This window comes from Budorcas taxicolor, chromosome 13 (genome assembly GCF_023091745.1).
Source record: "Budorcas taxicolor isolate Tak-1 chromosome 13, Takin1.1, whole genome shotgun sequence".
Classification (NCBI taxonomy): Eukaryota; Metazoa; Chordata; class Mammalia; order Artiodactyla; family Bovidae; genus Budorcas; species Budorcas taxicolor.
In genome coordinates this window covers 5617343-5689431 of record NC_068922.1, presented here as the reverse complement: position 1 = coordinate 5689431, position 72089 = coordinate 5617343, and the positions used below count along the sequence as shown (strand labels likewise).

General features: G+C 44.6%; 1 protein-coding gene across 2 annotated transcripts; it reads right to left on the bottom strand.

The window, feature by feature from the left end:
• Nucleotides 1–35479: 35479 nt before the first annotated feature.
• BTBD3 (BTB domain containing 3) lies at nt 35480–68612 on the bottom strand. Of its 2 annotated transcripts, none has more exons than XM_052650959.1 (5): nt 68533–68612; nt 43680–43962; nt 43102–43192; nt 42425–42543; nt 35480–39388 (listed from the first exon to the last, which is right to left on the bottom strand). In XM_052650959.1, the coding sequence occupies exons 2-5, from the start codon at nt 43820–43822 to the stop codon at nt 38356–38358; spliced, it is 1386 nt and encodes a 461-aa protein (XP_052506919.1). In that variant the 5' UTR covers nt 43823–43962; nt 68533–68612; the 3' UTR covers nt 35480–38355. The 2 variants fall into 2 exon arrangements, with proteins under 2 accessions (XP_052506919.1, XP_052506918.1); XM_052650958.1 differs by having other exon boundaries at nt 43680–44441; nt 68533–68607.
• Between the last annotated feature and the right edge of the window lie 3477 nt (nt 68613–72089).

Below are 72089 nucleotides of genomic sequence, written 5' to 3'. Positions count from 1 at the left end.
AAAAGATACTGGGTGGATTGTAAATTTGAAAAACTTGGAAGGAAAAATTCTATTCTTTCCAAAGTCAGTCTTTTATGAACTTCTTTTTAAAAGGTTGAGCTCGATGGTAAATACGTTGGTCGAGCGTGCCTTAATTTCTGGTTTTCCGACAGTACTTTGCAAAAGGGGCATCTTTCAGGAATTCTTCCTGGGCCCCTCCAGATCATCCATGGCCATGTATGTTTCTACCCTTTCCCCTGCACCCCATGCAAGGGCAACCACCAAGCTCATCCTTTACACTGAGAGCTGGAGAAGTCAGAGAAATCATTGTGTCTCTCCACCTTTCTGAGAAAGATGAGGCACACAAAGCAAAGCATATACAGAAAATCCAAGAAATGAACCAAGGCCCAGTCCTGGTCCAAGGGTCAAGGGTCCCATGTCCCAGACCAGATCTATTATTCTTTTGTGACCTCAGGCCCAGCACTGGACCCTGGGGGCCTCAGTGTGGTTGATTATAAAAATGGCCACAATTGAATGTGTTTCTGTGTTGGTTTGGTTTTGAATATTTAATTAATTTATTTATTTGGTGGTTCTGGGTGTTAGTTGCAGCATGCAAACTCTTAGTTATGGGATATGGGATCTAGTTCCCTGACTAGGGATCAAATTCAGACAGCCCACACTGGGAGTGCTGAGTCCAGAACCTTAACCGCTGGACCACCAGGAAAGTCCCTCAACGCTCTTTGCATGTGTCTCTCCTGCATCTCCCATCAGGAAGAGGAGTCGGGCTTCCCTGGTGGCCCAGTGGTGAAGAATCCACCTTGCAGTGCAGGGGACAGCAGTTCAATCCCTGGTCCAGGACGATCCCACATGCAGCAGAGCCACTAACCCCGTGAAAGAAAACCAAACTGTTGGTTGCTCAGTTGTGTCTGACACTTTGCAACTACACGGTCTGTCCATGGGATGCTCCAGGCAAGAATCCTGGAGTGGGCTGCCATTCCCTTCTCCGGGGGATCTTCCGGACCCAGGGATCAAACCTGGTCTCCTGTGCTGCAGGCAGATTTTCACTGTCTGACTCATGAGGGAAGCCTAACTGAGCCCATCTGCCACAACTAATGAGCCGGAGCTCTAGAGCCCGTGAGCAGCAGTTCCTGGAATGCACACTCTCTGCAGCCCGTGACCCACAACATGAGACTCCACCACAATGAGCAGCCTGCGCACCACAGTGAAGAGCAGCCCCCTCACTGCACCTAGGGAGGGCCACATGCAGCAACGAAGGCCCACTGCAGCAAAAAAACAAACAAACAAACAAAAAAAACCCAGAAACAAAAAGGAGTCTATTTCCTGCCCCTTAGTCTGGTGGGCCCTGTGATTTGCTTTGGCCAATAGAATGCAGCAGGATGGCAGTGCCAGGTCTGAGACTAAGCCTCAGGGCCCTGGAACACAGTGGCTCCCTTTCTTAGAACCCTGCCCACCATCATGTGCAAAAGCTCAGGCTAGCCTTTGAGGGGATGAGAGGCTGCGTGGAGCCCAGATCCACCATTCCAGCCCAGCCCTTCCTAGACCAGCCAGTTCTCAGCTGAGTGGGTGCTGCCCACAAATGCCCATGTTTAGCCCAAAGAGACAGTGAAAACTGCCCAGTTACACCCATCCCAAATGTGTGGCCAACAATATCATACACTAAATACGTGACTGTTATTCGAAGTCACTGTCTTAGGGTGGTTTGTTATGTGGCAAGGTTTAACTGACATCCTCGGTTTATCTGCACAAAAAGGGGTAGGACATAAATATCTCATTTATTAGTTGTTTTCTGAAAAACCAAGTCTAGAAAAAGTTAAGACCCAGAGCTGAGCTGTGCAGAATGGTAGCCTCTAGACACATGCAATAATGTAAATTTAAACTTGATTAATTGACATTAAATCAAAGCAAAAAACTGACTGCCTTAGTCACGCTGGCCACATCTCAAATGTTTAATAGTCCCGTGTGGCCAGTGGTCACTGAATGGAGAGCAGGTACAAAATGTGCCTGTGATCCCAGGGCACTGCCCTGGAGGTGCTGGCAGGAACAGCCAAGAGAGTGAGGCTCATGGCGGACCCGACAAGGCCGGCCGGACGTCCTGACCCCACCGTCTACACAGGCACTCCCAGCACACAGTTCCACAGCAAGCGGTTGCACATCCCCTTGAAACGCTCACATCTATATTTTGAGTCTTCGGCTTCACCTAAAGTCTCTAAAACATCAAGGAGTCTTTGGACTGACTACAAACAAATTCAGAATTTTAGTAAGACCGTGGAGGAGAGAGGCTCTCCATGTAGGAAAGTCTTCAGACAAGACTGCAAGCTTTCCCTCCTTCAGGGGATTGTCCTAGTTTTTATTTTAAGCGGTTTTGTTTTTTTCTTTTCCATGTTGATTAGGTTGATAACTGACTTTATCTGCATTCAGTCCTTAAAGAGGATTGATGATTGATTAGTGTGTGGGTGTAAGTGTGTACATTGGAGGTTTCCTCCCAATTCTCTTTCCACTTTTTTCCCCTCTCTAATGCTCAGGGCTTCCTCTGACTTCAAAGAACCAGAAAAGACTCAGAGGAAAAGGGGTATCTGACCTAATTAAGTATATAGATTGAGATTTTTCTCTCTTGGTTGATAAAAAATTCCCTTTTCTTCACAAGCCTCTTTCCGATGTCCTGGATAAAGGAGACTCAGAGAACCACCTTCCTTCTGCCCCTTGAAGAAGCATTGTCCCTACAAGGAGCCCAAGGCAAGGGGGGCAGGTGAGGCCCCGAGACAGTGGCGGTAAGAGGGGGCCATCAGCAGGATGGTGGGGACGGTGCAGCCACCTCCTGCCTCTGCGGCATCCTTGGTCTCATTACTTGTCCTCCTGTGCCTGGGACCACGTTCATTAAGGGAGGGTGGCAGCTGCTCTCACATGATAAGGGTTTGATGGATGAATACAAGAGAAGCCCTGAGGACAGCGCCTGGTTCAGGGCAACAGCTGAACATGTCAGTGCGCCGTCCAGGCCCTCTGAGAGCCAGGCCCTGGTTCGGGGCGCCCACGCCCTAGCTCTCTGCGCTCTGCTGCTCACAGCGGGCACCCGAATCCTTTCTCAGAGGCCTGCCCCTAAGCTCCCAGAGCCACGGTACCCACTCAGGCAAGCAGCCTAGTGCCAGGTGTCATCCCAAGCAGACAGTGTCTGCTGGGCAGCAGTCACAAAGCCCAGCTCCCTTGGCAGTGAGTGCTGCCCTCGGGATCGGGCTGAGGCTAGGGCTCTGCCTGTAATTGCTGCCTTGCTCCTTCCCCTTTTCTGTCCTGCTTCCTCTGCCCCCCAGGGCCCCCATGAGAGCAACTGCCAGTAACCCACGTGCACAGGAATCCTTAGCTCAGGCTCTGCTTCCAAAGAACCAGACCTAGGATGGTAGCAATTACAGGAATAATGATGATGATGATGATGATCACTACTTTTATTATTTGCAACCCACTGGATGTGCAGCCTGCCAGGCTTCTCTGTCATGGAATTCTCCAGGCAAGAATACTGGAGTGGGTAGCCATTCTCTTCTCCAGGGGATCTTCCTGACCCAGGGAGATTCAGGTCAGGAAGGAATCTGCATTAGCAGGCAGATTCTTTACCATCTGAGCTACCAGGGAAGCCCCTTTATTTTTGCAGTTATGCCATAAAGTAATTTAAATTCCTAAGTAAGGTGATGATCATAATTTCTCCAGCACTTTTCAAAGCACTTTCCTTTTCCTGTCAGTCCATTTTTAAGATCAGATGTTCTGGGAACAAGGATTCAATGAAAACCCCGTCCACTCCTTCTTCTCTTCCTTCCCCTGGCAATGATACAGACACGTTAGTAGATACGACTAAGCTTGATCCTCTCCCTACCATTCTCCAATCAGCCATCTCCTTGGTCCCAGACTGCATCTGTTAGAGCATGGTCCATCCTTAGAAGAACAAAACCTGGGAAAAGACCCCCACGGACCCCAGGTAGCAATGCTTCTGAATCTTAAGTCTCCTTCAGAATTCTTGGAGGGCAGTTAAAACACAGGGTCCTGGGACTTCCCTGGTGGTCCAGTGGTTAAGACTCTGCACTTCCAGTGCAAAGGGCTGGGGTTTGATCCCTAGTTGGGGATCTAAGATCCGACAGGCCACACCGCCAAAAATTAAAAACCAAACAAAACACACAGACTCCTGAAGGGTCCTGATTCAGTAGGTCTGGATGGACTCAGGAATTGGCACCTAACAAACGCATAGACAACGCTGCTATACAGACCCAGCCAGAGGAGCATAGGCCTAAAAGTCCTGTGGCTCCATGGGGAGGGGCACCACAGGAGGAGGGCCACAGAGGGGCTGTCTCTGAGTGGCAGGGTCTGGAGCAGGGCCTGATTACCTGGCTCTCGCATGTTGTGTTCTCAGCCATGCAAGAAGTCCAGAGTCACTCCAGGACTTGGGAAAGGCAGAGTCTGCCACATGGCAAGAACACGTGATACTGGTTGTTGGTTGCTACTGCAACACATTATCACCAACTTAGCTGCAAAGCAACACACAAGTTTTTATTAGAGTGATGGAGATTCCAAGACTGAAATGGGTCTGACGGGGCTAACGTCAAAAGCAACGTGTCTCGTGGAGGCTCGAGGAGAGAATCTACTTTGTCTTTTCCAGACTCTAGAGGCTGCCCCACTCTCTTTGGTTCCCGGTCACATCCATCAGACCTTTGCTCTACGATCACTCCTCTTTCTCCGCCTCTGGCCCTCCTGCCTCTCTCCTGTCTCCCTCTTGCCTCTAGGCCTGGGCTGCCATTTCCTCCCTGCCACCATGTGAGCCAGCTTGGGCTGGGCTGCTGGAGGACTGGACCCTGTGTGGAGTGGAGGTGAGATGTCTGAGCTTACCCCAGACCATCAGCCCCCTGGTGACCTTTCAGATGCCTACAAATGCTTCCATGAGCCTGGCCAGACTCAGGAGGAACCACAGTTACTCAATCCATTACATTTTGGGGTGGTTTCTTAAGTGCAGACCCCCTCCCTGGGAGGAGGGCTGGTGGGCAGTGTGGGTGCTTAAACCAGGTCTAGCTTACAGATGTCTCTTACCTGGTCACCACTCAATTTGTGAAGAATCGAGGGGCTTCTGTGGTGGTCCAGTGGCTAATACTCTGTGCTCGCAGTGCAGGGGGCCTGGATTTGATCCCTGGTCAGGGAACTAGATCTCACTTGCAGCAACTGAGTTCACATGCTGCAAATAAGACTTGCTGCGGCCAAATAAATATTTAAGAAAAAAAAGAATTTGGGGGAAATCATTTTAAATTTCAGACTCATAGCTCATTGCAAAATAGTAGAAGAGATCATGGAAGGGAGCGTGAGGAGGACTTCTGGGATGCTGAGGACATTCTGGTTATTGCTCTGGGAGGCGGAGGAATGGAGTGTGTTTAGTTTGTCAAAATCCATCAAGCTATACACTTAAGATTTTACTCTTTTCTGTAGATATTTCATACTTTTATTAAAAGTCAAAATAAAGTAAAATTTGTTAAAATAGGACCTATGACACAAATGGAAGGGCCTGATGAATTTAACTCCCTGATCTGGGAGCCCCAGACAGAAAGGAGGTCTCAGCCCTGGCCAGTCAGCTCTCCCCTCACCCCATCATCTCACCCTTGACTCATGATGTCAGGGGCCTATTTCCTACAGGCTTCTGAGTTTGCCAGTTATTGAAGGGTGTCTCTTATTAAACCAGCTTCTAGAAGGAACTTCTACGCAAAATACTGTCATGGGTTGACGCATCTCTGAGGGACTTCTCTGGTGGGCTAGTGATGAAGAACCCATCTTCCAGTGGAAGGCATGTGGGTTTGGGAAGTGAGATTCCACGTGTCACAGAGCAACTAGTCCTGCGTGCTGCAACCACTGAGCCTACGGATTCTCTAGCTGCAGCCAGAGAAGCCTCCATGATCTACAGCTAGAGAAAAGCCCTATACCACAACAAAGACCCAGCATGGGCAAAAAAAAAAAAAACATGTTACAGAACTAACTTCTATTCAAAACACTGCCATGTGTCCATCTCTCTCTGTTTCTCCTTGTTTGTTTAAATGATTTTGGCAGTAACAGTTGGATCCCTCTTCCCTCATGGGCGGTTGGAAGGCAGCTGGCTAAGGAGAGATTGTGTCCTCCAGCCCTGCTTGCATCCAGGGATGGCCATACAATGTGAGTGAGAGTGGTGAGTATCCTTTTCCCTTACAATTCTGAGGTTAAGAAGCAGTTGGAGCTGATCTTCAAAGACATCAAGACCCAAGACACAACAGCCATACAGAGCCCAGGTCCAGGAATCAGCATGGGAAAGGAAACCATCTGCTGATTGGAACACCCCAGCTGGGCTCTCAGGTGAGTAAGCAATACCACATTATGATAAGCCACTGGACTATATTTGTTTCTGCTGCGGGAGTTACCCTGATCAATATGCTATTTCATCCCATGGTTATTCATGCGTTTACTCATTCAATAAATATTCATAAAATCTCATATGCAAGGTTCTCTGCCAGCTTTCTGCCTGCAAGGATCTTATATGCTGGCTTAAATATAAGGACAGGCTACTAATGTTTGTTTGCCTTCCTGTGTGGCAGTCCACAGATACGTGACTTTACAGAAATTAGAACATGTGGTCATCGTACTCATCCTACAAGATAGGTGTCACAGTCCCTCATTTATTAGTGAGGAACTCAAGGCTTGATGGAGTCCAGGAAACAGAACCTTCTGACTAACACCCGTGTTTCCCTCAATACATTATACTGCTTACACTGTCAGGCGAGGGACTTCCCTGGTGGCCCATTGGTTAAGACTTTGCCTGCCAATGCAGGGAACATGGGTTCAATCCCTGCTTCGGGAAGATCCCACATGCTGCAGAGCAGCTAAACCCACACGCCTTGACTCCTGAGGCTCGCCGGCTCCAGCGCCCGTGTTCTGCCACAAGAGGACCCACTGCACCGAGAAGCCTGCGCATCACAACGAAGATCCAGTGCAGCCAAAAACCAAGAGATAAAAAGAACTGCCAGGTGGGTTACTGAGGGTTAAACGGCACAAAAGAGCACTGTTGAACTGCTGGGGATGATCAGAGATCACCGACTCTTTCAATACTCACGCTTTCCCTGGGCGCCACCACCCACTGATTCAGCTGCTTCTGTCTGTGCGCTGGCTGAGTCCAATCCTGAAAAGTCCAATCACTTTTCTGATGGTGATATTTCAGGGGCCAGAAAGGTCCTGTAGCCACCAAATTGTGCCAAAGTGGCAAAAAAACAAACAAAAAATCCCATCTAAGGACTCCATCAAACGGTAACTGCTGTGTCCTTGTTGTACTGAGTGACTGCTCTTGGCACTGCTTTCTTAACCTACCTTTTTCCCTCCATGGAATTGTCTTGGTAAAGCCTGGCTGGATGAGACTACATGTGAAACTACAGAATGATCTTATACATTATTCTCATTCATTCATTCAACAAATAACTTAATATCTCCTCTGTTCCTGGTGATGTGCTCGATTTTTCTCCCTATCTTAATTAATTTCAGGCACATTCTACTCAGGAATATTCTCAGCATCCTAACTTGGCTGTAAAATTGGAGGCTTTGCATTGCCTTAGATGTAAATACCAGCGGGGGAAAAAACCACACGCAGTTAACAGCATAGAGAAGCTTCAGATCTGGCACCTTTCCGTGGGATTGGATTGGAGTCTTATGGAAATGGACAACCCACAGACATCAAGGGTTCCCGTCTTAGTTAAAAGAGATACAAATTGCTTCCCCAGTGCCTCTTCTCGGGGGAATTGCCCAAGATAAAATGCTGAGGTTGCATGAATCCTCTCCAAGTAGAAACCTGAGACAGATGCCATTACTTTTTCATGCCATTCAAATGGGCTTCCTTTGAAAAAATAGCGATGTGTTTGTGCTGGGGCCCTTGGTATTTTATTCAATTTTTGAAATTTTTATTGGAGTATAGTTGCTTTACAGGCTGTGTTATTTTCTGCTGTACGGCAACACGTACACATATATCCACTCTTTTTTGGATCTCCCTCCCATTTAAGTCGTCACAGAGCACGGAATAAAATTCTCTGTACCACACAGTGGGCTCTCATTAGTTTTCTATTTCATACATAGTTTCGTAGGACATATATATGTCAATCCCAACCTTCCAGTTCACCTCAGTCTCTTCCCTCCCTCCATGCCCATATGTTTGCTCTCTATGTCTGCGTCTCTATTTCTGCTTTGCAAGTCGGTTCATCAGTACCATTTTCTAGAATCCACATATATACATGAACATATGATATTTGTTCTCTTTCTGACTTACTGCACTCTGTATGACATGGCTTCAGTAATGACTTTTTATGATGGCAGAGCAAGACCAGTGGAGAACGAGATGTTCCTTACACATTTAACAAGAGTTTCTTTTCGCAAAGGCACTTAGGCTTCTCTTCTGATATGAACCTTCGCCATTTGCCCAGCTTGGAACACTCTCTGTTTCCTCCACTCAAGAGTCAACACATACTTACGCCACCTGCACGGGGGGGCTCTGAGCAGGGTCTGGGGGTGAGGCGATGTGTGGGTGGCAGTCACTGCCCCTGCCTTTCAAGCTTGGAAAGGCTTTGCCTTTGAGGCTGTGTTCTACTCGAGAGGCCTCTCCACCCTTCAGTTCGTCCATGCCCCTCCCTGAGGACTGTCCCGGACAGGGGCAGTCTGTGTCTTATCCACCTCTGTGTCTCCAATGGGAATTACAATGCCTTGCTTTGGGGGTGAGGGCAGCTGCTGAGCCCATATCATTGAATGAAGAACTGAATGTTCTACAGGACAGTTTGCTCAGATATTATAAAAGGAACTGTCTATTTTCTATTTCACACAAATAGCCTCAGTTTTGTTGCCCAGGGCCTAGAGATCAAGAATAAAATGACTGAAATACTCTCCCAGAAGCTCTTCTTTCTGTTCTGCAAGGGGAAAGATGTTCATTTGTTCATCCTTTCAACAAATATTTATTGACTGCCTCCCAGGGCCATGACTGGGCCATTACTGTCCCAGGTCTAAGACACACACAGCCCTGCACTAGCGGAGCTAGCCTACACGTGAAGAGGAGTGACAGGGACCAGTAAATACACCAATAAATAAACAATGTGATTTCTGACAGTGATAAACAGTGCTATGAAAAGTAAAAAACAGAGTGTCCTAGTTATTATTATGTCATTCTATCTCCTCCTCCAAATATGTCATACCAAACTGCTCCAGAAGCTAATGGCATTAAACAGACCATTTAACTATGTTCAGGGACTGGGTAATTTAGAAGTTTGGCAGGGCACAGTAGACATACATTGCTTCTGTCATGACACCTAGGACTTCATCTGAGAAAATTCTGAGACTGGGGCACATGACTTCTGCAGGCTGCAGGCACCTAGTGTACGTCTCTGGTGGCTGATGCTGACTGTCACCCGGGACCTGGGCTGTGGACACCAACTGGGGCATCTGCTCTGTGGTTTGGGCTTCCTCCAGCATGGTGGCCTCAAGGCAGCTGACCTGCATCTACACAGGCTCACAGCTCCAAAAGCAAGCATCTCAGCAGGCAAGGCAGAAACGCCATGGCCTTTATTTAATGACTTGACTTCAGAAAGTATGTGAGCTATGCCATCATTTCTGCTGCGTCCTATAGGTTTTAACAACATCTTCAAGGTTGGCCCAGATTCAAGGAAGAAGAACTTAGGTCCCATCTCAGGATAAGAAGAGTGTTGCAGTTTATAGACATGATTTAGAACTGCCACACAGGGAATGTGATGGTGGCCAGGAAGTCAGAAAAGGCCACACTCAAAAGTCACTCAGATGCAAGTGACTGGAAAGCCATCTATATAACAATATGGGGAAGTGCTTTCTAGACACAGAACATACTGCCTACAGGAAGCAAGCATCGTGTCCAGTCCTTTGAATAGAGAGCCTACCCAGTGAATCCGACTACAACTGGGTGATTAAGCCTTTCCAAGCTTGAGGCTTACTATACAGAAAGTCACCTTCCCCCAAATGTAAGTCATATTCTCCAATATCAACTTTATTTAAAAAAAATCCACCTCCATCTGACATTTTTATTTTTGGGGGAGGGGACTGTGTGCCATGTGGCATGTGGGATCTTAGTTCCCTGACCAGGGATCAAACCTGAGCCCCTTGCAGTGAAAGCAAAGTCTTCACCACTGGACTGCCAGGGAAGTCCCCTCCACCTGCCATTTCTAAAATCTCACTTCTCAGTTGCTTCAAAACTTGGGTGAGGAGGAGGGATAATCTTTATGGATGCCCTTCTGAAAACTTGTAGTGAGTGGAGGAGTGCTCCAGGAACCTGGAAGAACATCAAGGGATGTCACTGGTGGGTCAAAGTGGCAGAGAAGTTCAGGATGCAGGCGGGTGGACACAGAAATTCCAGATGCCTGTGCAGGTCCTGGGCTTGTCTGTCTTACTGTCTCATTCTGCATGGGTCCCCAGTGCCATGACACAGGCAGGTGGCCCTAAGCCTCCGGTGCCAGCCCCACAAGGCTTCACTCTGATACAGGCTTTGTCCATCAGCTGCAGATGGTGACTGCAGCCATGAAATTAAAAGACGCCTACTCCTTGGAAGAAAAGTTATGATCAACCTAGATAGCATATTCAAAAGCAAGGACATTATTTTGCCAACAAAGGTCTGTCTAGTCAAGGCTATGGTTTTTCCTGTGGTCATGTATGGATGTGAGAGTTGGACTGTGAAGAAGGCTGAGCGCCGAAGAATTGATGCTTTTGAACTGTGGTCTTGGAGAAGACTCTTGAGAGTCCCTTGGACTGCAAGGAGATCCAACCAGTCCATTCTAAAGGATATCAGCCCTGGGTGTTCGTTGGAAGGAATGATGCTAAAGCTGAAACTCCAGTACTTTGGCCACCTCATGCAAAGAGCTGACTCATTGGAAAAGACTCTGATGCTGGGAGGGATTGGGGGCAGGAGCAGAAGGGGACGACAGAGGATGAGATGGCTGGATGGCATCACTGACTCCATGGATGTGAGTCTGAGTGAACTCTGGGAGTTGATGATGGACAGGGAGGCCTGGCGTGCTGTGGTTCATGGGGTCACAGAGAGTGGGACATGACTGAGCGACTGAACTGAACTGAACTGAACTGAACTGAGTAGACTTATTTGTGGAGGCAAAACAGTGAGCACAAGTGAAGGTCTCAGTGAAGGTGCTAACCTTGGTCACAAGGCACAACCTGACTCTATGCCACACAGACAGCAAGCGTCAGCCAAGGATTAGGGCTTGAGAAGCAAACACTATCATGGCCTCAGCAAGGAGCAGCCTCATTCAAGGCAAGATCTCCATGGGGTGGTCTCAGGTGAATGCTAAAGATTACATGCACTTTGTTCTTAGTAAATGAAGGGTTAATAGGGTAGCAGAGACGTGCCTGCAAATGGGTCTCTCTGCTCGGGCTGAGCCTCCTTGCATATGAGGCGTTCTGCCAAAGAGTCTGGACACAGCCTTGAGTTTAATGGTCCCTTGCAAACGAGGGAGCATTCCCTTCTTGAGATAAGAAGGAGATGGGGGCTTTGGGCAGACTCTGCAGTAGACAGAGATTTCACTCCCCTTTGCTGTACGATAACATGTATGCACCTGCGCTGTACTGAAAAGGCTTATTCATGCAGTCTGGAACTCTGCCTAGGGGGCTTTTATAATAAACGCAATTAGTTTTTTGCCCAGTTCTGTTCCTCTGGCCAGAATGGTGTCCTGTCTGTCTCTTGTGTGTCTCGTACGTTCTGTGTCATTTCACTCATAATCACCAGTAATCTACAGAAAACATCCCTACATCCAAGAGACACTTGGGGAGGATACTTACGCCCAAAGTCCAGTAACAACCCATGGACACTGTACCAGTTTTCTACTGCTTTGTAACCAACTTGTGGATTCAAACAGGTATCTTTGCTTTTTCCTGGGTTTCTGGGTGGTTCTGTTGACTTGGGCTGGGTTCAGCCCATCTCAGCAAGGCTTGGGGGTGGGTCCACTCTCTGCTAACTGGTCACCTGGGGGCTGGAGGCTCCAGCGTGGCCTCAGCTGGGATGACTTGCCTCCACTCCACATGTATCTTAGACGCCTCTCCAGGGGAGTCAGGCACGTTCCCTCAAAGAGGAGCGAAAATGTCCCTGTGCTATGCAAGTCCCCGCTGTGTCCCCCAGCGAAGGCAGACCACATGGCTGAGTGCACAGCGAGGGTGGGCACTCAGAGTGACCCAGCCGTCACCAGGGACCCGCCCTCTATGGCACCAGGACCAGTTAGCTGCAGGGCTTGGTTGTGTTAGGAGGGGGGAGAGGGAGTGATGATGGAAGAGAGATGGAGAATAGACACTAATGGCCTCCACCGCACCCACCAACGGACTCACTTTTCCATAAGCATTGATCCTATATTCAAAGAACAGCACAGTGAAGGAAAGACACGGCGAGCTGGCCTCACGCCCATGTGTCATGCTCCAGAGCTGGTTCTCTCTGTCCCAGGCCCAGCCTGTCGTGAAATCCCATGACTCAGAGCACAGCTCTCCACACTGACCTGGAACCCGGTCAGTTTCTACCTACCTGACTTAGTGTCTTCAAGTTCATCTTCAAAAGGGGAGGCGGAAAGCATGCCCTGGAAACTGAGTCACTCACAGCCTTTACCATCACAGTTATTCTCTGGGAAGACAAGGTGAATGGAAGAGTGGAAGGGATGAGGAGAGAGCCGGGCAGAGAGATCCATTAGCAGTGGCAAGAGTTCATGGAGCTTATTTATTGACGGTGGGAAAGGGCTTGATGAATATTTAAGCAAACAGCTTAGTGGGATGAAGAAACGCCTCTCCCAGGAAGAAGAGGAAATACACGTATCTGACTGATAACTGATTTCTTTCAGTCCGTGAAAGAAAGAGCTGATTGGTGGGTTTGGGATGGACACATCCCCTCCCCTTTTCCAGCCTCTCTGCTCACGGCTCCTGAGAGAGGCTTGAGGACAACAAGCTTCAGGGCTTGGGTCCTTCTCTGGGACAACAAAGGGGTCATGATATCTCAGACCCATGTTTTTCCTTAATAGGGAAAAGCTTGTGCTGGGAGACCGAACAGCCAGGGAAAGGAGACACACAGTTTCTGACATTGGATAAGATGGTGCCAACTCTATTAACAAACAGCACAGGGCCTTGAGTGTAGGGATGTCATATATAGGTGTGTATAGTGTACCTGAGGGAGCCATTCACACCACAGACTATGCAAACATTGCTCTCCGACGTTGTGCAGTATACAAACCACACCGCTGTACGTGACTGTCCCGCTGAGGTGGACCTTTGTCAATTATTAAGCTAATGTGAAAATTCTGTGAGTTCCTTTGGTATTAGTCCTTTGAAACACTAACAGCTTTCTATTGGTGAGGCCTTAATCCAAACTTGATCGAACATTTGGAATAGCTTTTCTTCCTGAGAATTTGGGCAGGTCTGAGATTGTATATGATTTCCCAGGCTCTTTTTAGAGTGTTTCCATTCCATGCTTGCCTTCCCATCACAGCGGAGTGAAAACGACGCCCTGTGTCTTCCCAGCTGTATCACCGGTACTGCTGATATGAATGCTGTATTATAAACTGCTTGCAGCTAGAGTTCAAGTCAGTCAAAAGCATGGCTTCCTCGTCTTCACTTGAACTGTTGAAGTCTGTGAGTGAGTGAAGGAAAGGACTGATTCGGATTTGATCAACAGGACAACTGTCCTAGGAAGTCCTTTTGTGACTTGCCTAAGGGCTTCACAGTCCTTCACCAGCACGACTGGCCTTAGAAGCTTCATGTCTGGGAATCCTGTCAGAGCTCTTGGAGTTTGAAACTATTTATACATCATTTAGACAACGATGACTTACAAACATCCATTTGTTGCTTAAAGGAATGATAAATAGAGTAGACACTTGAGACTTGGGAAAAATATGGCCCAAGGTCCTTGGTGAATCTAGAAGTGTTAAAATACTCTTAAAGCTATAATTCTCAAACTAGGTGGGGGAGTTTGAGGTCAATGCCCCTAGAGATTTTTGTTGGAATCACAAAGAAATTGTGTATTGTTTAAGAAAAGAATATTCAACATACCAACTGTATTTTTAATATAAGCCATAGAACACAAAGGTCAACAAAATCTCTTGATGGGTGGGAAGAGAGAGAAAATAAGCTGAATGCCTTTCAAAAGACATAATTAAAAAAAAAAAAAACAGCTTGAGTAACTGTCTACTGAAACATGTAATTTTTTTCCATAAGAGACAGTAAATTATAACTGAAAATTTTAAGTGACCCGTTCAGACTCTTGAATATTCCATAAATATAGGATTAAAATCACAGATGTGAACTTCTGTTGAGTAAGATATTTTGCTCTTTAATTTATAGGAAACTTTGACTGTCCAACTAAGAACAGTCTCCCATGTATCTCTGCATTCTTTTGATTTTCATAGATGCACCAGCAGCTGAATTTCTTGGCGGTAAGGGCAGTTTTAAGGTAGTAAAAAAAAAAAAAAAAAAAAAAAAAGCTATTGTTCAGCTGAATTGCAGTATCATTTAGGTATCTTTTTGTTCCAAAGAGAAAACTCCAATCATACAGGCTGGCACAATATCAGAATTTACTTAATTTGGCTTAAGTATCTGTAAAGTCCAGGAGGAGAGTTGGCTTGATTCAGATGTCCACACCATCATGAGGGCTGTGGCACTTTGCTTCTGCAATTCTGGTAGTTCTGTCCTTGTTTTGAGGCTGGCTTCAAGCAGCTCTTCCATCTACTTCCTTGTTGATAAAGAGAAGTGAGACAGACAGAGGGACAGTCAATCTTGATCTTGACATTTCACTCTGGCTCCAGTAGACTTATTATAAAAAGGATCCCAATTCCCCACTTCTCCCTGAAACCATGCCCTTTGCAATGTGAGCTTATAGTTCCTCCCATCATGAAGTGGAGTCTTTATCTCTAGTTTTTGAATTTGGGCTGGCTTCGTGACTTGCTTTAGACAACAAAATATGGAATACGTGACAAGGGGTTAGTTCTGAGTATGAGCCTCATGAGAAACATTCTCACTCTCACTTGGAATTCTGTCTTCACCATAAGAACAAATTAGGGGCAATGAAAGACCACATGGAGTAGAGATAAGCCATCTTCATTGAGACCAACCTCAACCAAGCTACAACCAACCACATGTGAGAGTCCGGCCAGGGGCAGCAGGCCTGCTTTCTGATCTGCAGCGGACTACAGACACGCAGGGAAGCCCATCTGAGGGCAGAAGAACCACATTGCTGATTTGCAGAATTATAACAAAAGCTCATCACTTAAGTTTTGGGGTGGTTTGTTACATAGCAATAGCTAAATGACATGCAGATCTTTTTAAATCACTTGGTCAACCCACAGCCAATCACTACGACTGACTCTAACCCAATCAAGGCCACCTTGAGCTGTGATGCCAAAAAGTTCATTTGGGTTTTTCCATAAGATGATACAAAAGCCTGAATGAACTTTTGGGCCAACTCAACAGAAGTGGAAACCAGAAAGAACATCACAGGTTATTAGAAAGGAGATAGAAGGCAGCTGGACAGTGGGGATGGCTGTGCTGTGCTGTGCTGAATCAGTCATGTCCGACTCTTTGTGACCCCATGGACTGCAGCCCATCAGGCTCCTCTGTCCATGGGATTCTCTAGGCAAGAGTACTGGAGTGAGTTGCCATGCCCTCTTCCATGGGATCTTCCCAACCCAGGTCCCCCCACATTGCAGGTGGATTCTTTACCAGCTGAGCCACTAGGGAAGCCTGGCGATGGCTAGGCGGTGGCAACACCCTGGCTACCACTATAGCTTCAAAAGAGCTCCCAAGTGGGCGAGGATGGAATGGGAGGATGAGGAGTGCGCCTCCCCCTCGGGGTTGGGGCTGAGTGGCTTTTACCCAAAAGCCAGCCACACAGTACATTCAGATATTTCATCTGCCTCCACAAAGTTACAAGTTACTAACAGCCCTGAAACTTCCATTTGCTTGAAAACTCTTGAAATGAATATGCCAAATCCAACAATGTCAACATTTTAAGTGCAAATGGTTTCTCACACTCCATATTACAAATATATATATACTAAGAGGCCAAATTCCACGTCTTTTAAGTTCAGAAAGCCTTCAAAGGAGAAAGCTGACTGCACTAAGTAGGGCATATTTCCCCATGAGTATCTGATGCAGACTTTCAAGGCCCATAAGTCACACATCATTTTCTTCAGGAGCTTTGTGCAGCTGAGGCTTCCTCCTGCAATACAGATCAGTGCCACAAAACTGCCTTGTAATGCTGTTTTCAGAGTTAAATTAAAACACCATCAGATTTTGTTTAAATATGCCTTTCAAATTTTCTGTTCTAGGTGTTTTTTTTTATGCAAGTGGAAAAAGATAAAAATTATGCTTAATATTTTTTTTAAAAGGAAAAGAAAGCATATGCAATATAAGCATGCTAACACAGCAGGTATAAATGTTGCAAAAAAATCACCCAGGACAAAATCAGCAATGGCAGTTGAACTTCAAAAGGGCCAAGAGCTACCATTAAGGAAGGAGGATGGTATTTCTTTCCAGTTGGGGGAATAGATAATCATGGGGTTTCTGTGAGTCCACATCCCATGCATTTTTTCTGCATTTTTTCTCGAATCTCCCTTCTGCTTCTGGAAGAAAAAGACCTATTGCATGCATGTACTGGGAGAAGTGAGCTGCAGTCCTAAGAAAATGATTTAAAGGCACTTTAAAAATTGTATTTGTAAGCAGTCAGGCTTTTATTACTAGACAGCGTATCAAAGCTTAGGGGAAGCCTCTGGCAACCGATGAAAGAAGGAATTTTGGTGTAAAAACTGGCCAAATGGACTGGAGTGGATTTAATGCTAAAAACCCTGTGGACATTTGAGGACGCACTCATTAAAACTTATGGAAAATTGGATTAGATTAAACAGCTGTGGAAAACAGGGACATGTGAATAAGAGGCCTTTCATCTTTAAAATGTTCCTATAACTTGATATATTTAAAGCGACCTCAGTAGATTATTGTGGTGCATTAACCATACTGATCGCCTCGATTCATCACACTTGCCTGTATCCATGTCCTTCAGTATCAGCCTCCCTAAACCCTGCGCTTGGACATGTGATGCTCTTTGGCTAACGAAACCAGAAAACCTGACACATACAAATGTTTCAAAAGTGCTCATGTATGTTCTCTTTCTCTCTTCAATTCCTCTCATTCTTGTGTTTCCAAGCCCAGCCTTGCCTGCTGGAGTCAGTCCATGAAGCCCACAAAGTCACCTCAGTTTCATGGGGCTTGAACCTATGAAAACACTGCATCCAGAAAATCTGGGAGAAGATACAGTCATAAAATCTTTAAAGAATCTTGTCTGACCTCGCCTTTGCTGCCAAAACCTGTATTAGTTATCACTTGAGACATAACAAATTGCTCTGAAATGTAGGTAATTAAAAAACATTAAACATTTATTATCTCATGGAGTTGCTGTGGGTCAGAAATCTAGGTCCAGCTTAATGGGACCAGTCTGGCTTGGGGTTTCTAATGGAGCTGAAGCTAAGATGGGTGTAGGCAGCTGAAGACTTGACTGGGCCTGGAGCACCTGCTTTTGAGATGACTAACTTGCAAGACTGTTGTCAGGACACCTCAGTCCTGAACCACGTGGATCTCTCCCCAGCATGGCTTGAGGGTCCTCTCAACATGGCTGCTGGCCTCCCCAGAGTGAATGGCCGGAAACAGCAGCTCAGAATCGATGGTGTCTTCCATAGCCTGGTTGTCAGAATCCTACATCATTGTTTGTGCGATATTCTACTGGTTTCACAGATTAGTTCCATTCCATGCGTGTGGAACCTCACAGTGACTTGAATATGAGGACATCTCGAGGCTGACTTCTGCATATGATTTTACAGATTTGATCTACAAGCCAGTGCTCAAAGAGCCACGTGTCCCTCCAGATTAGTCTCTTGTATCACCTAATGTTTTCTCACCTTACCAGCGTGCAGGATCCAGGGAATGCTACTTCAGCGGTTTACCCTGAAATCTGCAGACTCACTGGCTACCAGACGGCAGGATCTCGGTCTGTCCCTTTCCTTGTGTCTCTCTGGCAGCCAGCAGCACTGGCAGATGATAGTCGTATTTGCCTCGTTTAAGTCTTTATAACCCCTGCGTCTGTCAACTGCAGTTGCTTCCGTTACACCACTGGTCCACGTGGCCGTTTCTGCATGGAGCTGTCCTCGGCGCCTGTTCTCTCTGATGCTACTGCTGTTGCTGCTGCTGCTACCTGAACTTCCGTTCCCAGATGCCTCCAGATGCTCTGATGTTGACGAGGACTCCAGCAGGTCATGTTCTCAGAGCCACCAGCCCCTCTCTGAGCTGGGGTGCTCACTCTCTGGCTGAATGGAAGGAACCTTCTTTTCCGTCATGAGTGCATGTGTATGTATGTGCTTGCCTGTGGATGTGCACGGGGGCTTCCCTGGCGGTCTAAGGGTAAAGAATCCTGCCAATGCAGGAGGTTCGATCCTTGCATTGGGAAGATCCCATATGCTGCGGAGCAAATAAGCCCACATGCCACAACTTCTGAGCCTGCACTCTGTAACAATGAAAGCCACCATCATGAGAAGCCCATACATTGCAACTCGAAAGTAACCCTCACTCGCGCAACTAGAGAAAGCCCAGGTGCAGCACTGAAGACCCAGCACAGCCACAAATAAATGAACAATTTAACAAAAGAGGTGCGTGAAACGCATTTCCCTGTTTTAATCAGTCTACATTTCCCTCTTACTATGATGCAGAGGAAGGTGGAAGAGGAAATTTTGAGATGTCTGCTTAAAGATTCAAATGAAGTTGTGAGAGGTAGCTACACACATGACCTGGGACTCAGGTCTCGGCTGGAGATATGAATTTAGAACTGAGTATATACATCCTGCCCCTAAGCAGTGGAGCTAGCTCTTGAGCTTTGCCGTGGGCCTGTCGTTTGCACATTTTATCCTGTTCATAGGCTCTGTGGGCCAGTACTGGAGGAAGCACACTGAGCACTCTGCCCCTGATGTCTGGGGCCTCTGCTGGAAATGATGGAATGGCTGGGGCTAGAGCAGCAGGGCTGCAGGACCCACTTCCAAGCTGGCTTCCCTCTCGCATCTCATGCCTGGGCGGAAGGGCAGACTTAGCGGGGAATGTTGACCAGAACGCCAACATGCAGACTCTCCAGCGTGGTGGTCTCAGGATATTTCTAATGTGACTATGCAAGGCTCTAGGAGTAGCATTTCCAGTGAACGAGGTCATGTCCTTTGTTGACATAGCCTTTGAAGTCACACAGCATCACTTCCGCTGGACTCTAAGGACCACTGGAGTTCAAGCAAGTAGCCATTGACCCTATCTCACACTGAATGGAGTAACAGAGAATTTAGGGTCATGCTTAAAACTGCCATATCTGACTCATCATCTGTCTCCTGGGTGGAAAGAAAGCTCTGTGATCCAGGGATTTTTGTCTCTTTTTTTAAACTACTGTATCCCCAGTACCTAGAAATAGGAATATTTGTTGAATGAATGAATAGGGATATAAAACCATGGAAACAGATGAGATCACTTCGGAAGAAAGTACTAGAGGGTTACAGAGCTCAACACTGAGCCCCTGGGGACATGCCAACATCTGGGGTCTGACAGAGGAGGAGGAAGAGACAGAGCTCTTTCCTATGGATCCCCTTAACCCTTGAAAATCAGTCAAGGGGACATGTCTTTCTAGAACATTTGCTTCAGTCTCTGGATCACGTAGTATCTGGTTTTCTGAAATTCTCTGTCCTTGTGGCCTCCAGCTCACTTCTTCATGAGGACAGGACAGGCGAGGACTTGTGCATGTGTAGGCCCCAGGGTTGGCCATGGGGTAACGGGTTGGACTGGGATGGACGGAGTTGAATGTATGGGCTGAGGAGACCATGCATGAGCAAGGAGGCCCCTGTTTTGTGCTGTGAGATAAAGACAGGATTCCTGGAGAAAGGATGTGGGCTATGGGCAGGAGCCCAGGAGCCAGGGACCCACCTCTCCTCAAACACCAGGTTCCCTGGGGCAGGGCTCTCAGGGACCAAGCATTCAAAATTTGAGCCTGGCCTTACTGGCTGCTACAAAGTCATACTTTTGTCATACTTTTGTCAAGGCAGAATACTAGAACATATTTTATTTACTGGTTTGTTAGCTGGAGTTACAACTTTTAATATTTAAACATATAATATTTAGGTAGCCACTTGCACAACTGTCCTGGGCTGTATAATTCTTCAGGTTGGGCTTGGTTCAATGGAGGGTCTGGGGTAGAAATGTTGGTGGTACTACTTCCAGAAGCCAGAATATCTCAGACTCAACTCCAGTTCAGACAAACACTCACAGCACTTGCAATTAAAATCTGCTAAAATTAGATTAGGTTGCCACCCAGGGAACTATAAGAATGCCCTAATGAAATCACGATCTAAACGTCCAGGCTTCTCCCAGATGTGATTAACAAAGATCAAGACCGTAGAATGCTTTTCCCATTTAATATTTTATGAAGTAGGAGTCTTCATTTAAGCAACTAAGCATATATGTCAATCCCTGCATTTAAGTGGTTGTACATTTTGTTTTAAAATTCCAAAATCCAGCATTTATGAAAACCTTAGGCTACATTATATGATACCAGAGGTGGGCTGATCAGGGACCCCTTTGCCCACGTGTGTCTGAAAAAGCCAGGTTTACTTTCAAACATGCTTTCAGCTGTAACTGACTGAATGGGTCCTGTCAGCCTAGCTAATTAAATTTAGGGGGGAAATTGTCTCTGTCTAGGAACTACTGTGCCATGCATGACCTCTTTGATCTGATTCCTACTACAATTTAAAGTAATTTTTTATTATGGAAATTTTCAACTATATACAAACACAGATTGTACAGCAAAATTCATGTATGTATCTCTCACCCAGTTCAACAACTATCAACTTTCTTTTCAATTTTTAGTTTGGTAGTAATTCTACACTTCCATAATTCTCAAACTGAATCCTCTTCTTGATTGAAAGCAGTAAGTTTTTTCTCATTTTAGAATTGCTTTTACATTCAGTTCAGTCCAGTCACTCAGTCGTGTCTTGACTCTTTGCGACCCCATGGACTGCAGCATGCCAAGCCTCCCTGTCCATCACCAACTCCTGGAGTTTACTCAAACACAAGTCCATTGAGTCAGTGATGCCATCTAACCATCTCAACCTCTGTCGTTCCCTTCTCCTCCTGCCTTCAATCTTTCCCAGCATCAGGGTCTTTTCAAATGAGTCAGTTCTTAGCATCAGGTGGCCAAACTATTGGAGTTTCAGCTTCAGCATCAGTCCTTCAAATGAATATTCAGAACTGATTTCCTTTAGGATGGACTGGTTGGATCCCCTTGCTGCCCAAGGAATTCTCAAGACTTTTCTCCAACACCACAGTTCAAAAGCATCAATTCTTCGGTGTTCAGCTTTCTTTTTAGTCCAACTTTCATATCCATACATGACTACTGGAAAAACCACACCTTTGACTAGATGGACCTTTGTTGGCAAAGTAATGTCTCTGCTTTTTAATATGCTGTCTAGGTTGGTCCTAACTTTTCTTCCAAGGAGCAAGCGTCTTTTAATTTCATGGCTGCGGTCACCATCTGCAGTGATTTGGGAGCCCCCAAAATAAAGTCTGTCACTGTTTCCACTGTTTCTGCATTTATTTGCCATGAAGTGATAGGGCCAGATGCCATGATCTTCATTTTCTGAATGTTGAGCTTTAAGCCAACATTTTCATTCTCCTCTTTCACTTTCACCAAGAGGCTCTTAAGTTCTTCACTTTCTGCCATAAGGGTGGTGTCATCTGCATATCTGCTGCTGCTGCTAAGTCGCTTTAGTCGTGTCCGACTCTGTGAGACCCCATAGTTGGCAGTCCACCAGGCTCCGCCGTCCCTGGGATTCTCCAGGCAAGAACACTGGAGTGGTTTGCCATTTCCTTCTCTAATGCCTAAAAGTGAAAAGTGAAAGTGAAGTCATTTAGTCATGTCCAACTCTTTGTGACCCCATGGACTGCAGCCTACCAGACGCCACAATCCCTGGGATTTTCCAGGCAAGAGTACTGGAGTGGGTTGCCATTGCCTTCTCTGCTGTATATCTGAGGTTATTGATATTTCTCCCAGCAATCTTGATTCCAGCTTGTGCTTCCTCCAGCCCAGCGTTTCTCATGATGTACTCTGCATATAGTTAAATAAGCAGGGTGACAATATACACCCTTGAAGTACTCCCTTTCCTATTTGGAACCAGTCTGTTGTTCCGTGTGCAGTTGTAACTGTTGCTTCCTGACCTGCATGCAGGTTTCTCAAGAGGCAGGTCAGATGGTCTGGTATTCCCATCTCTTTCAGAATTTTCCACAGTTTATTGTGATCCACACAGTCAAAGGCTTTGGCATAGTCAAGAAAGCAGATGTTTTTACTTTACTTCTTTATTTTCCTTTATCTTATCACCTGTGTGATTCATCTTTCTTTGTAGCCCCAGAATGATGGGGCCTGGGACCAGGGCAGAAATAAATGCCTTCAATCCAGTTAGGGGTTTCCACAGATTTCTTGTTTGGCTACTATTCTCTTCTGATTATTGTGCAAATGTTCCCATTGTTAACCAGAAAGGAAAAATGCTTCCAGGAAGAAACTGGAAAGAAGACATCTATTTAACACTGCCTTTGGGGGTTAGCGCAAAATGACAGGACAGTAGGAAGCAGTAGAAAGAGCTCCCCGACAAGAGAAGCTAAATGATTCTGAGACTGGCTCCCAATCAGGCGTGGCATTGACAAGGCCCTGATAATGACCTGTGAAAGACCGCTTTCTGGTTGCACTTGGTAATTTGTTTCTCTAACCAGAGCATCTTAGCAGGAGTTTAAGAAGGCACAGTTCCTTGTAAATGGCAGGCACATGGCAAAGCCTGAGAACGAGCTCCTTTTATCTTTTTAGGCTGCAAGAAGCCACGTGTGCTGCCTCTCCTTGTCCACTGGCTGGTCCGAGATCAGGGGTCTGGCTGCAGTCACCCAGGTTCCCACTTGCCCTCATCATGGGACAGGGGGCCTGTGGCCTCTTCAGGGGGGTCTCTGCCCCTCCCTCTCCCCAAACTGTCGTGAAGTACTCTTGTGTTGTGAGAGGCTAGGGCGGTTCTCACCCCATCACCTTTCCTGATGAATGTGGGCATCGGGTGGGGCGGGAATGGGATGGACTGCCTGAGCTCAAGGGTGAGAGCTGGAAGGCGGGGAGCAAGGGGTTGCTGCCATTGAGGAAAGACACAGAAAAGAGAGGGACACGTGCAAGCCAGGAGGGTCTCAGACTTCCCAGATGAGGCTGACTTCAGGAAACTCGACACCATCAGAGGCTCCAGGTATTCTGAGGCTACCCCGAGCCAGACTGGGTTCTTTCTTTCTTCTTAAATTTATTCTTATTGGAGTGTAGCTGCTTGACAGTGTTGTCCCCGTGTCCTCTGCACAACAGAGTGAATCCGCTCTCTGTCTACGTATGTCTCCTCTTTTCTGGATCTCCTTTCCATTTAGGTCACTACAGAGCACCGAGCAGAGAGCAGAGTTCCCTGTGTGTTACAGTAGGTTCTCATTAGCTATCTATTTTATGCATACTTTGTACAGACTTGGTTCTTTCTGGTGAAGGACACATCCTTTCAGCGCCTCCAGGGCCCAAGGGCGATGCTTGACAAAGATATCAAGGGGGGCCGGTTTCTCGTCTCCCCGCTCATCCTCAAATGGCCGCTGGGTCCACCCTGCACTCTGGGCTCTATTTGGAGGCCCCGAAGCTGAAGAGCCTCTGAGCAAAAGCCCTGGGGAGGCCATTCACGGAACTCTAACGGACGGCTTGGCAAGCCTCAAAGGCTCCTTGGGAGCATGGGAGGCAGGCCAGGGAGCGTCCCAGCCCTTCTTGGCTTGTGATTCAGCATCACTGCTTCCCTTCCTCCTCCTTCCAAAGACTTGGCCCCTAGAGGAAGCTCTACATCGGTCTCCGCCTCCCTCCCATTCCTTTCCTAACTAATCTTGCTGCACCTTCCTGTTTCTAGTCACTTTCCTGCTCATTTCTGAAGCCGTCAGGAGTTGGAGGCCAAGGTGACGTGTAGATGGAAGATCTGGCTTTCTCCGTCTGATAACTGTCTGCCTGGAAAGAAGGGAGTTTCTCTGCCATTACAGGGAAGAGCTCTGTTCATTTCCTTCCTGACTCTGGAACTCGGTCTGAATAAACAGTAAAGAATGGCAATAAAACCCACCACAGACACCCGAAATCCACCCCAAGTTAAGAGTTCTTTGCACATTTGGTCAGTCTGGACATGGGAATCTTACCAGAAATGGCTGCAGTCCTCTCTTTGCTTTCTCGGGAGCTGTCTGTAGAGGGGAGCACATTCCTCCTGAGTGTGAAGAGCGGAGGAAAGGGGGATGGGAACCTTCCACCTTGCGTTGCTGGGCAGAAATTTGCCCAGGAGATGTTCCTGTTCAGCCCAGGCTTCTGATTGATGGATGGCAGCCAATCTCTGGGAAGCCCCCGGGGCCTGGGGCAGCCATTCACATTGGATGCTCCCTCCAAACCAAACTGAACCTATAGTCATGGGGCTTTTCCTAGGGGGAAGACTGATTTTTCTAGGGCATGAGTTGCTTCTTTCTGGATTTTTGATAAACCCACGTGGCAAATAAATCTGACATTCGGGAAAGGCATGCAGTTTCCCCCCAGATTTATAGCAACTCTTTTAGCAACCGAGGCTCTGGCTGGTAACTTACAGTAACCAAGCATAATTCCTCAGTGGGGAACACAGGGTCTAGGATACTCCACCAGTGGAAACTTTCTGTACTGCGGGAGAGGAACAGAGAGAAAACAGGGACGCTGGTGAGGGAGGGGTTCCTCAGAGAGGAGAAGAATGGAAGCAGAATCAAGGGCATTGCCTTATTTCCCAAAAGACCGGAGAGGAAAGAGCAGACTGAGAAATACACGTGCGAGATGACAAAGCAGCGTTAGAAAGGCCACACAGAACACTGTTCACCAAGGTCACAGAAGACAGAGCAGGTCAAGCAGGTTCTCGCCAAGCAGACCTTAGGAAAGCAGGCGATACAGCCAGCCCATCAGCTGTTGGGCTCTTCCTAAACTTTTCCACCTGCTGAGATTCTCCTGGGTGGTCCCAGGTCAGGAACTCTCTAGAAGATGTGGAAGTGAGCAGCTCCCAGGAGAGAAGTTACATGACGCTTCCTGCTCACCTGAGACCCCATCTTTCCTCTCTGCTCCTGCTACCCCCTCTATTTATATCCTCCCAGGACTGGCTGAGCTGTGATACCCCAGTCCAACTCCCTCTTTCCTTCCTGACCCTCTGAGGGCCAACACTGCCCCTCTTGGTTCCTAGAGGAAGCTCTTGGACCAGCACAGGTTTCCTGGGGTTTTGCTGTTAACAATGATGAAGACACTCGAAAGGGGACTTCCTTGGTGGTCCAATGGTTAACCCACCTTCCACTGCACTGGGTGCAAGATCACGCTAAGATCCCACATTCCTCATGGCCAAAAAACCAAAACATAAAACAGAAGTAATATTGTAACAAATTCAATAAAGACCTTAAACATGGTCCACATCAATATTAAAAAAAAAAAAACACCACACAGAAGGGAAAGGCTCCTTCCCACCCACCTCCACAGCCCTTTCTTAGTTTCCCAGGGCCTGGCTTTTGAGTACAACTGCACAGCAATGCCAAGGGCAGGTATACAAGAGCAGAAGGGATGCTGTGAGTGACTAGACAAACGTGACACTGAGGTGTCTACTAGCTCCAGGTGAAGACTCCAGGGTGAGGAGCTGGAGCTAGCGGGCAAGAAGTGGTCTGGGGAGAAGACACAGTTGTGCCTGGGGGACTGGGCACCTCTTGGTAGAACAACCAACTAGTTACCTGGGGAGGAGACCTGCTAAGGGAATGTTTTGGCAGTTTAAGACACGAAAGGGATTCCTTCTCCTCTCCCCTACAAAATAATCATGTTCATTAGTGCCTTTTGCTCAAGTGGAGTCTCTGTGGACAACTTCAGCAGGAACTGAGCCTAGGGGCCAAGTTAGAAGGAGCACCGTGTGTACATGTAGGCCCCTCCCACATTCCGGGGAAATGTGCTCACTGCCTGGTGGCAGAAATGGTCCAATTAAATGAAATTGGGTCATTTGTAGAGACACGGAGGGACACAGTGTCCTGTCCTACAGAGTGAAGTAAGTTAGAAAAACAAACATCCCGCACTAATGAATATATGTGGGATCTAGCAAAACGATATAGAAGACCTTATTGGCAAAGCAGAAATACAGACACAGATGATAAACACATGGACACCGATGGGGAAAGGCCGGGGGTGGAACTGGAGTTGACACACATCCACTGTCGATGCTATGCCGTGCCGTGCCCAACTGTGTCTGCCTCTTTGAGACCCCATGGACTGTAGCCGGCCGAGTTCCCCACTCCATGGGATTTCCCAGGTGAGAATACTGGAGTGGGTTGTTATTTCCTCTTCCAGGAAATCCTCCCCACCCAGGGATCAAACTCTCATCTCCTGCACTGGTAGGCGCATTCTTTACCGCCACACCACCTGGGAATGCAAAGCAACTACACTCCAGTGAAACTTAATTTAAAAAATTTACTAAAAAATTTTTTTAAAGGAAATGTGAACATAAATAAATGGTCTGATTAGCCGCCCCTACTTACTCACAGCCTCCACCACATGCCTTTGCTGAACTTCTCAGTAAAGAGATGGAGCCTAAATCCCCCCACCCCCCGTATCGGGGGTCTTCTGACCTATGCTGGCTGATAGGACACAAGTGATGACTCGCAAATTCTGAACCCAAGCCTCGACAGGCCCCCGTTTCCTCCTGATGCAGGTGACTTTCCTGGCCTCGGTCATCACCATGGAACCACACCCGGGCTAGCTTGCTGGAGGACAGACAGAGCAAAGTGGCCCAGCCAAAGGTGGCCAGCCTCACACGTGAGGCTGCCAGTGGGCAGAGTTGCCCAGACTGCCCGCAGCAGCTCCAAAACTTGGGAGCAGAGGGATTTCTTCCGGCCGCTGAGGGTGTGTGTGCTTGTTATGCAAACGAATGTATTATAAGTACCGACAGCTACAGAACAGGCTGGACAGGAGCTTCCACTAGGACCAGAGAGATCTACTGGGCCTGGAGTGGAGATCAGCCTGGGCCTGGAGGCTGGGAGAGGACATGTCAGCCCGAGTGGCCAGCACACTCCTGAAGGAGGTGGAATGTTCCAGAGACAGGACTGAGAACTGGAGTCCCAAACGTGGGCAGGCACTGACACCAGTTAATGGTGATCTGAACTTAAACAAGTGGCATGGTCCGTGGGCCAGACACTGATGAAAGGGATGGGTCTCTAAAGTTTGGGGGTGCAGGTTAGAGGGCTGGGGTACAGGGAGATTGAAATGAGTGAGCCCAACAGGCAGAGGTCAGGGTCAAGAGGTCAGGGAATCAGAGACTGGGCCTTCTGAAACCCCGCATTTATTTCATCCATTAACACCGCCAACAGTGGTTTGGTTTTGTTTGGGGTGAACTGGAATGGCACCCCACTCCAGTACTCTTGCCTGGAAAATCCCATGGACGGAGGAACCTGGTGGGCTGCAGTCCATGGGGTTGCTAAGAGTCGGACAAGACTGAGCAACTTCACTTTCACTTTTCAGTTTCATGCATTGAGAAGGAAAAGGCATCCCACTCCAGTGTTCTTGCCTGGAGAATCCCAGGGACGGGGGAGCCTGATGCGCTGCCGTCTATGGGGTCGCATAGAGTCGGACATGACTGAAGCGACTTAGCAGCAGCAGCAGCAGCGTCCATGGTTTCAGAACATAAGCATCAGGGCGTGTGTGATGCCGGAGTCCCCAGCAAGGAACAGAGTGCAGAAGCTAGATATGAACGTGTGTAAAAGTATTAGCACAACCTGTCTACACCAGGGGTTCTCAACCTTTCATGGGCGTCAGAATCACTCATTCGTGTTGTCAGCTTTGCAAAGAAGTGACTGGCCCCTAAAAGAGAATCTCTGGGGGTGAGGCTCCTGAAGTAATATTTTGTAAAACAGAGAATACAGAATAAAGGGATCAGAAACGAACTTCCGGGAAACCAGGGCCCAGCACTGATCCTGCAGATGGGTGCATCGTGGTGGGGGGGCGGTGGAGTGCCACCCTCGGGGGGACACGACTCAGCTGCCAGGGCTCCTGACACACCTGTGTTTACCTGAGTAAAAACAATCAGCCGTTGAAACAGTCCCTGTAATAGTCACATCACTCATAATAAAGGTCAAACCTGCTCTCAACACACAGCAAATAATGTCAAAGCTAAAACCAATTTTAATTCCCAAATATTTGGAGAAGGGGTTATATCCAAAATTGTCTAAGACTCTTAGCCAAGAAAAGAGCTTACTTTGACTTTAGCAGAACTAGGAAAGGGGCTATTCTTTTACCTGCAAAACAAGACTCCTCCTGGAAAATGTCTTCAAAAGGTCTTTCAAAAACTCATCAAGTATTCTCACACCCAGCTTTTCCAGGGTATGTTTCTGAAGAATCCTAGGTAATTTCCTAGCAAAGAAGCCATTTGATACACTAGAATCCATCTATCTCATTTGCCTCTCATATGGCACCCCACTCCAGTACTCTTGCCTAGAAAATCCCATGGACGGAGGAGCATGGTAGGCTGCAGTCCATGGGGTCGCTAAGAGTCGGACACAACTGAGTGACTTCACTTTCACTTTCACCATCACAGAATTTAAATAATTATTAAAAATTCAGTTAAAATATGAGAATTTCACAACAACACAGCTCCTTGTAAGTTTACATACTCCCTATTCACTGGATATTTTAAAGGACAGCAACAAAATGACTTTAATTTTCGGCATTGACAACTTCTTGAAAGTGTGTGCAAACTGGTTTATGTACAAGCGTACAGAAGAAGAAAATGCATGGGTTTCATTTGTGGCCTTTTATATTTTGTTTCGCATAGTACTATAATGATGCTTCCTGTTTGCCAGGTACTGTCACAAGCTCTTTAGAAATATTAATTTATTTAATCATCAACAACTTTGTGAGGAAGCACTTATTACTGCCCTCCTAAGAGAACTGAGGCTCAGAGAAGTTAAGTAACTTGCCTGAAGCCACATGCAATTAGAGCTTCAAATCCAGGTAGTCTTCCTGCAGCCTAAGTTATGAACCAGCACCCTAAGTGGACTCTCTTGTTTTTCTTCTTCCTAAAAAGTCCTGAGTGTTCACTGGAAGGACTGATGTTGAAGCTGAAACTCCAATACTTTGGCCACCTGATGTGAAGAGCTGACTCATTGGAAAAGACCCTGATACTGGGAAAAATTGAAGACAGGAGGAGAAGGGGACGACAGAGGATGAGATGGTTGGATGGCATCACCGACTCGATGGAAATGAGTGTGAGTAAATTCCAGGAGTTGGTGATGGACAGAGAGGCCTGGCGTGCTGCAGTCCATGGGGTTGCAAAGAGTTGGAGATGACTGAGCGACTGAACTGAACTGAAAAGAATTTTAGAATCAAGGATGGGTACCTATAAACCATCTACAGAGGACGGTAGAATAAAAGCTGTTTTCTTTCCCTCTCCATAAATGTAAATACATGACAAGAGGCTTCACTCCAGTCTCACAACCCCGCTTCTGCCTGGATGTTGCAGCCACTGGACCCTGGCCAGTCTCTCCCCTGTTCCTCTGGAATCCTCATCCTCCTCTCCATTTCCGAGCCCTCTCTGAGCTTTGCGTGCGTTACTCATAGGTCCACCCTCTCCTCCTGCCTCTAGTCTGATCCAGGCTGGCCTTCCTTGCGTTCAGAAAAATGGTTTTAAAACATGAAACTGCTGCCTTATCTATCTGAAATATCTTCAATGTCATTGCTTTATTCTGCAGATAAAAGCCAATAATTCAGCCGAACGTATAAGTGCTCCCTGTGCCTGCCCCGTTCATTATCCTGTTTCACAGCTGGCACACAGGAGGCAGTCTTGTTCTCCCACAAGTACCCTTTACGTGAGCTGTATTAAGCGGTTTCCAATACTATCCCTTTGCTCTCTCTTCTGGAATTCCTTTCATCCCTATCTGTGAGTGTGTGTGTGTGTGTGTGTGCTAAGTCACTTCAGTTGTGTCCCACTCAGTGACCCTATGGATGGTAGCCCAACAGACTCTTCTGTCCATGGAATTCTCCAGGCAAGAACATTGGGTTGCCATTTCCTCCTTCAGGGGATCTTCCCAAACCAGGATCAAACCCACATCTCTTCTGTCTCTTGCATTAATAGAGTTCTTTACCTGTTCTTTATCAGGTGGGTTCTTTACCATCAGCGCTACATGGAAAGCCCCAATCCTTATTTTTCCCTTCTGTGTCATGAGTCTACGCTAGATGATTCTACCACATCCTTCAAAGTCCAGCTCAGCATCGCTTTCTCTTCCACCAGAGGCTGATCTAGATGCTCCTTCTCATTGGTAACCAAGGCATTTTTCTACTGCCTCTGAGAACTACTGGTGTATTCCTGTAGACTCCTCCCTGGTCATCATTCTCTTGGGAGCTACTCAAAGTGTGATCTGCAGACAAGGCTGTCAGTCAGCGTTGTGTGCATGCTCCCAGGAGAGGCCGTTCCTGAGGCTCCACCCAAGAGCCACCAAATCAGCACTTCTGTGGGTGGGGGCCAGCCATGCACAAGGCTTGGCACTAACAGGAGGGCAGCACCGCACAAGAAGCCGCTGAAAGCACTTGTCTCCTAGCACCTTACTGCCTGGGATGAAGCCAAGGATCCATAAACAGTCAATGAATGAATGAACGTTGAGTTAATCCCCCGAATGATCCACTAAACCTATCTTTCCTGGGAAGCTACAATACTAAAATTCCTTAGTCCACTAATGCCTCCAAATATTCTCAGAACTGAAATTTTTCCTGAGTTTTGAACTGGATTAAGGCTCAGGTGTTCTGTTTGTTTCAGCACTATTGGACAAGGTGCAGAAAAAAATTTAAGTTTGGAGCTGGTTAAGGCAAGCACAAAAGTGAAATTTCTCTAAGATGTAAAGAAGAGTATTTTTATGGATTCTACTATATAGCAGAAGGTGGTACTCTCCATTTCAAGCTTTGAAAGATTATTTGAAGCTTCCTTAAATAGTTATTATCTTCCTTTTGATTACTTTTTGAACTTAATAGATTAGGAAGGAAAATGCAAACTGTACAGACACAGTGAAGACTGCTACATATCAAAATATTATTTTTGTACTTTTCTAGTTTCTCGCAAAAGAGTCTTTATGCTCTATGCTGGTCATGAAGATTTACAGCAGCACTTTTTGATAAAATGAACAAGGCCTTCAATGAGGTAACACCTCAAATCAGTCAGAGTGGCCAACATGCTGGAGAGGGTGTGAAGAAAAGGGAACCCTGCTACACTGCTGGGGCGGGGGTGGTGGGCGAAACATAAATTGGTACAGCCACTGTGGAAAACAGTATGGAATTTTCCATAAAACACTAAAAATAGAGTTGCCATATGATTTAGCAATCTCACCCCTGAGCAAGTATCTGGACAAAACTGCAATACTAAAAGATAAAAAAAGATAATTCAAAAATATACTATATTCATAGCAGCAGTATTTACAATAGCAAAGACAAGGAATCAACCTAACTGTCCACCAACAGATGAGTGGATAAAGATGTGGTGCATACACAATGAAATACTACTCAGCCATAAAAAAGAATGATATAACGCCACCTGAAGCAACACAGATGGACCTGGAGATTATCATACGAAGTCAAGTGTGAAAGAGAACACCATGTGATAAAGCTTACGTGTGGAATCTAAAATACAACATAGATGAACTTATCTCTGAAACAGAAATAGACTCACAGATAGAGCACAGTCTTGTGGTTGCCAAGGGGAAGGGGCTGGGGGGTAGGATGGATTGGGAGCTTGAGATTATCAGATGCAAACTGCTATACAGAATGAATAAATAACAAGGTCCTGCTGCACAACACAGGGAAGTGTATTCCCCAACACTATAATAAGCCATAATGAAAAAAGAATGTATATGTATGTGTTCAGCAGTCGCGCAGTTGTGTCTGACTCTGCGACCCCCTGGACTGCAGCACGCCAGGCCTCCCTGTCCAACACCAACTCCAGGAGTTTAATCAAACTCATGTCCATTGAGTTGGTAATGCCATCCAACCATCTCATCCTCTGTCATCCCCTTCTCCTCCTGCCCTCAACCTTTCCCAACATCAGGGTCTTTTCAAACGAGTCAGCTCTTTTCATCAGGTGGCCAAAGTATTGAGAGTTTCAGCTTCAGCATCAGTCCTTCCAATGAATATTCAGGACTGATCTCCTTTAGGATGGACTGGTTGGATCTCCTTTCTGTCCAAGGGACTCTCAACAGTCTTCTCCAACACCACAGCTCAAAAGCATCAATTCTTCAGTGCTCAGCTTTCTTTATAGTCCAACTGTCACATCCATACATGACGACTGGAAAAACCATCGCTTTGACTAGACAGACCTTTGTTGGCAAAGTAATGTCTTTGCTTTTTAATATGCTGTCTAGATTGGTCGTAACTTTTCTTCCAAGGAGTAAGCATCTTTTAATTTCATGGCTGCAGTCACCATCTGCAGTGATTTTGGAGCCCCAAAAAATAAAGTCTGACACTGTTTCCATAGTTTCCCCATTTATTTGCCATGAAGTGATGGGACCAGATGCCATGATCTTAGTCTTCTGAATGTTGAGCTTTAAGGCAACTTTCCACTCTCTTCTTTCACTTTCATCAAGAGGCTTTTTAGTTCTTCTTCACTTTCTGCCATTAAGTGTGGTGTAATCTGCATATCTGAGGTTATTGATATTTCTCCCGGCAATCTTGATTCCAGCTTGTGCTTCTTCCAGCCTAGCATTTCTCATGATGTACTCTGCACATAAGTTAAATAAGCAGGGTGACAATATACAGCCTTGAAGTGCCCCTTTCCCGATTTGGAACCAGTCTGTTGTTCCATGTCCAGTTGTAACTGTTGCTTCCTGACCTGCATACAGATTTCTCAGGAGGCAGGTCAGGTGGTTTGGTATTCCCATTTCTTTAATAACTTTCCACTTTGTTGTGAACCACACAGTCAAAGGCTTTGGCATAGTCAATAATGCAGAAGTAGATGTTTTTCTGGAACTCTCTTGCTTTATTGATGATTCAATGGATGTTGGCAATTTGACCTCTGGTTCCTCTGCCTTCTCTAAATCCAGCTTGAACATCTGCAGATTCATGGTTCACATACTGTTGAAGCCTGGCTTGGAGAATTTTGAGCAATACTTTGCTAGCATGTGAGATGAGTGCAATCATGCAGTAGTTTGAGAATTCTTTGGCATTTGTATATTTACACACACACACACACACACACACAAACAATGTGTGTGTGACTGTAGCTGTACAGCAGAAACTAACAACACTGTAGACCAAGTATACTTCAATAAGTTAAAAAATACAAAATTAAATTAATAAGCCCACTAGTATGATTTTAAAAATTTTCCAGGTATAGTGTAATTGTTCTAAAATAAACTGATGTAAAAGACATGGTCTATCAAATATAAACTGTTCATCAAAGTCATAAAAACAAAAAATACACTTCTATTTTGAAATAATTTCTGTACTGCTGCTGCACGAAGTTAAAAAATCATCCCTGCCATCTAAAGCACAGCCCCTCCTCTTACCACTCAGCGTGGTTACTACTGGAGTTAGTGGGAGCAAACCAACGATTCAGGGGTAGCAGTTTAACAGGAAACGTTAACTATGTCCTATACACAAAGTATGGATTTGATACAGTTAAATCGTGGGTTTTCTGTTTAACTATCTCTCTTGATGTTTGGCTTTTCAGATGGCCAAGAACAAAACAGTAGCATCTGCTGCTACAACTGCTGTCCAATGGATATTTTAAGTAAACAGGCAAATAGAAAACTACCATTATAAGGACATTTTAAGATCTGCATAAATAGGAATGGTACCTTCCCCACCGCCCCGACTCAAAAAGGCTGAGAAGAAACAACAGAAGGGGTGCCCACGTTAGGCAAACGCACCCAGACTCCTCAGTGACTCATCTACAGATGCTAGAGTCATATACTGTGTGGTGTGTGTGTGTGTGACCAAGTCAACCACTGTCTTCCTCACAAATATTTACACTTACCAAACTGTATCTTGGCTGAGCAACTTTTCTCACCAGCCCTTCGGGTAGTTATAGAAATAAACAAAGAGATTCTATTGTTGAAATTTCCCCCTTGTTTTAGTTTTGTTAGATGATCTTAAAAGAATGGAGGATAACGTGAAGTTTTGAGCAAAGCAAGTAGCTAGCCAATAAATGTAAATGGCTCAGAAAATATGCTGAAACGTATTGATTAGAAATTTAAAAGTACAGTCATCTTCTACTGCAGCACCTCAAAGGCACACACAGTCCTCTCTAATACAAGATACTGCAGGCGCCACTTGCTTGTTTTGGCCTCTGAGTTTCATGCTACTTACTTCCTCAGGAATAATTTTTCTCCTTCCTGTTTTGTTTTTTCTTCTCCTCAACGTTAAGTCCATGGCTTTTATAGGGAAGTCAGAGTCATTGGGAAGAAAGTGTAATTTCAGTGAAATGTTGATCTTGAATGCCAACAGTAAAGGAGGATCATTTCCAATTGCCTTGGGATATGGAAAACAAACACATGTGGGTTAAGCTTAAAGAGCACCAGAGAGGAGATAACGGCTAAGATTTTGCTGGATTAAAGATCTTTGCAATTCAGGTTGTAATTAAGCTGATAAGAATGGGTATTTCCAGTTCTCTCATTCTATGGAATAATTCCAAAATTCCTTTGAGCAGGTATGTTATAGAAACTGAACCAAGTACAAGCAAATACACAGGGCTTTACCATAAACTCTAGTACAAAAGTAACAGAGTTATACTGAAAAAACAAAGTTATAGTGAAAAAAATGCATGTATATAATTATGTGTGTATATAAATGTACCTGATATAGGGAAATATAATGGAAAACCAGTTGAGGACATAAAATTATATTCATTACTGTCATGTCACATTGATCTTCCTAGATGTAAGGTATTCTAAGAGCAGGGATAAGCAGCACTGGCCTCACTAACGCTAGATGTGATTTGCCATCAACAGCAGTGAGCTCAGGGAGCTCTACAGGCATGTAAGCAACTAAGCCATCAGAATGCCAGCCAACTACAAAACTCCGCAACTGGAACATAAACGCATCCACTCACTCTCTCACATCGACTTAACACTCAGGTTTTCAACAATGCAACTGATTAACATATTCATTATTCTATTATTCTTTATCGGATTTTTACTTCTTTAGGGATCAATGATGTGTGAGTAACTTAGCAAACAAATGCTCCTGCAAAAACCATCTCTGTAAAAGGTTAAGTGGCACCAAAATGGGGTTTTTTTTTTTTACCACTTTAAGGAACCTTCAAAAATGTTAAGGAAGACAAATATATGAACCAGTTTTATTTTATTTGCATTTAACATGATTATACACATTCATGTGTCTAACAAGATCTGCACTGTTACATTAAAAATACAGTACAATAACATTCAACATGAGGTACTTCATATTTATATATTTTTCCTTCATAAATAATGCTCTAAGCTCCTGAATTCAAGCACTCTAATGCACAACTGGCTAGTGTCTTGAATTAGCAAGCTTATTTAGACACCTTAAAAAAAAGACAGTTCAGTGCAATAATTATGTAGAAATTAGACCATTTACTTAAATACTATATTAAGATATGCTTAAAGAATGTTACATTAGAACTGCTAGCCTAGTTCCCCTTATCCCCAGGATATAAACGACAACAAAGACTGCCAGATACGTGGGGAAAAGCATCTACAGGGCAGTGTTTAATAAAATTGTGTTTATGCATTCCAGTTGCTTGCCTTGTCAGAACAATGATTTTTAGTTTTGAAAGCTACAAAATTTGAGATTATCAAAGAAAATAAAGCAAGCACATTAGCCTTAATTCCATGTCACTGAAAATGCAGAAGGGAGAATAGGATTTAAAAGATAACATTTTTTTATTTTAAATACAACCTTCAAATTTATACCACAGCTCTTGGCACCAGCCAATCAGATGACGGATTTCTTTTTCTTCTAGTGACAGCAATTATCATAAAATTAAGTTCTTCCATATCCAGTACAAAGGATCTCATGGGGCTCTCACCCAGCAGTTTCCCAGCCTCTGGAGGGCAGCTACTAATAGGAGCACTGGTCATGGGTGTTACTGAATGAACAAGGTTATCACACTCCTCCCCTAACAACAATTTAGTATAATGAAATTAGTGCTAAAAAGTTTCTTCTCCTCTGGCTTATAAACAAGTGCCTTCCAATCAGGTAAATCTATAGTCTACCAAATGCAAGGTAGCTATGAGTTACCGAAATGTTTAACCATAATTTATAAACAAAACCCTCTGTAGATATATTTTTTTAAATTGAAAACCTACCTCCGTTTCATAGACAGTTTGCCACTACTACTATCTGTCATCTTGCTAATAAGAAATAACTGTTAGATAATTTTGGAAGCTTGTCCTGGGAGCACTCATCTCTTAATCACTGGTAACAGCCTCTGACCCTCCATGCTAACAGACATAGGTAAGGGCAAAGACGATTAAAACATTTCTGTAATCCAGTGTTTTTCTCCATCGGGGAAGCCGGCCGAAGCAGCAGCTCACGTCTACGGGGGAGAAGCGGCCCGGAAGCACAGGCAGTCCCCCTCTGCGGGCTGGGTGGGCCCGGCAGGGGGACCCTTCTGTCCCAGCCCTGCTGGCCGGGCAGCAGGAGACAGTTCCTGAGCCGGTGCACATGCATGCGCACGGGCACCCACGCACACACCCACCCCGGGACTAGCCCCCGCTCCAGAGCCAGCTTCAGGCTCTCAGAACAGGAGGAGGAGGTGGCCAGGGACCACACTCTGGGTGGCGGGGAAGCCATCTCAGGATCACACTGCGCAGAAAAGTTGCCCAGAAACACGTGGATACTTCAACTGGGAGCAACCACAGTGTACACCACTAGGGTCACGGGCACTAAGCCAGCACAAGCCTTTGCTGAAGGAGAATGTTTTGACGAGCTTTTCCCTCCTTTGTTTACACTATCCATGGGGCGGGGGGGGGGGGGGACTGGATGTGATGCTGAGGCAGTGAACATTAAGGTATCATCAAGTTTATCACTCCAGACCACTTTTTAAAAACCCTGCAGGCATGTATTGGCTCGTTCAGATGGTCACAGGCCAGATTCTAGCAGTCCAGGAATGGGACAGAATCATAATTAACGAACAAGAGAGAGTGTGGTCAAAGTAGATTAAGTAAAATATACTTCAGATTAAAAAAAAACAAATGCATAAAGTATCTTATTACATTAACATGTGGCACTACAAAACTGTTATTCTATTCATCTGAAGAAATCGTTTGGTCCTCTTTTCACGGGAATGGGGGAATAGGAATTCTATACAGTACAACTTTTGAAAACCAGCAAGTGGCAGGGATCAAAAGCTAAGCAGGGAGAAAAGAGCTTGACTTTTTCAAACTCTGGATTATAATGTGCCATCAATTAAACTATTTGTCATGTGGGACTTTTTCAGGCTTCCTTTTAAGACTATTTTAGTTTCAATTAACAGATTTGCAATTTTTCTCTAGTTGACAAAAAGTTTTGCAATTTAGTTACTTCTAAAAGAAGCCTCTGTACTGGAATTGCCTGTCTTCTAAACTAAAGGAACATAAATCTGCTTGTAGCAAAAGTTGTGATCTAGAACTTCCAATTTCTTACTTGCTTTACCTTCCGTTGACAGCTGCAGTTTAAAAATTAAACAAACTTGTGAATTTAGGATTTAAGAAAACGCAATGTCCAAAAGCAAATGCCCAAAATATTTAAAAGCAAATAAGAAGGTAAAGATGACTACTGTCTACTTCCTAAATTATTACTTATTATCAAGCAAAATGTCTTTCAAAATTGTACACTGAGGTTTATCTGTTTGGGGAGAGGGAGGGTTTCCGTTTAAAAATAATTGCTACTGTTACTTTAGAGTATTTCTTTCTCTTTGTCAAAATAAAGCCCAAAAGGAAATCTGAGGTGATCCAAAAATCTTCTTAAACTGGGAGGTCAGTGGGGCAGTTGGAAAAGAATGCAAAATCTCCCCGGGTGGATATATGCAACTCTAAGAACCACAAGCCTTGCTAAGAATTTGGCTTTCCGGCATACAGTTAAAAGCTGAGTGCTGCATTTTTGCCTGTACATAGCGAAAGAGATTGAAAGAAATCAGAACCGGCGCACAGCTCCGTTCCTTACGAACAGCCCGCGCCGATGGCTGGCTGCAGCCGAGCTGAGCGTGAAGCGGAGAGCCGGTGCGCTCAGGCGTAGAAGATGAGCTCGGGGATCTGGCCGCCCTGCACGCCCGTGCCGTTGGTGCTGTCCGACGAGCACTGGAACTGCACGGTGACCTTGCCGCACTGCACCTCTGTCATGCCCTCCTGCCCGAAGTAGCTGAGCTCATTGCCGTCCAGGATGACGCTGGCCGTGTAGAAGGTGTCCGGCTCGATCTGCACCGGGTACTCGAACCACACGGGGAACGTGCTGCTTGAGCCGTCCGAGAAGTACTTGCTGAGGTTCTGCCCCAGGACCACGCCCTGCCGCTTGAGCTCGATCTTGGCGCTGTACTCGGCCGAGCCGCAGCTGGAGCCGTACAGCCCGAAGCCTGCGATGAAGACCCTCTTGTCCACGGCGAACTGGATGCTGTCGCAGCGGCCCCGGTAGCGCCACTGGTTGCTCCGGTAGGCGCAGGACTGGAAGCGGTGGCAGCGCTGTGGCACCAGCCCCTTGCGGGCCTTGCTCACGAACTGCAGCTCGGGCTTCTTGGCCGCCGTGTACCAGAGGAAGATGTCGTTGGTCTCGTTCAGAGTCAAGACGCCGGACTGCGCAGCACCGTTGGCGAAATCGTCCAGGGCCATGGTCGGGATGCGGATCAAGTAGAGCGCCTTGCCCAGCACCTTGCGCTTGTTCTCAATGCTCAAAGCCAGATCCTGTCGCTGGCATTCCACCTCAGCCCAGTTGAGAGCGGCCTCGAAGACCACGATTTCTTTGGCATTCAGAGTTTCCCTGCGGAGGATGCTTTCCAGGGTCTGGAAGTCGATGTCGCAGAAGCCCTCGGACTTGAGCGCCAGCTCGGCCTGGGCATCGATCACCTCCCAGCAGCGCTGGGTGAGGTCTGGCTCCTCGAACAAGCAGCTCTGGGACAGGAGCACACAGGCGTTCTTAGCGCTCAGGCTGGTCTCCAGGAAATTGACGCAGGCCCTGGCGAGGTGAGGGACGATGTACTTTTTGGCAGCATAAAGAGTGGCCAAGACTGTGTCAGCAGCCAAGTCAATTTCATCACAATAGATGTATCTGCAAGAAAGAGGCCGGCGTGTAAATGGAATTTTCACCAAATGAGTGTGTCCAGCAAGAAAAGATGCAGCTACTTTCAAGGTAGTTCCAAGAAAATCATCGTGAGTTATTACAAAAATGATTAGACATTATAACAACATCTGAAATACATTCATAAATCATGAACACTTCAATTTAGTAGAAAGTGTGTATAATTAAAGACATTAACTTCATGGAATCACTCTAGCCTCTATTTTAAAGCTATGTTCCCTGTCCTCGCAAAGAGGGAAAAAAAAAAATTGAGGATTCGAGAACTGTTTGAAAAAGGACTGAGATCAAAGACAGTTAATATTAGGGAAAAAATAGCAAAATTATATATATATATATATATATATATATATATATACACTGAATTATAATTAGAAATAATCCCCATGTTTTAGGAAAAATATGTGTATACAGTTTTACTTAAAAATGTTTCTGTGCATTCAGATGGAAACAAATACATTTAATACTATAATGTTAGCAATGACTGCATCTTGATGCTTTTAATTAAGAATGACTTGGATTTTCCTGAAGCACAAAATAAAATCTGATCTTAAAAAGATATTTTTCAAGTAGTCCCAAGTTCTATGGATTTTTAAGTATGGGCTTCGATGCTTGATGCTATCTCACAGTTAACTTTATGTAGAATCCAATGCAGGCTTTGTATCTGCTTTCTTTTTTAAACTCTAAATTCTTTCTTCTCCACACATTCCTTCTACCTTCAGAATTAAACAATACATTATTTCTAAATATATTTAATTAAAAGACAAATAAAGCCTAAATATGCACTATTTGTGTGCTTCTCTGAAGTGTCTGTATTTCAGGAAACACTTCTTACTGTTTTGGGAGACAGTGGCCATCTCCCAGGATGGTATGTCAAGGTAGAAATCATCTGCTTCTTTCATATTCTATTGTTGACCAAGAGAGGTCAGTGAGAACTGCGCACAGGTGAAAAATACATATTAATACACATAATTTAAAAAAAATTTCTAGCTAAGGTGCTTAGCAACTTGCTATTAAGTCTTCCTTAGTGAAACAAGAAATTAGAGGGCTTCTGGAATACAAAAAATATAAGGATGGCAATGAGAAAAAGGACCGCAATCACAAATGGAAGCTGCATTTTTGCTCCGAGGAAGCCCTTCCTTGTCTCTGAGAGACTAAGACAGCAACTGGCAAGATGGCAAGACTGCTGGACAAAATACCCACAGCAGTGACGCCCTGACCGGAGCATGGGGACCGTAGGAGAACTCTGCAGCACGGTCAGCACTTTGCAGCTCTCACCCTGGAACGGGCAAGTGAACAATCTTCTCTTCCTTCCTGACAATGCCCTTTTCAGTAGTACTGGTGCTTCACCCACAAGGCAGGGGTGAAGCCAGCCTGGCCTCCGCTCCCCCAGGTGATCATGCAGTGCTGATCCAGCATGGCACGGCAGTAAATGGCACCTGCTATGCTTCTGATTCTCGCCGCTTTACATGGACTGCACGTATTATTTTAAAAGCTGTGTCAAGACATATTCTAGGCAACACATTTATAAGAAAAGATGCTTGTCAAATGATGAATCAAACGGCTTTGGTGAAATGGAACTTTGTGACTAGTACTCGGGCTTTCTAATTATGTACATATTTCTGCAGCAACAGAACACTCTACATGACTACAGTGACGCCAAAACACCAAACTGGTGTCAGCATTCTCCTCTGCAACAGAAACAATGTCAAATATACAAAGCTAACTTCACGGGGGGGAAAACAGCACACAAAAATTCCTAAAGGTAAGACAGGTTTCTGCAAGTAGATCTCTAAGAGATTACAAAAGTCATAAAGTCTCTGTTGGTTGAAAGTGTTGGATTAGTTTATGTTGTGGTACTTTACATGCTCATTTGCCTCTAATTTCCCAACCTCTCCCACTGTGAAAGTTCTAAAGAGTAGCAGATGGATTTCAAAACTAGACTATAAATAAAGAATTACAACACTTTAAAGTTCAGGAATTAACTATAATACTTATTTTTCAGCAGGCAGAAAACAATATATATTAACATTTTAACTGTTTGTGGGATTACTGTCCAACTTGATCCAATGAATTTTTTTTTTTTCAACAAACACTGTAATGCATTTCAATGACTCAACATCCCCACAGCAGCACATAACCTTGAACTCTGATACACTTTGGTCTGCTAGAATAAGGCTCAACAAAAATCACCTAAATATCACTTAGAATAATCACTGGACTCTAATCACACACTGTAGACTATAACACTCTCCAGCATCAACCCATGTCAGAGAAGAAGATTTTATTTATCTGGTTAACATGTCCTGGATTCTGAAAAAGACTCGAGATAGAAAACTATTTTTTAAATAAATGTATATCTTATAACTGTATTTCTGAATGACCAATTAAAGTTTTTCCAAAGAAATCCATATAAAACTATAGAAAACTAATCAAATCTTTCAAAAATTTCTCCTTTACTACAAAATGCAAATGCTTCTTACCCTTGAGAAATGGTCTGTGACTTTATGTGAGAGCATGGGTATGTACATGTGCATCAAGATCAGATAATTAACTTTATATTTGCTGATAGGAAACAATAACTCCTAGAAAACTTTAAAACCTCCGAACTGGTAGAGTTTAAATAATGCATACAATTTCTGGAATTGTGACACCAAAATCTAATTTATGTGTTTTTAAAGACTTCACACAGAGAGAACATACTCTATTAGATAATCCTTAACCAGAAAGTTATTTGTAATTATAAGTCATTAAAGATGAAATCACTGTGTGCCTCTTGCCCCCAAATCCCATGCCAAGGTGTGATTAGAAACGCCTGCTTCATTCCACATGCTTTCCATGGAAAGACGCACAGAAGTTTTCTTTGAAAACATTTACTAGGTAAAGCAGCACCCTCTTTCTTCATCGGCCTCTCTTTTGTATTACCTGGAAGTTACACTTAACTGTGAAGCCAGCAGAGCACAAACACAGCACAAACAAACTCTTTCCAAACATACGTGTGACGCTTACTTCAGCATGGCGAGAAAAGCAGCAGGGTCGACATCTGGTATACGGATCTCATCTTTGTCCTCGGCAAGTTCTCCGTAAAACATTGCATGGAACACAGAGCTCCCAACAGCTAAAACGTACTGTGGAGAAGGGGAAATCTTATTTCATGCACCAAATTGAAAACATTTTCAGCAAATCATTCCAGAAAAACAGCTCTAAAGTGATCAGCTTTAGCGAACACAGAGTACCTAACACCTGCTCTACTGACAAAGCCAAGGTCCAGAGGATCTGGCTGTGAAAGCAAAAGACAGAAGTTCATGCAAACCAGTCTCTGTGCTGCTAGTTATCCAGGCTTTCACAGGTTAATACACAAGGTCCCTCATTATAAAATAAATGAAAGCATATCTAACTGATTTCTAGGAGAAGGGTCAGCATATGACTTTCCAAACCTATCACAACAGCTTCCCATGACTGGAGAGTGAAGAGGGCATGTTTTTGTGGGGGATATAAAGCAGGGTACAAGGAAACAAAGAAAAAAAAATTAAGCATGGCCAGGGCCCTCTGGAGAGGCTGTGCCTGCTCTGTGATGGGGGGAAACCAAGCACTGCCTGCAAGCTGCCCAGCCCCGTCCCGGGCTCAGGGAGAGGGTCCCTCTGTGGAGAGCTCAGGGCAAAACCGGTAATGCAGCTGTTGCTTACTTTGTGTCCTGGCAACCGCTGAGTCCCGCCTGGTGGCCCAACCACAAAATGTACATCTGCCATCAGATCATTATTGAACATCACCGCATTTCTATAAACAGAGGCAATTCATTAATTCACAGCATTGTAACACCCCCTCCCCAACATAAAAACCCAGGAAAGAGTCACAAGATAAACAACCGTTGAGTAACTTCGGGGTAAAACTACAAATAAAGGTTCCAACTATACAACTGCATTTGTAATCACTGCAAACACATGGAAGTAACTAAAGTTTATTTTTTTTTAAAAAGTTATCCAAACTTTTTTTTAGACTTAAGGACAAATAAGAGGTTTCTGTCTCCTATAACCCAAAGAAACAACCCTGTCACTTAAATGTTACAGCTTACAAAAACATTTTTATCTAAGAGGAAAACAGCTGTACTGCTCTGGAAAAGATACAAGGCAGTTTTCCATTACCAATAAAGCTGCTGGGAAAAGAGGAAACACAGATTTATGTTAAAATACATTACAGGTTGTGCAAAAGCAGAGACTTCAACACAGGAAAACTTTTCAAGTAAATATGCTGGCCGGGCACTTACCTCTCCCTAATGGTGGGATAGAGCCCCTGCCAGTTCGGGGCGGGAATAAGGTTGTTGTTACTGAGATTCTGCTGGTGGTACTGCTGGACAGTGGTGCTGCTGGAGCTGGCTGGTTTTTTGCGGGGGAATATATCAGCAGCCATCTTCTTCTTCTTCTTAGTCTTCAAGGTAATTATTTCATAACAAACTGGAGGCAACTTGCTGCTGCTGTTGCTGCTGCTACTGCTGCTGCTGCTGGGATTTGTTTTCTTCGAGCTTTTCTTGGACCTGTTCTTTACCGTCTCTGGAAGCATCAAGAAGAAGGTGAGACATTTCATGTTCCTTTCCTTGTCATCTACCATGAGTACAGTAGGTCTCTCTTTATAGCCAGATATCCCAAGTCGGTGCGAGCATCAGGGAAAAGAGGCTAGCACGAGCTGAGATGAAAACAGAAACCAACAAGCTGATATTTTGCTTCTTTTCTCAGGCAGGCAAGGTGACCTTTTTACTATGTTGAATGAGACACTGGTTTTAAGTTTTATCCAGTACTGGGTCTGTTAAATACATCCCCATCATGATTCCTGTTTCTCTTATTTGCTCATAAAAATAACCCAGTTTCCTAGATCACCTGAAAATGCTACACTGGGAGGAGACGACAGGCAGAGAGAGCCGTAGTGCTTGTTTTCTGAATTAGGTTATCAAGATGTGCTGGAGCTGCGTGAGTCTGTTCAGCCGGCTGAAGTTGTGTGGTGAATGGACCGGAGGAGAGTAGGTATTACAGCCCTGCAGATGGAGTCAGACAGCCAGTGCTCAGAGCCAATAGCTGAAGTCACCAACCATGATTGGACCAAGCCAAACAGTGACACCTATTGTAGCGTGCATAGTTCTGACGTTAAAGGAACAGCAGTTGCATTCTCTTGGCTACTATGTGTACATTTAAATAAGATAAACACCTATGAAACCTATTTGAAAACAGGAAGAGTTTATGTCCACAGATTTCTCTTCAGCAGACGTGCATTTTTATTTCCCCAGTTAAACAGGCAGGATCAATTAACAAAGCTTAGGGACTGATATCTACTCTCTGTTTCTAGTAAAATCCTTCTCCTGGCAGCATTTAGTTTCTAGTACTTCAAACAAAGCCCTCCATTTTACCAGCTAAAAGGGATTACACATAGAGAAGTCATATTAAACTCATTTATTAACGCTTAACGTAATAAAAGAATGAAATTTTTCTTTTTCCATTTTTAGTCTCTTTTAATGCAAGTTAGAGTCTAGTGCAAAACAGGAGATGAGGTCATGTGTTCATTTTACCTCCCAGGGTTTCCTAGCTCTTATAATGAACTTTGATAGGAGTCCCAGATCACAAAATACTGTTAATTAAACTGAAATGATACCAGCAGGTTTAGCTGCACTGAAAAATAGAACTCATTCTGGATGTAAAAATAAGATTCAAATGAGACCAATCTGGTAATCAGCATTTAAAGGTTACAATTCACTAAAAATATGTGAAATGGGGCCCTGTTCAGAACATCGAAAAAAATCCAAACTAAATGGTATGGTTACTTTTAGCTTCATCACAATTTTAAAGAATATAATCCACAAATTCTAACACACATTCATTAACAAGGCTATCCAAAATGATGTATGTTCTGATGCTGTGTAGTTGAGATGCAAACAGGTTCCCTCTGCTTTGAATCAGAATAACACCAACTCCTGTGCGGTTTTCCAGAGAAGGCGATGGCACCCCACTCCAGTACTCTTGCCTGGAAAATCCCATGGACGGAGGAGCCTGGCAGGCTGCAGTCCATGGGGTCGCGAAGAGTCGGACACGACTGAGCGACTTCCCTTTCACTTTTCACTTTCATACACTGGAGAAGGAAATGGCAACCTACTCCAATGTTCTTGCCTGGAGAATCCCAGGGACGGGGGAGCCTGGTGGGCTGCCATCTATGGGGTCACACAGAGTTGGACACGACTGAAGTGACTTAGCAGCGGCAGCAGCTGTGTGGTTTTCACCGACGTGAATCCTCCAACAGTTTCTCGCTTTGCTGAGTAAGGACAGGCCCCACACACGCACAGGTACCTCCAGGGGGCCTGATGAGACAAGCTCTGCACTCTCGCTGCTCCCAAGGGCCGCCCCATCTGCCGCCCCTTCAGAACCACAGCCCGGGGCTGCACCAATGCCATCTGAACAGCCAGTGCCTGACAGCGAGGGTCCGTGAACGGGCCCTTCGGTCACTGTTCCAACCATCTACAAACAGAGCACACTGGAAACCAGACTTTAAATCCCTGGGACTCTGGGTCACTGAAGTCAATCGAGGAGGGCCCTGTTCACTGTCATCACTGTATTCTCAGACCTGTTTACAAAGCCTCTGCAGGACAGACTGTGAGCAGAGAATCACGGTCTTCAGCACAGGTTCTTCATCCCTGGGTCGTACAGACCCTGACGTGCCGCTTTTGTGCTACGTGTACCGCCTTCTCAGTCACAGGGTGAACAGACACGTGAACACGTGCGCGCGCACACACACTTCCAACTGCCTGCAAACACACACACACACACTTCCAACTGCCTGCAAACACACTTCACCACACGTGTGTGAGCGAGAACGACAGAGAGGGAGGGAGGGAGCGAAACACATGGAGAAGGGCACGCAGGAGGAGCGAGCGCGTTCCACCAGAGCTGACTTCTCAGAATGCAACTAGAGCCAGAGGGTCTCCGCAGGCTCCAGCACCACTGAGCTTCCTGACCACCACCGTCCCAGGAGAGGCTCCACGCCAGGCAGCTCCTTCTGACTGGGGATAATTCCCTGCGTATTTCTAACAAATCTAGTAGCTGGCTTTTTAGGTCAGAAGTAATCAATTAGAATGGAAAGGAAACGAAGGCTTGTGAGACAGACTTACCAGCAGCTGGAAGGACAAAATAGAAAAAGTATAATAGGCAGACAGAAGCATGTAGTTTTGTGGGTTTTATTCATTTTTGCATATAGTTCAACAGCCTTCACCTGTGCCTACAAAAAGCACTGCTCTTATGTGGCTAGAATAAAAGAGAAAGCGCACGTGATAATTTAAGAAAGAAAATTATATAATATTTTAGAAAATGCTCTTTATTTAGAAAATTAAGTTTTGCGGAGAAGCTTGGAAATGTGTGTTAAATTGGAATAACCTAGAACCGTGCTGCAAAGAGGAGTCTTGCCTTCCTCTCGGATGTGGGGACTGAGGAGCATGGTGTCTTTCACTACAAAAACTAATCCAGTTTTTAAAAAATAAGAAAGACATTTTAATTTCTGTAGCCAATTTGGAAAGCCATGAAAACGCTAATACAACCCTGACAAGAGCTTACTGAGAGTTCCCTCTCACCACGGCAATGAGGCAGTCAATACACGGCCTTGCGCCTGCACACGTGGTCCAGGGCTCAGCAGCAGCATCTACTGGGGGGACGGGGTCGGGGGGGTGTGTGCTAGAAACCACGGTCCTGGCCTGCTTCTGCATCAGAACCTGCGTTTTCAACAAAATCCTCCAAGTCATTTCTATGACATTCAAGTCTGAGAAAACCTCACACAGATGATTAAGAGAATGTTGTAAGGTCTTCTCAAGGATCAGTATCAACATCTGGGGCCATATATCATATTCAGTTTTCAAATGAATGGACAGATAATTCAAAATAACTTCATTTTGAACCTTCATGTCTTGTTCTGAAATTCTGATTAGCCCCTAAGAGTCAGATTCTATGAGTCAGATGCGCAGACTGAGAGGGCCAATGGGGAGGCCCCCAAATACTTTTCAATACTCAGGAAAAGAAGCTCAAGCCCAAATTATTTTAAAGGGTGATGAAAGAGACAATTACTGGGAAAAATGAAGGATTGAAAAAATGCCAAGTGTGGAACAGATGAATAACTTAATTTTTAAAAATAATCCACCTCACAGTTACATTTCAAAAAATTAGCACTGCGGTGCAGCACAATTAGCAATCAAATAGTCTGGTTCAGTCCTGGTTTTACAAATTAGAGCTCTGTGTGTGTTTACGTGTGCATGTGTGCTGGCAGGGAGAGTGTCTGAACAAATCATTTAGCCTTTAAAGCGCCTACACAGTGAAGAGGTTCATCCAGAATTGATGAGTGTTTCTCAAACTTTATCCTCAATCCACAGTAAGAAATCTATTTTTGTCTTCAGACCTAGTACTGACACACATAAACACACAGATCTCTACACAAAGAAAACGCAGGTTACAAAAGTAAACGTATGCTTAGCATGTTATGAAACACTATGATATTTTCTGTTTCATTCTTTTCTTTTAGATATTGGTTTTGATACAGTCACTTGACTTAAAGACCACAGCTGAAGCAACACTGGTCTAGGTTATTTCTAAGGACTTCTAAGACTTAACATCCAGGGTTTTTCCTACCGAGAATTTGGATTAAGAACCACCAGATAAGGAAAAGACAAGGCTGCATCAACCTAATGGAGCCCATGAAGCCCCTCAAACTGCACACAAAATTGGGAGTTTGCATTTATTTTTTTTGAAAAGAGAAGCCATATCTGTCTTTTAGAATAATTTATGATGCAGAATACCATAACATGTTATGGAAATCTCAGATTAATTTGAATAGTCAAAATATTCATCATATCACTTTTATTTTCTGCTTTTATTTCTATAGTTTATTTATTAAACACAAATAATGGCTTCTTTCCTTCCCTTGAAATTAACTTCAAATAGTTAAAACCCCCTCTATTGAATCTGTAACCCAGAAACACCACCCACTGGGTTGAAGAATAAAGAATACCAGCCTGGTATCTACCATCAAATTTCACCTCTAAAATGTCTTTCTGTCTAGCATATCACTTGTTCCTACATGTCCTGAATTTTCAAAGCTGTTATGAGACATGGTTAATTTGCCCTAATAAAGTAAATAAATAGGTCAAGTCAAGAAGCCCATCAATTTTTATGAAAGTATTCTCAAAATACAACATACTGATCATCCAGTGTAGCAGGTGTTGGGCATGCAAGGGAGACCAAAATGAGAAGCCAAGCTTAAAAGGTTAGCTAACAGCAGTGGATTTCTGGTAATTTTATAACTGCTGGAAAGTTCAATCACTTTTATCTCTTTTCATCCAATTCTCAGTAATAATAAAACTATGAACAGGATTTAGACTCACTTAGTTCATCTTCCTTACCACTGGAAGGTTTGCCAGACACCCTACCTTCATATCCCTTGGACTGCAAGGAGTCCCTTGGAAAACAAGGAGCTCAAACCAGTCAATCTTAAAGGAAATCAGTTCTGAATATTCATTGGGAGGACTGATGCTGAAGCTGAAACTTTAAAACTTTGGTCACCTGACGCAAAGAACTGACTCATTGGAAAAGATCCTGATGCTGGCAAAGACTGAAGGCAAGAGGAGAAGGGGACGACAGAGGATGAGACAGCTGAATGGCATCACTGACTTGATGGTCATGAGTTTGAGCAAGCTCCAGGAACTGGTGATGGACAGGGAAGCCTGGCGCACTGCTTCCACGGGGTGCGCAAACAGTCGGACGCAACTGAGCGACTGAACTGAACTACCTTTATATAGGAAAGTCTAGTTTATTCCGTTTGGGGACTGGAGTAAGGTTTGGAACTAAAAAGATGAGAGCAATGATTTAATGCAACTCTGTCCCAAAGATAAGGTAACCAGGGGGTCCAGAAGATTAAGGGATTTGAGAAAAGGCCAGAGTTAGGTTGTGGGCAACGTCTGGACTAGGGTGCAGATTCCCTGAGTGCTTTTTCAACTGTGTCTATTCTACTCACTCTAATTTTCGCCCACAGTAATCACCCCACATCCTTACGTAATGCTTTATCTTTGTATTTCCAATCTACTTTAAAAGGAAACTACAGGTCCAAATTTACAGCTATGAAAACCATGAATATACACATACTCTCTGCCCTGCAGGAAGAAACTGCTAGACAAATGTGAAGCCCCTTTCTAGAAAGAAATGGAGAGGACCTGTAACAGGAAGGAACCCAGGAGCACAGCAGTCATGGGGAAGCAGTAACAGAACAGGCTCTCCAACAAAATGAAAATTAGAAAACCAGCTATTCACGGTTAGCACCAACAAATCCTATGTCAACAACTAACAGCACTGGCAACTCTTGTTCAACTTGCTCTAAGCCTGCACTCCTGCCTGGACTTGTATTTGGTTTACTGCAAGACCTAAACAGCTACAGCAGGGAAGGTGCCTGAAGTTTAAAGAAGGCAGGCTGGACACTTCCAGGACCTAACAGAGAAGAGCAATGTAATCTGATACATTACGATGGAACAGTGTTTTGGTTTTGCTTATTTTTCTCTTCAACACTGAGCAAAAGTTATGCCTGTGATTTTCCCCTCCTGTGATTTTGGAGGGGAAAAAATACATATATAAGTGACACAATGTTGACAGTTCCTAAAGATAGCAGCAGCTGCTGGAAAACAAGACTATATGTATGCTAAATTTGGAAATATATATTGAGTCAAGCATTGGCAACACAGTATAGTTAAGCACCAACAATACATGACCTTAGGGTTAGTTACTCAGAATCTGTGAGCCTCATTCTCCTAGTCTCTCAAATGGGGTGATTCCACTCAGCTCACTCCTTTCAGGATGAAAGGCAAGACTATAGGTCTGTGAAAGCATTTTGATAAAAGCTGACGACACTCTGCAAAGGTAAATTTCCACTATTAGCAACAACGGTACCCAAAGAAGGGAACATCAGTGATACAGTCTTCCAAAACACAAACACCCAAAGATTCATCTGGCTCCCTGCCCTCCTCATCTCCGTGCTTTACAGCATGGACATTTCATCCATCAGCAGGCTCGTTCGGCCCCACTGAGCTGGCCCCGGGCTGCTGCGCCTCTCCTTCTGAAGCTGCAGGTGAGGCTCAATCAGGATGTCTGTGGTGCACTGTGGTCAGGCCCCACCCAAGGCTCGACTGTGCCCCTGGAAGACACACTCCAGGCTGAGTGCCCGGGACTTCAAGACTACCTACTGTCAGATGCCCAGCTGTGCCCTCCTCCTGAGAGAGCCCAAAGCAGCAGGCAGTCCAGAGCCACTCAGCAATGTCCACAGCAGCAACTCAGTTTGGCCTCTCAACAACAACCCGACGTGAATTCTAGCACCAAGTATGATGAAGCTAAGACAAACCCTTGGGCAAGGCATGCCTCCGTGTGGCTGGAGGGAGGAAGCTCATGGGCTGTTTCACTGCATTTCCTTCGTGTCACTTCCTCCTCACCAAGTCCCATTCAACCTTAAACTGTACGTTACATTTGCGTAAACTGTCCAAAGGCAGAATGTGACAATTCTGTGAAGGCAAGAACAATGATTCTTTTAAAATTTCATTTAACAGTTAACACGACATTTGATGATTATAGCTGTGTCTGGGTGTACTTTGTTTGGACTATTAACTCATCTAAATGCCAAATCATTCTCTATCATATGTTAAATGAGGTGATCCTGAAAAAGACCGTATAAAATATATCATACAAGATACTCTAATGATAGATATTTAAAAGACTACTGCTATGATCTCTTTTGTCAAGTTTAAGATACTTTAGTACACCAGGTAATCAATTGCTAATTTACATGTACTCTGTGTGATCTCGTATTAAGTTTCCTCATGTGTAAAACTGCTGACTACATAATCTCTTATCTAGATTTCTAGAATTAAAGAATCTGTATAATGTTTGGCAGAAATAATGATTTACGTAATATAGTCTTCCTTATATTTTAATATTATGATTATGATCAAGACCCACCTAAAACTTTATGTATTATATAGACATGTATTACAATTTACTGATTGTAAGATTCCTTTTTCTCTCACCGCTCCCCCAACATTTTAACATCTCTGAAATTGGGTTGAATCTTATAATCGATGGCATTTTATAACTTTAAGCTCCTCCACGTTCTTGTTGGTACATAAAGGCATACCTTACAACTGATGGCTCCTTACAGTCAGTGAAATAAAGTAAAAGATACATAATTCAAAAGGAAAAAGAAAAAAAAGGGCTCTCTTCTTTAGGTTGGCTAATTATTCTGCTAACCAGGTAACATGACGGCTCAGAATTCTGGCTTAACTACATCAGAATAATCGAGCTTTCATCAAGTAGTTACTTGATCAAGTGTTAATATATAATCGAAATTCTCAACTGACGCTACTACTGTTGACAACCGACGACACGGTAAAGCTTATTTTGGATAAACTAAAGCCAGGCCTCAGGAGGTCTCTTCTGAGAAGGCCCAAGGCGGGGGCTGCTCTGACCCCAAAGGGGACATTAATCCCATCGAAGACACCGAAAGGGAAGGCCCTGCCCACCACGGCTGCAGCTTTCTCCAGGTTTGCTGTTGGCTTTAGTTGACAGAGGACGAAAATAATGTTTTAGTCAAAAGAAAAAAAGGTTTTCCTAAGTATTTTTTTTACTTTAGCTAGTGTATATATATATATGTATATATATTCTGATATTTGGAAGATAATAACCAAAAATATCTCCATAATTAGATCATTAAAATTCAAAGGCCTCTTCACTTATGTACTTAACTAAAGAATGTGTGGCTTTATCAGATGAAGTCGCCCTTTCCCGGAGGGCACATGGAACGGGAAGAAGAAATCCCAACAGCCTTCAAACCAGGTGAAATCAGATTCCCAAATACCAGTCACATCACCGTGTGTGTTTGCCCTAAGTCACTCAATGACACTTAGAAATAAGCACTGCTCTGGTGGCTCACAAGGCAAAGCAACTGCCTACAATGCGGGAGACCCGGGTTCAATCCCTGGGTGGGGAAGATCTCCTGGAGAAGGAAATGGCAACCCACTCCAGTATTCTTGCCTGGAGAATCCCACGGACAGAGGAGCCTGGTGGGCTACAGTCCATGGGGTCGCAAAGAGACACGACAGAGCGGCTTCACTTCACTTCTCTCCGGCAGAGCTTCCCTGGTGACTCAGCAGTAAAGAATCCGCCTGCCAATGCAGGAGATGAGGGTTCAATCCTTGGGTCAGAAGATGCCCTGGAGAAGGAAAGAGCGGACCGGTATTCCTGCCTGGGGAATCCCGAGGCCAGAGGAGCCTGCCGAGCTACAGTTCACGGGGTGGCAAAAGAGCTGGACACGACTTAGCAACTAAACACCAGCAGCAACAACAGCACAGCTCTGTTCCCTCGGCGTACTACACTGCCCACAGCACCTGCAGGAACGGTATGTACTACCTGAAACTTTTACCACTGTAAAAGCAGGGGGATACTCTTGGTAAAGGCAAGGCCAGATTAAAAGAAAAAAAAAAATTCATTTCCTGTGTAGCAAAGCCACACAGAAAAGACTAGTTACCAGTTTTGTGTTTTGACCGTCACCACACATGTCCACAAGGGCCTCAATTAATTACTATTTAATGAAATGCCTTCCTTCATTTCTATAATGTACGTGACTAGAATGAAATATAGTTATTTTAGGCAAACAATACAAGATCTAAAAATAAGAGATGTGCTACACAGAGAGAAACCATGCTACAGGAAAACACAAACACATCTTAAATTACCAGGCATCTTCACGCCCAACTTTTAACCTATCTTTTCTGGAGTGGAGACCACCACATGAAAATGAAAAAACGCACATATATTTCTATACTGAGTCACAAAAATAACTTCTAACAAAAAATCCAAGTAGGATTAGAAGCCTGTGACAGAGGGTTATTATAGAAACCAGCTTCTGGCAAAAACTCAAAGTAAAATCTGTTTCTGCTTTGAATCCAAATAACAAAAATATGTTTTATGCTACTTTTAATTAGCTTTAAAGTCTACAGTTCCCCCACGATGGTCTGAAGGACACAATACAAAGGCACACTGACGGGAAATGTGGGCATAACCTTAACTGTATCAACACCAAGGAACATTCAGAGACAGCCACCATTTGATGCAGGAATAATCTTTTGGCACCACTGAAGAGCCCCTTGTTGCTTCCATCTCTCATGCTGTTCTAATCAGAATTAAAGTTGAGGGGTTTCTGTACTTAGTTTCATTGCGTGTGTCAGAACTAAGAAAATAAGGTGTTTCAAACAAAAATTCCATTCTAATGATATATTCAGTAAGTTTTTCTTTAATTAGAAGCTACTCTGTAAGTAGGTCAATACTTGAACTGCCCAGAGATATAGAATAAAATAACTGCTTGTAAAACAATGCTCAAGTAAGCCTCTCTTAGAAAGTCAAGACTATTCATGAAAATATGTACTCAAATTTGGGTCTCCCCAGTCTCTGCACCCATAAAAATAGGCAGAATATTTACATGTGCACCTTAACTACAATGAGCAAATTAAAAGCATTCAAGTCAAAATCCATCTTCAAAAAGTAGCAACTTAACTGTTAGTACCTCAAATTTTTGGCTTGGGGTTCTGTTTTTTTTTTTTTAGTTAACACTCAGAGAGGCAACCATTTCATCACAGTCAAGAACTCATACAAGAGCCACTGTTATGATGATGACTGGAGCCAAACCACGGCAGAGCTGACAGTCTCTGAAAAGGGTGATCAAATTTACAAGAGCCAGGCCTCCGCATAAGCACTCCACTAGCCAGCTGTAGGGACACCGCGATCCACTGGGCGTTCAGTACAGGAGACCTGGCCAAGGTCAGTATTTCTTTAATGCAACACTGCTCCAAAGAATTTAAAATATGGCACAAAAAGGAAATGAAAAGTGGTATCTAAGTAGCACATGGCCAGGTCTTAACTAACTGCTCTGTGCTGCTCTTCCTAAAGAGGGCATCACGGGAAGAAGGGTGGCCTGTCTTCATATCAGCATGCTAGAAGTGTGCACCAAGCACTTATCCAGAAAATAAATAAATAAAAGAAATCCTGCCTCACCTTTCTCAGTGAGGGGAAGCCACAGTTTGCAGTGCATTCTGGATCTCCACGACCTGCCTCCAAGGCCTCTGACCTGTCTTCTTCACTGACTCCCTTTACGAACAAGACTGTTCTCGAACTGAAATGAGCCTGCTGCTTCCTGCCGTCCTCACTGTTAGGAGCCTTCCGTCCTTCACACTGCAGTCCTGAGACACCTCGACAGGGAGGGTCTCCGGGCCTCCCCAAGACGCACTGCCTCACGTTTCACCTGCCTCAGGAGGTCGGACAAGGTGAGTTCTCCGAGGGCCTCCCAGCAAGACCCCACGGCACCACTCCCACAGCCGGCTTCCAGCTGCTCTACAGCAGCAAAGAGCGAGTGCACACTTCTCAATCCACCTGGAACCCTAGACTGCCTCGGGGAGTGCAACTGGCCCTGGGCTGAAGCGGAGAGCGGCGAAGCCTCTAGCTTTCTGAGACGCGGCTTCACAGAAGAGACACCGGTAAAGAACCGAGACATCTGGGCAACAGTGTCCTGAGGCTTGCTGAACATGTCTGGGCACAAACACAGCTTTATAACCCTGCATCCACCGAGCATCTAGTCCAACTGAAAATATTACAGCTCAACTTAGAGCAAGTCCCCACATGCGCTCAGACCAAGACTTCGCTTCATTACCATCTAAAACTTACTGGAAGACAGATCTTCACACACTCAGAGAGAAGTGTGGCCTAATGAGGAGCAAGACTCCGTTACCGGGACAAAGCTGCCTTTATCAACTGGTCTCAGCTCACGGTCTAGCATATTTATTCATAGCACCAGCAGAGAATTTTAGTGATTTAATGAACTAGGAAGGATAATAAATTCTCAGCGACTCACATGAAAGGAGGAAAGCAGTCATATGAATAATCTTAAAAAATGGGTAATTAAAAAGACGTTTATATGTGGCTTTGAAATGTGTTTCATTTGTACTTAACACTGAATGGGTGAATTTCCACTACATTAGACACACCCAATCTTCAAACAAAGTAATAAAACAGGCTTGTGTGTTTAGGGCTGAGTATATGAATAGTCTGGAAACTCACCCCCATCCTGCAAACAAGCCACACAGCTAGGGACGGGCAATGTCACATTTCAGATTTCTGCACAGCATAGGCACAAGCAGAAAAACTCACTTCTTAACATGTGCGTGTCTCCATAAAAACATTCTACTGTAAAGAACTGGAGTGTTAAGTAATCACGTGTTTTTTTTTCCCCCCCAAAAATAAAGAATTCTCAACTTCAGTTTACATACGATCTGACATTACTGGAGTAAGCATTAACGGAAATGATCCCATCAACAGTGGAGGAGCTGAACAGCCTAGCCATGGCTGCAGGCTCTTGCTGGTGTGTTTATTCCAGTCTTACCACCAGCAGCGATTTTTAAAATCATTAGTAGGGTTAAACTGCTAAGAAGTAATGGCTTGAATTGTGCACTGGCAAAAAATATAGCTTGAATTTCTAAATAACAAGTTCAACTGGCTGGAAGAACACATTTTTTTCGAAGGCGGGATGAGGTGAACACACTGTTTTGCATCTGTTGGTTAAAGTCTATGTGTTTTAACATATTAAGTATTTTAAGCAGGTCTGAATTGCACTGGTTCAGAAGGTAATTGACATAGGTACTGAAGCCCTCTGAAACTGCCTTGTGACACTGGTGGTGGTGACGCGTGACCAAAAGCCCTGCCTTCTACCCCAAACGGAAAAGGGGGCTTCAAATACACAAGGACTGGTCTACCACCAGGCTCGGGGACTCTTCTCCCTTTTCACAGCTGAAGTTGCTGGTTCCTAAACCTGGATGGTCACTCCAGTGGACCCTCAGCGGCCAGAGTGAACATCACCAAAAGGCACGTCAAGGGGTCTTGACTTCCCCATGCCTCCCCAACTCATACTTGGGGGACTTGGGGGACTTAGGAACCATGATGAAACAGCTTGTGTGAAGGCAGATTAGCTACTGTGTGTTCTTTTGCCATAATCAATGGACTATCTCACGGGAATCTTCGGGAGATCCAGCAGTAAATACTTTTGATTTTATTAAATCTCAACCCTTGAGTATACATTTTCTTATATGAGTATACATTTCCATGAAATGGAAAGTATGCTTAAAGCATTTCTGTTGAAACTGAAACAAAATGGTTGGCATGGGGAAAAAAAAATTGTGTGAGAGCTGAACCAGCCACTTATTTCATGGAACACCAATGCACTTGAGAAAATATGCAAAATATGCTTATTCACACTTAGGTATTTAGAAGACATTTCTTAAAAATGAATGCAATGAGCTGACTATTTATTGCAACGAAAAAATTCAAACCTTAAAGCAAAAGTTGGGATTTTGGAATTCTTGATTATGCCACTATGAGCTTGATAGCTTCCCAAGACTGTCACAGACTTCTTAAAGACCATTTCTGATTAACGGTTGGTGACATTAGTTTTTTAACATTGTATAAAGAAACATGTCAACATTTTAAAGATCTGCATAACTCAGTGAACCAATATTTTCTAATAGTATTGCAATTACATTAAAGAATCATGCATGTTGGTAAAAGGTTCATTCAAAGTACACAACAGACCAGTGGGTTTTAGTATAAGAGGAATACAGAAAGTTCACTGATGATTTCATCAGTTGATTCTACACAGCAATCAACTTTTAAGAAATTATCATTGAAGTTTCAATGAGGTATCAGAGAATATCCACAATTATCTCAAAAGACTATTAAGATGCTCAGCTGCTGTGTGAGGCCATATTTTCTTCATAAGCTTCAATCAAAACATTTATTTCTAAACAAATAAATATTTAAATTTTTTCTTTGTTTTCATTTCTATTTCAGTAAATATTACATAAACAAAAGCTCGCTGGGTTTCTTGAAATATTCAAAAGTATAAGAATCCTGAAGTCAAAAAGTATAAGAACCACTGACGCCCACTTGACATAAGGAGTTTGGATTTTACTCTAAGTGTAATTGTGGTAAGCTATTAGCAGTGAAGATTCCTTAAAAAAAAAAAAAACTTTAAGTGATCAGGGCCAGGGTTTTACACATAGCTGTTTTTCGGTTCTACTCTTCCAGAAAATAATAATTAATTTCCAGAGTATAATTCTCAACTATTAGGTAGACAGAACAGAAGACACGAGAAAATGACCATCTCTGTCACAAAAAATTAACAGCAGTCTTGGAGGTAATATTCCATGTTTTATTACATTGCTTGGCATCTTAACTTTGTCCCATCCTCAGAAAATTCAAATGCAAGCTGCAAGATACAGACATATTCTTCAACGATCTTAAGAAAAAAATTTAAATGAGCTTTGAATAGACTGTTGTTTCTAGTAGCGTCACATAAACCAGCAAGAAAGAAGCAAGTTTCTCTCTGATAGCTTGCTCTCTGCTATGGGAAAATGAGAAGTAGTAACTTCTGCAAGGTAAGCATGGTTGCCAACATTTAGGAGAATCTGTTCACATTTGCCTTCATTTAGAGACACATTTGCCTGGAGACTCCCAGGGACAGGGGAGCCTGCTGGGCTGCCGTCTACGGGGTCGCACAGAGTCGGACACGACTGAAGCGACTTAGCAGCAGCAGCAGCAGAGATACATTAGATAGAAACTGCCTGCTCTTCCAACACATCATTTTAATTGTGGTTTACGTAGTATCAAAATATTCCTCTAAATAACTGAAAACAGTGCGATGGAAATAAAGTTTAGGTTAGGACTCTGCAGAAGTCCAAACAAAGGGAATACATCTACCAGCTGTGACTTTTCATTTAAAAATTGCCTTTTCTTAAAGGGCTGGTGTTCACTTTCTGAAAAGATTTTAGAGGTTGTGTCAGTAGGTTTGATTCTCCTACCTACCTTACATTCAGTAATTATTATTAAAGAAAGACTATAAAATCAAAATACAGATTGATCTGATCTCAAGAATATGATTTTCCTATAGTCCAATCCAAACACCATTAAGTTTAGACATCTCTAACTGACACCCTCCTGATCGAGTACATCGCGATCTGGTGAGGATTTTGAGAATGTGACGGGAGCTGTGTGCTGCCCCGGAGTCCAGGCCCAACTCTGGCATTTTGAGGCATCCTTCCTGGCACGGACAGGGGAAGGCAGCTAACAACATAGCTCAGAGTCTCACGTACACATGGGCTGATCCCATAGTCCCAAAGAAGACTTGTTCAATAGTGTTACATTAACTAGAAAATCTACTCATTCCCATAAACACTTTCTCCAGCGTTTACTAGTATGTGTTGAAATCCTCCAGCGGAGGGGTGGGGTGTCGGCCGCCAGAGACCCAGCCAGGCCAGCTTCTAGCTCCTCAGCTCATCTCCTGAGGCTGCAGGAGGGGTGAGGGAAGAGACGGGAAGGGTTGGGGGGAGCCTGGGGTATACACAGTGGGTGTGTTACATGGGTTGGAGACAGGCAAGGGCTGTGCCAGAGAGGAAGCAACAGCCAGAACAGTTGTTGGGTGTCTGAACCGCCAAGGGGATCAGCTTCTCACACTTTTAATGTGGACGTCAACATTATTTTAAGAAGAGAGGCCTGCTGTAACCCTAGTCAAGAATTTTGTTATTTTCTCAACCTTCTAGGAATATAGGTCATTTCCCAGGAACATGTCTAGATGGGGTTTGACTACTAAACTGGACTTTCCACTACACACCTCATGGACACAGGTATGAAAACAGGTAATGGTCTAGATGCGAGCCGTTGTGTTTGCAGAGGCTCACAGCGTAATGGCTGATGGCCAGAACCAGCCCCTTGCTACAGAGTAGGTGTGCTTGCTGGTGCTGGACAGGCAAAATCACCACTTCTAAAAAACTGGCGGATGTAAGAAAAGGTGGCAATTAAAAAGAAACTCTTCACAAAGAAAACAAACATTGTACTTACCCAGGTCCCCAGCCCAGGTGTGTAACTATAAAAAGCAAGGTGTGCTTTCCAAGTGGGCTATCCATTAACAGCCTAAACTAAGGGGTATTTTGTAATTCAACAGCAGAAAAGCAGTGCTTTCCATTCAATCTTGGCCAACAGCACTGACTGTTTAAGAGTTCAAAATAAAATAAACTGTAACAGTGGTAACTCTTAAAGAATGAATCTCTGTACTAACAAAACACAAATACAATGATCGGAGCTTCAAAGACAACACAGATTCATCAAGTGACATAGTCAGAACAGTGGTGCTTATGACATTTTATTTCTAATATGTATGGTGATCATGGCTAAAATGTTTACACCTTCTAAATATGGGGACCTACCCTGTTCACATCACTATTACTGAAAAATTAAGACTTAAAACAAGGAACTCGATACGTTTTGTAGGAACAGTTTAGAAACTGAAGGACATGTTTTTGTCTACCTCACCGGTACTGGGTGTATGCATTTCTAGAGATAACACACATCACGGTTTTGGTTTATTGTCTATTCTTCGGCTGCCGACATGATCCCTAAAATCATCTTCTTCTGGCACATGACACCACTCAATTGTGCCAGCAATTCCAACAGTACAAAACACATGAATATTTCGTGCCCTACAGAAAGAGAGGGAGCCTGACATTTCTGAGACGTACTGAGATATGGAGCACAGCAAAGGAGACGCTAGGGACGAAGGGACTGTACGCGGAACTGTCGGGGAAACAGGGCAAAGGCCTGACTGCCTTTGATTTTGCGGATTTAATACCACGTTCAACTACGTGCTTCTCTGTGGCTCTGAAGGACTTCTAAACCATCTTATATAAGAACTTATAGCTAGAACATTGGAAGAAAAAGGACTTAAAGATGGGGAGAGAGATGGGCTTAGAGATGGGGAGATATCTGAACAGCAAGAAAACACAGAAAAGAGAAAATAAGTGGCTGCGTCCCATTCTGAGATGGGTTAGAGAGTAAACAAACCGTAGATCGCTGATACTCACCAGGGATAGCAGGCCCCTTTATTCTGAAATGTTCCTCACCCCATTGGTTAACAACTGAAAGCCAAAGAGAGCAGATTCTAGAATTCAATTCACATCATTCCGATGTGAATTAATGCAGTTGGCTAGGACTTTCTGACAGTTAAGTGGCCTGTTCCTACACTCTGGCAGGGTTCAGCACTTTACAGACAGTACCCTATTTAATCCTCATAACCACTCTCTGTATTATTATACCCATTATGAATTATACATGTTCTGCAACTTCTGTTTTGCTGGGGGGACGCTAAATCACCAGTGTTGGATCCAAAGATGCTATACAACTACTCTGCTTTATGAGAAAGTCATGGGAAAAAAATGGAGTAGACTATATTCATTTATTCAAAAAAATTTTACTGACCACATTCTGTGTATCAGACACTTGAGACACATTAATGAACAGACATAAAAATACTTCGCCACATGGAACTTAACTGTCTAGCAGGGACAGGGAGAGTCACCAAAAATAAAAGATAAATAAGTCATACAGTAATTTAGATGCTACAAAAAATGGGAACATAATGCATTCCACGAAGGACACAAGGCAGTTTGCCTTTGTAAACAGCGGGGACATCACTGCTGAGACTGCAGTTTAGTGAAGACCTGAAGGTGCAGAGGGACACAGGCAGAATGAACACCCTGCATAAAGATCTCAAGGGGGAATGTGCCTGCAGAGTTCCAGGGTCAGTCAGGAGGGAAGGCTGGCTGGATGGAGAGCATTCCATTCCAGGGAAAGGACTGGAGGGGAGGTCATAGTGGGGGAAACAGAATGCACTGGGCTTTGCGAACCATCATGGGACTCTGACTTTTACTCTGAGGGACATGGAAAGCAGGTGAAGAATCTGAAGCATATCTGACCTATGTATGAAAAAGATGACTCCAGCTGTTAGGCTGATAACGTACTAAAGGGAAGTCAGGACGATGAAAGGAGAGGCCACTGAAACCACCCAGGCAGGAGATGCTGGAGACCTGCAGGAAGGCGCCTGCAGCAGAGCTGGGAAAATGGGCTGAGCTCCTAGGTGTATTCTGAGGACAGGATTGTGGAAACATCCGGAAGACAAAGCAGCAGGATCTGCTAACAGCCTGGATGTGGAGTGGGAGAGAAAGAGAAGAGTCAGGATGATTCCATGGTTTCTGACTTAAATAACCTGAAAAATGGAACTACCCCAACACAGAAACTGGGGCAGGCTACAGGGAGGACAGGTTTACAGAGGAAGCTCAGAAATTCTGCTTTAGTCTTTAAAACTGAAGTATCTTTTACATATTCAAGTCAAGAAAGTAGATGGACAACACACATCAGGAATTTAAGAGTGCCACCCCAGCTGGAAGTATACACTGGGAGTCTTAAGAAGCTGCATGGTATTTTATTAAAATCTTACAACTGTTTGTGACAGAAGTCCTACAAAAACTGAGCCCTAAGCACTCCAAATTAACAGGCTGGTGGGGGGGTGGGGGTGGGAAGCAACATTAAAATTTTAAAATGACTGAAAAGTCAGTGATACAAAAGGAAAAGCAGGAGACTGCGGTGTCCTCAAAATAAAATGAAGAACGTCAAATTAAAAAGGGAATGACCAATTCTATCAACTGCTGCCAAGAGATAAAGATAAGAGATGACTGTTGCAATTTGCAATATTTTCTTTCGAAAAATCCCTGGAAAAACCCCACTCAGCCCCCATCCCAGAAGACATGAATATTGTATTAAATACGTTATCTTTTTTTAAGATTTTTAAAATAATGTATCATTTTATACTGACATAATTTATAATTATATAATAATTACTGTTATCATGTAATTAAATGTGTAATTTATTTTTTACGTTGGTCTCTGCTGCTGCACGGGCTTTCTCCAGCTGCAGCGAGCCAAGGATCCTCTTGCTCCGCCGCGCATGGGCTTCTCTGGCTGAGGAGCACAGGGCTCAAGGTGCGCGGGCTCCAGTAGTTGTGGCACAAAGGCTTAGTTGCTCGGCAGCATTTGGAAACCTTCCTGGACCAGGGATCGAACCTGCCCCTCTCCTGGGCTGGCAGCCGGATTCTTTACCATGGAGAAACCGGGAAGCCCCGAATATGACATTACCTTTTAGTTTTGTCACGAGCGGAATTTATTTTTCTAAAGAACTATTCAAAAGGGAAGGATTTACCCCAGTTTAATATTTGAGACTCAAGTCAGTAGATTTGTTAAGAAATACTAGTGATAAACTGTAGCTGCTAACAGTAATCTGCTAATATTCCATTCCTCAGTTCAGTCTCTCAGTCGTGTCCGACTATCCGTGACCCCATGGACCACAGCACGCCAGGCCTCCCTGTCCATCACCAACTCCTGGAGTTCACTCACTCATGCCCACTGAGTCGGTGATGCCATCCAACCATCTCATCCTCATCCCCTTCTCCTCCTGCCCTCAATCTTTCCCAGTATCAGAGTCTTTCCAAATGAGTCCTATCTCTTAAAAAAAAAACCTCTAGGTAAATTGGAAATAAAAGGATAGATTTTCTCTGTCCTGATGAGAAATTATGATATACAAAAGCCAATACTGTACTACTGTTTTTCCTATTAAAGAACAAAAGTTTGCACATTATTGCCATTACTATTTGATAATGTTCCAGAAGTATTTTATAATATTCCAGAAGGCTAACACTAGAGCAGTCTGCCATACAACCAAAATAAAAGGTATAATTATTAGAAAGAAGTAGATTCAAGTGTCACTACATACAACTGATTATATAACTAGGAAACCCCAAAAAATAAACTGGAAAGCTCTTAGAATAAGAGCCAGGTATACTACAAAGAACAAAAATCAACAATCATCTTATACCAGCAATAGCCAACTTGATGAACCCTTCACAACAGCAACAAAAACATAGATACCTAAGAGAACCCCAACAAGAAATGTTAGGACTGAATAAAGATTAAGCAAGCAAACAAAACACCTCTGCTAACAGACAGGTCTGTGTAACTTTACACATCCCTTCAGGAAAACAGACTATGTATACATGACGGTCCCTGTCAAAGAAGCAAAATCACTGGATACTTCTCAGTTCTAAGGATTCATCTGCAGAGCCCTCCAGGTTAAGACGGCATGTCTAACAAAACATCAAGCATTCAAACGTCCTCCTTCTGCATTCCCCCCAGATGTCAGTAAAGAGAGCTTTCCAGAAGCCACGCATCAGGCATATGGGACCTGTCGTGAAGATGACAGCACCATCAGGACAGCGGGAAGCAGACAGACAAACAGCAACTCGGCAGGCCCGAGAGGGAGACGCCCCACCACCCGTGAGGCGAGCTGAGACGCACTCCAGTCTGCTCCAAGACTGGAGGAGAAAGGGCCAAGGCAGGTAAACTAAACCCTACTTCGTGGATGCCCTTCCCACCTTCTCACTGTGGAGTTCTGCCCCACAGTCCCAGAGCCCTAACAAACTGGACCTGATTAAGTCTTCAGACTGCGAGAGCACCAGAACCTTCCCCAAAGTGAAGAGGATGCTAAGACTCCAGCCAGAGGCCTCAGGATCACTGGCAGCTGGACCCTCTCCCAGCACAGGGTGCCACCAGGGGACCAGCCTCTGACTAGCCCAAGAGGAAAAGATCGTACTTGTGGTCCCAGGGAAAAACTCAAAAAACCCATCAAGAGCCTAAAGGCTGCCACTGAGGAGCCTGAGGGGATGGAGAGATGGCCACTTATTTTAAGTAAGTATTTTAGTACTCTTAGATTTAATTACGTGCATGTATTAGTATAAAGATAAGATCATCTTTACCTGAAAGGACAGATGGCTATAAGTAGGATTTTTAAAAGAACAGTGTGACTTGCTCTAGCAGATATTTCCATATATCCTAAATGTACAATTAAAAAGATTTAGCATTGATTAAGATTAGAGATCAATCCCTGATGAGGAAGACCTCAAACAGAATCAGACCCAAAAGTTAGTCAAGATCTTAAAATATAATAAAGTGGAAGACCACAACCCAGGGGAGAAAGGATGGACTAACACATCTGCTGGTGGACAGGGCTGACTCAGGAGGAGAGGGCACTGGAAGACAGTCCACACCCGTGTGCTAACAGAAAATTAAATGTACAAACCTGTACTGTGCTAAGTCACTTAGCCGTGTCCGACTCTGTGACCCCATGGACTGCAGCCTGCCAGATTCCTCTGTCCATGGGGATTCTCCAGTTAAGAATACTGGAGTGGGTTGCCATGCCCTCCTCAAAGGGACCTTCCCAACCCAGGAAGATCTCCCTCATTGCAGGCGGATTCTTTACCAACTGAGACACCAGGGAAGCCATTGTACAAATCTAATATATGTTAAACAGACATTTCAAAATCATTTTAAAAAATCATCAATTAAGAATAAAATGGGCAAAGTACCTGAACAGACAATTCTCAAAAGGCAAATGAATAAAAAGCAAATTACTAATTTCACTAGCTACCCAAAAATATGAACTAAAGTAAGGCCACATTTTTCCTGCAAATCAGGAAAGATCAAACACTGGAGTGCTGACACTACAGGAAAACCATCTAGCGCCTAAGGGAATCGGTGTGTCCTGATATAAGCAATTTGGCAGCAGGCCTCGAGAGTTATAAAGGAGTTCACCTTTGCCCCAGGAATTCTGCTATAAATCTAGCCTGAGACATCAGAGTCAGTGAGACTTTCAGACAAGCGCCTTTACCCCAGCTCAACCTGTGTGTCTATTACTTTGTGAGCCTACCTCCTCTGCCAGACTCTGCTGAAGACCTTGCTCTATTTCTATTTGGTTCATTCCACTGCTCCAAAACTCTATGTTGCAGGCACAATTATTACCCCTATTCTATGCATAAAGGAAGCACGATCAAATAATTAGGTAATTAAGGTCACTTAATCGGAAAAGGCCAAGATTTGCAACTAGAGTTTAATATCATATTCCCAAACACTAAAAGTGGAATATGTCAAAAGAAGAGAAAACTAGTTAAACAAACTCTGACATATCCATCATTTAAAATTTTACTTTTGAGGATGATTTAAGGGCACAAGAAATGTCTGTGATATATTAGCAAAGGGGCAATATTTAAAACTACAAATGAAATTAAAATATCAATTTTGTTTAAAAGTGTATCTATGCAGACAAATAAAATGGGACCAACGGAAGCACATCATGCCGTGTAGAGCTCTTTATTTCTGGATGACACTGCTGTGATTTTTATGTCCTTAAGATTAGGTGAAGAAAGCTGAGCGCCGAAGAATTGATGCTTCTGAACTGTGGCGCTGGAGAAGACTCTTGAGAGTCCCTTGGACTGCAAGGAGATCCAACGAGTCCATCCTAAAGGAGATCAGTCGTGGGTGTTCATTGGAAGGACTGATACTGAAGCTGAAACTCCAAGTCTTTGGCCACCTCATGTGAAGAGTTGACTCATTGGAAAAGACCCTGATGCTGGGAGGGATTGGGGGCAGGAGAAGAAGGGGATGACAGAGGATGAGATGGCTGGATGGCATCACCAACTTGATGGACATGAGTCTGAGTGAACTCCGGGAGTTGGTGATGGACAAGGAAGCCTGGTGTGCTGTGATTCATGGGGTCGCAGAGTTGGATGCGACAGAGCGACTGAACTGAACTGAAGATCAGGTGAGAAGTTACCGTCTTAGCTGCACAGCATTACTGCTGAACTACAAGGTCCATCAAATCAAAGGGTTTTCCACTATTTTTCTTTGCTCAGAGTAAAATGGGGAAAATCAGCCTTACAGAATTTGCTTGACAGTCCAAAAGTTAACTAGCACATAACACCAGAGTAGAGAAAACTTCTTCAATCCCTAATACATGCTGGAAATCTCTGTACTACCATAAGCATTTTGGATTGACTGATCAGATTCTGATCATCTACATAGCAAAGTATGAAAGATTTCAAAACACGGACAAGCCTGAAGATACGTCTGAACTATTTTACATGAACAGTTTTAAGAGTTCCTTGCAAAATAAACTGGAATGAATTGGCGAGGGAATAACTGTTTTGTGCATAAAAGAACTAACATTTTTAAAAGAAACCTGTCTTTGTTTAGATGTGTGTGTGTTGGGGAAGGGAACGAGTGGGTGAATCTGTAGAAGAACTGTGCCTTTCCTTCCTTATTTTAAAGTATAACATTACAAGTGGTCTAACTTTTTGCAAAGAATCATGGCAAAGAACTTTCTAGGAATTAAACAATTTACAAACTGACAATGGTATCTAGTCACAAATTAGCAAAGGTTTTGGCAAGGATGCAGGGTTATATTTCACTTTTAAAACTTCTTAAGTATGTCTTCAGACTTTAGAAAAATGACGCTTACCCTTCGAAGATGTGTGTGCCCCAAAGGAAAATCAAGGGTTCTTTTTAAAGGTGCTTTTCATCTCTTTTAGAACTTTGTTACACAGTTCTTAGTGCAGAGATTGGTAAAAGAGAATCTCTTCAGGGGAGAACAGCAGAGCTGTTCGTATTGTGACTCCATACAACAGCACTGATAAATAATTCTGTAACCACTTAAAGAAAAACTGGGACTGTGCGAACACACCTTTACCTGAGCCGAGGCCAAGAAAAGGGAGATTCAAACTCCTTAGAAAAGGAAGCGTCCTACGCGGCAAACCAAAGGTACACCCGCCCACTTCCCCTGGAAGACCCGTTGCTATGGTAACCCGCAACTATCTCACACACAACCCCGCCGGCCCGCGCCCCCCGAGAGTCAGAACTTACTGGGGGAGGGGATCCTCCCAGAGGTTGTGGGATGGATGGCTAGAAAGGGGGAGCTGGGGAAGGGTGGGGAGGGAGGCTGAGAGCGAGTTAGAAGAAGCCAAGGCAGGGGTCAGAGAGGGTGGCCTTACTACTAAGAAATTGAACGCAGTAGTTAGAACAATGCCTGGACGCCGGAGTCGTGTTTAGCCGAAGTTTGAACCTTTAGAGACGCTTCCCTCCGTCCCCTGGCGGGGAACAAGCTACTCTTTGTGAGTTCCTGCCTATGGAGAACGAAGCTAGCGTTTCATCTCAGCAGTATCAAACTGCTACTTCGCGAAACTCAAAACTTGACTTTCTTATATTAAACCGGTGCTTCCCAAACTCTGCTGCACCGCTGGAATCACTGAGGGAACTTTACATACCGCGTTTTACTTGGTCTGCAGTTTTGAGCCTAGAGTTTTAAAACTCGCCGGTGACGCTTTCATGCAGCCAGTTTTGGGAACTACAGTACTCCAAGATGTGGCCGAGAGTATTTAAATCAAAGGATGAAAGAGAGAGAGAAAAGGGGGTAAAGAAAGCACAATCATCGCTCTTTGTCTTTTCACGGCTAATAATAGAAATTAGCTGGCTTTCTCCAAGCGCACACAGGACAATAGGTTTCTTGATAAATAGGAGTCCCCGGCATGCCCTAACAATACTTTCTTTGAGATAACAAGACCAGGCAATATAAGTCTATTCTCCCCAAGAGAGCAAATACCCTTCTTACCAAAACACCAAACCTGCACATCTATCTCAAGAGCGAATGGGCCGTGAACACCGCTCAGAACTTGGAGGACGAGCTGCAGGACCACAAGGAAACCGAACTCGCAGAAGCCCAGCAGCGTTCGCCTGGGCCCCGCAGCCCCCGGGGCGGCCGAGGGCGGGGGTCGGCCCCCGGGACCTCCGGCGCCCCGGGACAGTCACTCCGGGGAAGTTTGCTCGCGCTCAGCCCTCGCCTCCCAGGCGGGGGGCGCGGCCGCCACCTGCTCGACGGCCCGGCGGCCCCTCCCGGACCGCGGCGGCCTCCCGGGGTGGCGCTCGCGGCGGGCGCCCGAGCGGCCGGCAGGGCCCTGGGGGCGCGCCTCGGCCCTCCCCGGGGTCCTGGGCTGCAGCGGGCCCTGCCCCGAGCCGGACGCCGGGACCAGAAAGGGACCGGCACCGTCCCGGGGAGCCCGTCCGAAAACCGCCTCCGCGGCCCGCGCCCCCAGAGCCGGTGCCCCCCACACCGCCCGCCGCGGCCCCCACTCCGCCCGCAGCCCGGCCCCGGCCCGCCGCGCTCGGCCCCCGCGGCCCGCGGTCGGGCGCGCGCCCCATCTCGGCGGCCCGGCGCTGCGCACGCGCGGAGGCGCCCGCCCGCCCGCCCGCGGCGCCCTCACTCACCGCGCGCCGGTCCCGTCTCCGCAGGCGGCGCCGCCGTGAGTACCGCACTCCGCCCGGGCCGGGGGCAGCTGCTCAGGCCCCGACCAGGGCTCTCGGGGACGCGGCGCCCAGCGGGCTCGGCGGGGACCCGCACGCAGGGTACGCTCCGTGGGGCCGCGCGCGCGCCCGAGCTCGGGGGGCGGGGCCGAGGAGTGCGCGCGCCCAAGCGCCGGGGGCGGGGCCGAGCGGTCTGCGCGCCCGGAGGCGCCCCTGGACACCGGGCATGCGCACTGCCCTGCCTGCCCCTGCCCTGGCGGCGACGGGCGCTGACCCTGCACCAGTGAAACCTAGGCCGGTGGACGAGCGCCAAAAGGCACCTTTCACGGAGAGGCAAGCTCGCCGTTATCCCCCAGGCTGCAGTCTTTTACTCGGTGTCATTTGTCAGTTAAAGTGTTAAACATTTATTGAGCACCTACTTTGGTAGAGCCTTCGTGCAGAACGCGGAACATACTCAGGTCATGGGGAACCAATTGCATTTGGCTTTGGGATTCCTTTTCGGACACTGGTTCCAGTCCTCTTTTTGACCAGATGAGAAAAGCGCATAGAGATTCAGTTCAGTCGCTCAGTCGTGTCCGACTCTTTGCGACCCCATGAACCGCACGCGGGTCCCGTCTCCGCTGCTCCCTGTCCATCACCAACTCCCGGAGTCCACCCAAACCCATGTCCATTGAGTCAGTGATGCCATCCAGCCATCTCATCCTCTGTCGTCCCCTTCTCCTGCCCTCAATCTTTCCCAGCATCAGGGTCTTTTCAAATGAGTCAGTTCTTGGCATCAGGTGGCCAGAGTATTACCCATTACCTGAATCTGCAAACCTTAACAACACAGTTAAGCAATTTGGGGAATGAGACTTGCCGCTGGCTAGGGTCTTGAGAAAACTTAGCCTAGAGGGGAAAGAGATGGAGTCAGAAGATAAGATCACCTGGATTCTGCAAAGGCAGAAATCACACACAACACACACAAAATCAAATAATACATGAACTTTTCTTGGGGCCAAAATTGAACCTGAATGAAGGTTCATAGTGAAGGGCAAAAACGGTGGGTAGAAAGGTAACTGATGCTCCTTTAGAAAAGATTGTTGATGCTTCACTTCAAATTTTCAGCTTTTTTCATTAGACAATTGATAACTACTAGAGATGTCAGGGAGAAGGGTCCAGTGGTGTGGGGGTCTGATTAATGCTGAATTTTGGAACATAAAGTGAAGACCAGACATGAAATGCTATTGAAGTATTAGGGTCCTGAATTCAAGTGTTGGCCTCAGGGAATGCGTGGACACGTTTTCAGAGATTGTGAAAGACAGAATTCCCTAGTTTTTGTCACTGCTTGTTTTGTCACTGCCTAGTTTTTGTCACTGCTTGTTTGAGAAATGGCTATTTCTCATGACGATACCCACTTTATTAGATTTGATCATCAACCTTGGTAGATATTTATTAGTGGATAAATTAGACCTCTAAAATATACAGCTACAAACCCTAAATATTGGGTTGGCCAAAAAGTTCATTTGGGTTTTTCGTAAGATGTGATAGACAATCCCGAACAAAATTTTTGTCCAACCCAATACTTCTTTTAAAATTAATTTGGCCCTGGGAGAATATGCTTCTTCTTAATTGAAAAACAACAGCAACAACAACAACAGCAACGTTAATTTGGGAGATAGTACACAAAATGAAAAATAAATCGATTTTGGAAAACAGAAAGTTCTTTTATAAACTCCAGATCCTTCATAGCAAACTGTTGGATGTTGTACAGTTGTTCAGTGCTTATTGTGTTCGATTGTAATGTCAGGGAGGAAGAAATTTCACTCTACCCTTCTTCTGGCTGGTCTAAGAATTAGGTTGAGACAGAGTAACCGGAGAAAATCAAAACAAAAGTTTAATAATGTATTCATGGGAGAAAGCCAAAAAAATTGAGTAACTCACCAAAATGGCTCAAACCCCATCTTAAATATCTTCAGTTTAAAAATAAAAGTTGTTACCAACTGTGGCTGGGACTTCAGAGGGGAAGAAGACAATTCTTATGAAGGTGGAAAAGCAAATGTTTGGTAAATAAATGTTTTCTAGGCCCTGCAGAGACAAGAAGACACTGAGTAGACTCTGATCTGTAAGCTGTTCCCCTGCCACCCTTAGCCCATATATTTTTTTGGCTGGTGTCTCTGGTAATAGCTCTGTTCCTGGAATATGCCTTTTATCTGAAACAATTAAATTTTTTTTTTTTTTTTTTTTTTTTACTGCACTGCACATCATGTGGGACCTTAGTTCCCCAACCAAGTATCTAACCCAAACCCTTTGCATTGGAAATGTGGAGTTCTAACCACTGGATCACCAGAAAGTGCCTATTTGTCGCAGTTATGGGGAAGGTCAAAGTTTCTTCCTGAGTCTTTTGGGTTTGATTGTTTTCAGTCTGAAAAAAATCTGCATACCATAGAGACATTTGGGATGGCAAGTTTTGTTCCCCTGCAGTAGCATGGAATCATAATATTTACTTTGTATGATGGTTAATTTTATGTGTCTATTTGGCTAGGCCACTGTACGCCGGTATTTGGTCAAACATTGTCTGCATGTTTATGTGAAGTTGTTTTTTTCAGGTGAGATTGACATTTAAGTCAGTGGATTTTGAGTCAAGCAGATTGCATTCCATAATGTGGGTGGGCCTTATACAACAGAAAAAGACTGAACTCCCTTGGAAAAAAGAAAGAATTCTGGACTTGAACTGCAACTCTTCCCTGGGCCTCTAGCATGCCCGCTCACCCTGAAGACTTTGGACTTGTCATCCTCCACAATCATGTGAGTCAATTCCTTATAAGTCTCTCTCTTTTTCTCTCTCTCTAGTTGGTTCTGCTTCTCTGAAGAACCCTGACTAATATACCTTGTGTGGTTATGAATATAAGGTAAGTTAATTATCATCTAAATCTAAAAAATGGGTATTATAATCTTTAATTTATAAGGTTGTGTAAAGTTAAATAAAAATGAGTAAAGCACCCAGCAGATGTTAGGGTCTGAATAAATGGCAACTACTATTACTTTTGAATGAATGCCAAGGTAAGAACCAAAGAGAAGAGAAGGTAGCTATTGAGCCTGTGAGATTTTCCTTAATTCCCTGGATAATACTATTAAATTTTAAAAATTGCTTTAGGAGATAACAAAATTTTGGTCTCCCTAGTTGATATAGCAAAAAAGGTGATACACCGGAAAGGTGATAACATATGAAGATTTTGATTATTTGCAAGTAAATGCCTAATGAGTCATTAGCTAAAGATCGCTGTACCAGACATGCAAAGCAAAGACATGAGTTCACATCTGAGCATTTTATTTCAATTCAAGTACCAGTTCAATTAACTCTACTGGCTACTAGGAAGGAGAAACCTTAGAAGTGTTTACACTGGAAATAATTCCCAGTCTTAGAGTAGGTGCGTGATATAGCACTCAATCAGTGTGTTTATTGAATCCCTTTTGAGACAAGGCTATAGCTATTAGGAGCATGCAAAAATGGATAATATATTCCATTTAATCTACAAGTATTG

Excerpts from the sequence above, each read along its gene's own strand:
- BTBD3 (XM_052650958.1), bottom strand. The coding sequence starts at position 44,020 with ATGGTAGATGACAAGGAAAGGAACATGAAATGTCTCACCTTCTTCTTG. Across the intron at positions 43,193-43,679 it reads TATCCCACCATTAGGGAGAG|AAATGCGGTGATGTTCAATA; the intron begins GTAAGTGCCCGG and ends CTCTGTTTATAG. Across the intron at positions 39,389-42,424 it reads GCTTTTCTCGCCATGCTGAA|ATACATCTATTGTGATGAAA; the intron begins GTAAGCGTCACA and ends TCTTTCTTGCAG.